The sequence below is a fragment of the Coptis chinensis genome, chromosome 1 (genome assembly GCF_015680905.1).
Source record: "Coptis chinensis isolate HL-2020 chromosome 1, ASM1568090v1, whole genome shotgun sequence".
NCBI classification, from domain to species: domain Eukaryota; kingdom Viridiplantae; phylum Streptophyta; class Magnoliopsida; order Ranunculales; family Ranunculaceae; genus Coptis; species Coptis chinensis.
This window is the reverse complement of record NC_141456.1, coordinates 46,050,512-46,111,459: the sequence shown is the minus strand read 5'-3', so window position 1 is coordinate 46,111,459 and position 60,948 is coordinate 46,050,512. Positions and strand designations below refer to the sequence as shown.

At 38.3% G+C, this 60,948-nt stretch overlaps 2 protein-coding genes and 3 long non-coding RNA genes across 5 annotated transcripts; 1 reads left to right on the top strand and 4 right to left on the bottom strand.

Moving 5' to 3' along the window:
- Window positions 1-9,554: 9,554 nt before the first annotated feature.
- LOC147524276 (uncharacterized) lies at window positions 9,555-10,015 on the bottom strand. The gene is made up of 3 exons (XR_015196922.1): window positions 9,961-10,015; window positions 9,768-9,888; window positions 9,555-9,686 (listed from the first exon to the last, which is right to left on the bottom strand). It is a non-coding gene; the product is annotated as an uncharacterized LOC147524276 (long non-coding RNA).
- A 54-nt stretch (window positions 10,016-10,069) lies between these two features.
- On the bottom strand, window positions 10,070-48,249 carry LOC147524272 (replication factor A protein 1-like). The gene is made up of 7 exons (XM_086574130.1): window positions 47,926-48,249; window positions 16,792-16,846; window positions 11,324-11,479; window positions 10,982-11,249; window positions 10,793-10,892; window positions 10,219-10,342; window positions 10,070-10,126 (listed from the first exon to the last, which is right to left on the bottom strand). The coding sequence occupies exons 3-7, from the start codon at window positions 11,468-11,470 to the stop codon at window positions 10,070-10,072; spliced, it is 696 nt and encodes a 231-aa protein (XP_086430256.1). The 5' UTR covers window positions 11,471-11,479; window positions 16,792-16,846; window positions 47,926-48,249.
- LOC147524275 (uncharacterized) lies at window positions 13,020-14,042 on the bottom strand. The gene has a single exon (XM_086574124.1). The coding sequence runs from the start codon at window positions 14,040-14,042 to the stop codon at window positions 13,020-13,022; it is 1,023 nt and encodes a 340-aa protein (XP_086430250.1).
- Window positions 37,507-38,990, bottom strand: LOC147524274 (uncharacterized). The gene is made up of 3 exons (XR_015219003.1): window positions 38,782-38,990; window positions 37,670-38,044; window positions 37,507-37,601 (listed from the first exon to the last, which is right to left on the bottom strand). It is a non-coding gene; the product is annotated as an uncharacterized LOC147524274 (long non-coding RNA).
- LOC147524273 (uncharacterized) lies at window positions 40,747-46,177 on the top strand. The gene is made up of 9 exons (XR_015196921.1): window positions 40,747-40,900; window positions 41,089-41,144; window positions 42,903-43,070; window positions 43,196-43,313; window positions 43,426-44,230; window positions 44,307-44,359; window positions 44,847-44,939; window positions 45,739-45,811; window positions 45,946-46,177. It is a non-coding gene; the product is annotated as an uncharacterized LOC147524273 (long non-coding RNA).
- Window positions 48,250-60,948: the final 12,699 nt, after the last annotated feature.

Sequence of the window (60,948 nt, the reverse complement as noted above, 5' to 3'; positions counted from 1 at the left end):
GCTCAGGACTTGTTAGATGCCATGAGTGGTGTTGTAGCAACTATATCATCTAACTTGTTAAATTCCTTGGCTTCGGTGGTGAATCTGTGGTTACAGGGACAATGTCCGCAGCCGTTAGCAGAATTCATAGCGAGTGCTCCACTCACTCCACTTCTTAAGCCAGATAATAGCATTCGTCCGATAGCTGTGGGTATGGTTTGGCGACGTCTTATTTCCAAAATTGCAATGAAAGGGGTTTCTAAAGAGGTGGTAGGGTACTTGCAGGATTTTCAGTATGGGGTCGGTGTCCCTGGTGGAGCAGAGGCAATTTTGCATGCTGTTAATCGCATGATATATGCTAACGGTGACAATACATCTCTTTCTATGTTGCTAGTAGATTTTCAGAATGCTTTTATTATGGTTGATCGGACTACTATGTTAAGAGAGGTTTGCATTCGCTGCCCCGCTATTTCCCCTTGGGTCGAGTATTTGTATTGTCAGTCTGCAAGATTATACTTGGGGGATGATTACATATGGTATGCTTCTGGGGTTCAGCAAGGTGATCCTTTGGGTACCCTTCTCTTTGCACTGGTGTTGCACCCTCTGATTCTACAGATCCAGTCAAGTTGTTAGTTATTGCTCCAGGCTTGGTACTTAGATGATGGGACTCTAGTTGGGGATACAAAACAAGTGGCGGCAGCTCTGCGTATCATTCAGGAAGAAGAGCCTTCTTATGGGTTGGTTCTTAATGTGGCCAAAACTGAGATATTTTGGCCATCACTGGATCTGCGTTGTTCCACTCCTGGTCTCTTTCCTTCAGATGTATCTTGTCCTCAGTAGGGGGTCAGGTTACTTGGAGAGGCAGTTAGCACTGATTCTTCTTTTGTCATGAGTCTTGCTCGTAAGTGTGTTGTAAAGGCTATGACTTAGATGGACCGTTCAGCTGCATTGGAAGTTAGCACTTTTATGAGCTTGTGCTGGGCTCTCCAAGTTGGTTTTTGCAGTTCGTACTTGTCCACCATTTTTTTTAGGGAGGCAGCTAAGACTTTTGATCAGCACATTCGCATGGTTCTGCAGGGCATTATAGTTTCTGATGGTCCTGGCTTCGGTGATTTGCAGTGGCGTTTAGCGACGCTTCCATTGCGCCTTGGTGGGTTAAGTATCTATTGTACCTCTAATGTCTCTGCTTTTGCTTTTGTGGCCTCCCGTTTTCAGACTTTAGAGCTTCATTCAGAACCACATTCTTAGGAGTTGTGGTCCAGTGTCTATGGGTGAGATCCTTGGTGATGCTACCAGTGCATTGCGTCTCTATCTTCTCGATTTTGACATTGATTCTCTGGTTGTGAATGCTACCGTCCCCTCAAAACCACAAAAAGTTTTGACAGAAACTTTCTACGGTAAGATTGTTGCTAGTCTTGAGAGGGAGTTTGAGTTATCTACTCGTCAGAAAGCAGTCATTGGATGTTTGCAGTCGGAACATGCAAAATATTTTCTACTTGCTATTCCGATGGAGGGACTTGGATAGTGTATGTCACAGGTTGAGTATCGTGTCATTCTCAGGTACCGTCTTATAATTTCTCTGTACTCTAATGAGGGTCTTTGCCCTGTATGCAAAAAAAGTAGATTAGCCTTTTAGGGACCATGCAGCACATTGTAGACATTTTCCTGGTTTTAAATACTGACATGATCATGTTATAGACATTTTGTGTGATGTATTTTGGAGGGCTGGGGTATAAGTGAAGAAAGAGGCTCCTGTTAACTTTCTTATTGATCCGAATGAGGGCAGATCGACACTTCGGCCTGCAGATGTCTTGATTTATAGTTGGTCCGAGGGAAAACATGCATGTGTTGATGTAACTGGAGTCTCTCCGTTGGTAGGGTTGGGGAATGGTGACTTTGAGGTGGGAGAAGCTGCTAAGAGGGCAGCAACAGGGAAGATGGAGAAGCATGGGGAAGCTTGTAGGGCTAACCAGCATTGTTTTATTCCATTTAGTTTTGACACTTTTGGGTTTTTAGAACAACAGTCTATTGAGCTACTTAAGAGACTTTAGAAAGTTATAGACAGTAATGTTATGACAGCTAACTCTAACGAGTTTATTTGTTTTTAGAATGATATGATTTGCTATTCAGAAAGGACTTGCGACACAGCTTGTTGCATGTTTGTTATAATTATTTGTAAAATTCGTTATCATTCATTATCAATAAAATTTCCACTAAAAAAACTTGGCTCATTAGTTCACAAGTTATTTTTAACATTTTGGATTATGGACTCTATAACGCAGGCCAAATCCATAATTTTAAGTTCTTGATTTCTCAATCACCTTCTCTATTATTTATACCTTTTCTAGAATTTTCAAACCATCTCGAATTCTCAATTCAATTTCTCGTGGGTATCATTTTGTCTTTAAAATCATATGTTTAGACTAAATCTTCTATTTTTAGTGTCCTCAATAAAGCAGCGAACGTATGAGCTAGTAAAGTGGACCAAACCACCATTTGGGTTCGTCAAAATTAATGTTAATGGATCGGTGACTGAAGACTGTGCTGGATATGGCGGTATATTGAGGAACCATGAGGACTCTCCTATACTCTTATACATGGCTAATGTTAACTTACGATCGGTGATTATCCAAGAGTTAAAAGGAATAGAGGCGGGTTTTCTGGCAGCTCTAAGTGTGAACTGTAATATGATTTTGGTTGAATCCGATTCTCTAAGAGTTGTCCAAGTGATAAACAGACATGAGGTAAGTCCTTGATACTGCCTCGATACAGTGGAAGCCATCTAGAGGCTCATGAACCAGTTTGGTTCGGCTAGTGTGTCCCACGTGTATAGGGAAAAAGAATAGAGCTGCATATTTGCTAGCTAAGTTTAGTACTACTCGGGATAGAATTATAAATCCAGGAGTTACTTTTGTTAGTGTGCCTCCACTTACGAATGAGCTTAATGTAATAATGGAGGAAGATGCTATTGGTAAGTTGTACCAAAGAGTTTGATCAATACAGGTTGGGTCTGCCTAATCCCTCATAAACGTTTTAAAAAAAAAAGATTTTCAGAATTATTCATTTTTTTTTTTTTTTACATGACACTAAAGAAATTTTCCGATTGTTGAATTTCTAACTTGAATACCCTCGATGAAAATAATGAGTACAAGGTTGTTTGGATAGACGGCTGAGTCGAGAAATGGAAATGAAGTATAACACCCCGTGTTTTATTTCGTTTATTTTTCTAATAATAATAATAATGGATAATAGAAAAAAAATAAAAATAGGATAAGTGTTAGTGGAAATAGGAGACGTGGGTTTATGGGATAAACCTTCTTCCCTATTTCGGGGGTTTTGTTTTTAACAGAAAGAGAACAGAATAGAGTTTTCTCACGAGAGTTTCTGGGGGGAAACACGGTGAGAGTTTTATCTGAAAAAGCGGGATCTTCTTTGAAGGAAGGAAAGAAAGGTTTTTCCTGGTAGCTGGTTGATAATCGGAGAGCGTTGTAGGTGAGTAGCTATTTTTGCTATTTCACGAATTTTTGTTTTCGGTAATACCGATTATCTTTGTTAAAAGTTTTTGCTCATATTTTCGTTTATTATTACATTATTAGCATTAGGTCCGGTCGTTGTTAAATTTGGTTAAAGCGTATTTTGGAAACTCTGTTGGGACTCGGAGATCGACATTGAACTATCGAAGCTTCGAGAAATAATAATGGCGTAAAACCCCGACAAGATGTCGGCTTGGGTTTTCGTTTAAACTCTGTTTGGTTGTGGTTTTGGAAACTCTGAACTTAAAATTTACATTCAAGCTCTGAAGGAGGCGTCAATGGCGTCGCCCGACCAAAGGAACGGAATCGTCTTGTTCATATTTGTTTACGCTATTTTTTTGTGATGTTAAAACTGTTGTATGTTGTTATGGGATTGATTGATGGAGGTTGGGATATCGATTTGGGCTTGTTGGTTTCTTGGGTACATTGAAGCTTGGCGTTCATCAATGGCGGCGACCAGAAATCGCCGATGGAATTATGTGAAACTTTGGTTAATTTGGTTTTATTGATGCTAGAATGATGATTGATGTTTGGGGAGTAAATGTTTGATGGTTGGGTCGATGTATATGGAGAAGGGACGATTGAAGCTTTTCTGACCATTAATGGCCGTAGATCGCGATTTTCGCGATAAGAGGAAATCGCGAAATTGTTGGTATTGGTGTTGAGGGTTTCCTCAAGGAACCCAACCATTTGGGCTCAAATTGGGTGGCGAAAGTGATGGCCGGTGGTGGGCGTGGTGGTGGAGGTGTTGTGAGGGAGGAAGGAGATGAAGCAGTCGTTTTGTTTGTAGTTGGGCTTGAAGAATTGGTTATGGGCTTTAGTTTAGATTTTCAAATTTGGTTTTTTTGTATTAGACTTTGGGCTTTAGGCTGTGGGCTTTTGGGGTTAGATAAGTTTGGACTGGTTGACTGCTGTTGACCCTTGGCAGGTCGACTTTGACTTTGACCAGAGTTGACTTTTGACTATAGTTGACTTTGACAAGTTAACTCAATTTTGACCTTTTAACTCGGATTATGATTTGGGTTATTGGGATAGGTGCTTGACTTTAGGTTAAGACCTGTATATATATACGTGTGTATGTGTATTAACTACTATGTGTTTTTGCAGTATTTTATGATATGCAACACTATGACACTTAGACATCAATCTAATTAATAACGCGTAAACCAAAAATACATTTATCAAGATACTCATTCGTTCTTTGAAATAATATAGGTTATAAGGTTCAATAAGGCGTAAACCAATTTACCACCTCTTTTAGAACTCTCATACAAGTTTTAGAATTGAGTTTTATGCGAACATTGATGTCATATATTAGGTGGGCATTTATTGAATGTGCCAGAAATGGCCGTTAAGCGTTTATATGTGCCATGGGTATTCATTGAATGTGTCATGAATGACCAGATTGTTTGGACTACCCTAGAGAGGAACTAAGGTATTCGCCTTGCGGGTTAGTTGTATTCCTTGAGTGTACGGGAATGTAGGGTTGGGTATTCCTTGAATGTGGCGGGAATGACCTAAGGTACATAGGTTGTGAAATATGTGTATAAGAAAAGTAATTGATTAATTAATAAGAGAAATTAAGTTGATTGTGTGAGTGTGTTGGGTTTACTTTTGAATGCCTAATATAATATCTACAAAGGTTATATAGAAGTTCTAACTTTCTTTTGCAGGAGGGTAGGACTTAATAACATTTTGTCTTGGGGGCCTTGATCCTACCCTTATCTGATGGTGGACATCGGTAAGTGCAATTCAATTATTTAGATATTAAAAGGAGTTATTAGAATGAGTTAATAAAATGGAAGTTAATAAAATGGAAGTTTTGCTTGGGAAGAAACTATGCGGTTGAGATAGCGGAACTACACGTCTTCCAATTTGAGAATGATTAGGTTATGATAGATTTAAAGTGTTAGTTGGATAAGTAAAGTTTGAAATGTTTATATGTATTTAGTCTACTCATACCAGCAAATTCAATTTTCTTGACCCATGTTTGCTTTGTTTTGTAGCGTGGGTGTGTTCTTAGGAACATAGGTGGAAGGCAAATGGAACAGGGCGTTTGATTTGGGATTCTTGCCTGGAGCAGTCCGTTAGTTTTCTTTTAGGTCTGATTCTTATTGGAATGATGTAATAACGTAGTTTACATTTTTAATATGACATGAGAATACGATGTTGAGGACCTGTTATTCTTAGAATGTTATATTGATGATTTTTGATGGAAGATAGACTTGTATAAAGTAATAAAGAGAATTTTGGAGATTGAATTTGTGGTTAAGATTGTTTATGATGTGGGTTTTAGGTTTTGACATGTGTTGTATCCACCCCGTCATAGCCTGGGTTTTTAGACAATTGAACCAAGTGATGTTTGAGATATTTATATTTCAAATATTCATTTTTTTAATTGTTTAGAAATTCGGGCTGTGACATGAAGTCAAGGTACATACTATGGGGTCCGATAGTTGGAGAAAGATGAGGACGAATCTTCCTCATGTGCTTCTACACAACTCTTTGCATTGGATTGCTTATCTTGAGTCTCCTCCTCATTCCAAAGCTACAGAGGAATTTAGTATAATGCAACTTCATGTGCATGTTAATAACGGGAAGATGTTTTATGGAACTAGGGATTTGATGATATTATGAGAATGTCTTTGCCTTATTGACTGTGATTATTCTATGGACAACAAGGTATGGGTAATGAAAGATTATCGGTTACAAGGGATCTTGGGTGAATGAATATGTTATAGAAAATAGAAATTATGATGGGATACGCGGTGGCCATGAGATTAAAAAGGGCAATGGTAAACATTTGTTGGCTAATGACAATGAAAAGTCTTGGGTATTATCGGCTCTCGTTGGTTCGAGCTATAGAACTTAGGAATGGTGAGATCTTGGTTGTTACTAAGGACAATGGAAATTTAGGTTATGATGAGCTCTTGTTGCTTATAAATGGGGAAATACTTTGGCAATATAAATCTAAGAGAATGTTTACGCCTATTGAGATTCAAGATCAATACCAAGACCCAGTTGTTATAGTTGAACTACCAATTTTTCTACGGGGAGCCTCTTTTCACCCAAGAATGTTGGCTATGACTAAACAGGTAACTTAGTCTAATTGTGGTTTTTGCTTCTGTTATGGACTCTGTAGTTAAGTTTTCAAAGTTCTGTTTGTTAGTGAATTTTATTTTGTTACTCATGTATACTAGTATGCGAACCGAGCTTCGCACCTGTTTTTCAAAAGTAGCCGGTGCACACGTGGTATTTTAAGAAAATTCTGCTTAAGGATCATTATATGAGCAATTATTATGTACACTACCCTGTCCCATGGTATATGTTTGGGCTGGAGGATTGAGATTTGATTCGGACTAAAGTTTCTTTTCCGTGACACAACAATCGATTTTATTGATAGATTTCTAAATGGATTCATAGATAATTATCTAAAATAACTTTGTTTTACAATTGTTTTTAGATAAGATATCGCTCTTTAATACCAAAAGGAATGATATATAATGTAGGAGGCCTCTTCTGAGGAAACTCAAGCTGGAGAATGATTTAGTCCTTGGAGGCAGGGAGGGAGCTAATGCAAAATTTAAGGAGCAAAGGAACTGGAATAATCTAGAAGCATAGTGGTTTTGGTAGTAGAATTTCTAGTTCGGATTTTGGAATTATTTGGGAACATAGTGATTTTGTTATTAAAATTTCTAGTTTATTTAAGCGACACTCTAAAACCTCGGTTTTAATATTTAGTATAATAAGTTTATAATAAATTACAAAAGAGGCCCGTAATATGCGACTATTAGCCCTTCTCCATCATGGCAAAAGTTGTAACCTCTCCATAATGGAAAAAGTTGTTATCAAAGAAAAAATGTGCTAAAATATGAAGGTTAGTTTCAAAATATTTCAGCATATCCTAGTACAAAACAGTAGAGCACTGAGCAAATGCAATTTTGTTGTAGGGAAAAGCAAAAGAAGTCACCCACTTCATTGATTAATATACTTACTTGGACTTTGATGGGCAAAAGTAAAGTAAAAGTTGTTTGAACTATCAAGTTGCATTCAAAGTGAGTAGTTAAGTAACAATACTAATATTTTTCTCTTCAAAAATTCAGAACCAAGTGTTGTAGCACCAACAACTGCAAAATTCACCCACGATACATTAACCCCACGATATTTTTCACGATTAGTCCGCTACTCTGAATTTGAAATTATTTGGTACATCGGATAGCGATACATTGCCAGCGATATATATAGCGATGTTACCTACATGGGTACCTACATAAGTACAAATAGCACACACACTTAACATACACAATACACTTAACACACTTACCATATATTCGAGAGAATTACTATAGGTAACATTCCCTTGCGATGAAAATTGAAAAATGGTAAACTTAAATAGATATGTCTTTGGCATCGTCATATAATTGGGTACTTTTGTGTGCCTGATTGGACTCCACATGGGCATGATACGTATTACTAAAAACTACGAGGAAAGTCGAGATACTACGTGGAATGTAGTAGAGTACTCATAAACAGTTGTATATCGGTTTCACCTTGTAAAAGCATCGGAGGATGTTGAAGGACATACATATTGATTTGCAGGGGTTTTCAGTCTAATGGTACCCTATTGAAAGTATACCTATTGCGGGATGTTTCAGAATCAGTATACCTATTGATTTGCGGGGAGGATGTAAAGTAGAGATACCTATTGAAGCATCAAAGAAAGCCGTTTCCATTCAGGTCTAATGGTCTATTGCCAAAGATTTCGTCGAGCAAAAAGAAAGCTAAAGTTTCTAAGAGCTGAATGCGGCTTTATACTCATAATGCTTGACATAAGGACCCCTCGACCTCATTTTTCTCACTCATAGGTGGCAATCTAGATATATAAGTCAACATAGGAAGTACAAAAGCAGTAGTTTTACGACCCGGTTTCCATAATCCCAATCACATCTCTCTGCTGCAACCCAAGTGGTATCGCCGCCATCTGAATAGGAGAAGGTGTCTTATACCCGGCTTTATGCACCGCTTTCAACACCCATATCATCCATTTCACTGCCCACCATCCCAACAACCATTCCAACAACCATCCCTTCACTTCCAACTCTGCCAACTACAATCCCCTCAATTCCATTAATCTCCCCTCCCCCTTCAACCACCAGCCCGTAATGTGGTTGAAAAAAAAATACCATTTCCAAACATGTAAAATTAGACATTGCATCACATTGTTAGAATTTATAAAGATCTATGACGGTCAGATTGTGTTTCTAAAACACCACGGGATATGCAACTGAAACATGCTCCTGCATAGATATTTCTAGTTCAGGTGGAATTCCATAGACTCGCCAAACATTAGTGAAATCTCCCTATCACAAAAGTACCATAGTACCTACTCCTGCGTCTTGACATGGATAAACTAAAGACTGTAAGCACACTATCCCCTTTAAACTAATCAAATAGATATTTCTAAGCGACATATAAATTTTTGAAAGATGTTTAAATAAGCAAAACCTGCAGACGATGCGACTATTAGATAGTAAAGAACTTTCAATTAAGTGGAAGACAATGAGCAAATAATGAGTTTAATGTATGTATAATATCCCTTTAAATAAGAAAAATATATAAATAAAGCAACTTCAACATATAACTTGAGTGTATTTTCGTATGTCGTCTTGCACTCCTTCGTTTACGTCATGATTCTATTGATGAGAAGCCTTATGAATTCAATCAATCCTGTAGTAAGAATAATTTTAAATCTTATAATTAGTTATTATTTCAATATTTTATTTCCAAGTATTAGGGAATGAGTATGTTACTAGAATTTCTACACATTGTTTTTTGGCATTTGGTTCTTCATCATCTTGTTTGATGATTTTGATGCCCTGTTTTTAAGATAGGTTAGTAGTAGAGCGAAACGTTAGCTATGACTATTACCGGGTATGAAAGGAAGCTAAAGTTCCACAACTTGCTTAGGCAATAAACTGCAACAGAAAAATTTTAACAATGCATATAACCAACAATAAAATTTGTACTTACCTTTTCAATTTTGTCTATTTTTGAGACGGTTAATGAGCTATCTTTTCTATTTTCATAGTTGTACTTTGTTATTCTGACTTCAAATTCATATTCCTTGCCAATTGGTTCTTCTAATATTTCAGAAACCAAGTCGAAGCCATTTTCCTGCATAGAATATTTTAATGTCATCGTGCATAGATTTTTTGTAAATAAATGTAATTTTAAAGAGTTAAAACTAATTAATACCTGTTTCTCAATTTTCAACAGTTCATCCAAAGGACGTTGCAACAAATATTCGGCCTCATCATCAAACGTTGTTATCAACTTTTTGCATGTTGAATCTTCTATTTCAAATTGGACTTTGTACCTGCATAGAATGTAATTACTTTAGTCTTTATGATAATATTTGTAATTTATTTAATAATATTTGTTTCAATACCTTTTTGTTGGTTCTTTCATTGAAATGGAACAATAGTCACACCACCATTACGGATATTTTAGTTCTACTTTTCTTTCAGACTTTGGTCGCTTTCACAACAATTGTAATGCTAGTTGTATTTGTTGTCAATATCTGATATTTTTGCTTTAAATTTGTACCTTTTCCCCTATACATTGATAATTTTAAATTTTGTTAAACAGTCAAACAATAATTGAAAAGAATAATTACACATGAACTTGGATAAAGGTAGGAAGTTACCACTGATGAAGTACTCAGTAGCAATGTGTCAATTTCTTCTAAAATTTTCACTTGAATTGCCTCTGTTGCATAGGTAGATGGCCTTTTTCTGGAAATTGGCAACTCTACCTGTGGATTGTTTGAACTGCATTTTATATGAGAGATATGTCATAAACTTTAAAGTATGTACATGATTTTTTCCTGTGAAATAAGTAATTGTTACCTATTTTTTAAAGTATGAGCATCATCTGTTTCCAGGTTTATATACACCTTTTTTGCCGGTGTTGCTTGGAGTGCATAATTACCTAAAGCCCAATAACTTTGTACATTAGCAGATATCACTCAAATTTATTGAATGTACATATTTAGATAGATGTACCTGAGAACAATCTGACTGTTGTTGAAGTCACAGTTATAATATCTCTTGGGCCATTTTTTGTTAGGACTTGTGGTATTTGTTTAATCCGATCTCTCCATTAAGTTATTTCCAAGCATTCCATTCTAACAACAAATAAGGAAATAGAGTTAAAAATATACCATTGGTGATTAGTTGGTTTATTAAATAGTAAAGTATCATTAATAAGAAAAAGCATACCTCTCATTATCAATGTAGATTGATTTTTTATCTGATTGTCCCATTCTTGTGTGAACATTTTTTTGCAATTCACCGATGTTGTTGTAGAAACCAATGACATCTGAATAAGATAAACTTTATTGGTAAGCCTATGAAAATTTTACCAATAAACAAACTAATGTACTTTGAAAAAAAAAATGTTAGAATTACCAGTAAGAAATTCGTCTTGCTTATCACGTGGGGCTAATTTCTTGAAATCGACAAAGCTGAATAGTTGTCGTGGAATTGATGTTTCATCTGAAATATTCCTCATGGTTGTATACTTCTCAAATGTTATCTTGTTTTTATTGTTCACGGGACAGTAAGACCTAACGTTTTTAACAGTGAATTTTTCCAAATGTACCACTGAACCATCTTGAACTTTTTCCTTAAACTGTGGATAGATCTCCATAGGTATAGACGCATTGATTTGGTCACCCTGTATGAATGAAAAAAATAATGGATATAAATCTTAAAGTGATAAAAGAGACATTGAATAAGTCTGGTACTTACTTTTTCGTCGATGAGGATCATATCCTTACTTAACAATGTCTCATTTCCAACCAGATAGTGGTCCCAGCTTCTATCAATTCTTACTATGAGCTTCAAATTCCTAATTGACTTGGTGACTTGCTTTATCAAATTGTAATGAGTTGTCATGTATAAATGCTGCAAGTAGATCGACTGAGAACAGATAAGTAGGAGATTATCTTTTCAAATTTAATATAATTAACTAAAAAATAAATATAAAATGAAAACAAAGGTATGTCCAATGATGTAGTAAACTTGTAAATTGTTGAATGCTTCTTTGTAGACAATGTTCTGAGTGTATCCTTCTGGTTCTTCACCATTTTTCTTGATTAGGAATTTCAGTCCTAATTGTGTAATTGTTCGTGATACTGCAACATATAGTTGTCCATGACTGAAAACTGGCTTAGGCAAGTATACCCCACATGCTTCAATGTTTGTCCTTGACTTTTATTTATTGTCATTGCAAAACAAATCTTTATTGGAAACTGTATTCTCTTCAAACTAAAAGGCCAGTTCGTGCACTTATAAGTTGTCTCTATCCTTGGTATATCAGTTTCCCCGCCAATGTTGCTCCCTGTTATAATTTTTGCTCTAATGACCTTTGGAGCTAGTTTGATAACAATAAGTCTCATTCCATTACAAAGACCAAGGCTCTGGTTTATGTTTCTAATGAGCATGATTGGCGTGCCAAGTTTCAACTCCAGCTTGTGGTTTGGAAGACCAGATCCTTTAATTGTTTTAAGAAATTCAACTGGGTATACTGCATACTGTTCTTCAATATTTTCAGATATGGAGCTTATTGAATCGGTATTTGAAGTACTCACGATTTGTCCTTCGAAGAAGGCGGGGATGTGGGAGTTGATATCATCTGAGACTTCGTTTGTAGGTGACGGAATGCATCTATCTCACGAAGTAGTTGTCATCCATGTATTTTGATGGTAAATCTTTGTAAATACTTGACACGATATCACTTATCTTTGTCATAGCCGGGGAATAAGAAGATCATTAGGAATTTGGATCCATTTTTTTTTCTTTACCTTCGAATATGGAAATGGCGGGTAAGTTTCCTTCTCCGAGGTCTAATACCCACTTGCTGAAATCGGCGCCAATGAAGAATCCACATTCTCTAAAGCATGTTTCTAGTTAGCTTGAAGACTTTGCAATGGTGCCAAATATGTGATACGTTTATCGATGAAGAAATTATTAATTCCCTTTGTACCTCTTGGAATGACAGGTAAAATCTGCCCGAAATCTCCCCTAGCGAGAATAATTTTACCTCCAAAGATCTTGTTTTCATTTTCTTTGCCCATTAGATCTTTTTAGCGTCGCTCTTTGCCTCAAAATCATGCTCGTGGGTCATAGGAGCTTAGTCCCATACTATAAGATCATTTCGTTGAATAAGTCCGCCAAAGATGGTGTTTTGACTTATATTGCAGGTTGAGTACTCATCAATTTCTATTGGGATTTTAAATCTTGAATGCGCTGTCTTTCCACCTGGAAAAAGTAGAGCTGCTATTCCTGAAGAAGCAACTGCAATGGCTATTTTCCCTTGTGACCGCAGTTGGGTCAGTATGGTATTGTAGAGGAATGTCTTGCCAGTTCCTCCTCCTCCATAGACAAAATAAACCCCACCTGAGTTTGTATTGACTGCATTTATAATTTCATCATATATAGTCCTCTAGTCATGATTCAGGCAGTTTTGCATTTCATGAAATTGTTGGTGCATTTCATTGTGACTATATTGTTGTTCTTCCGTGATGAGTATATATGGGTCTCTAGGTTCTGACCTCATATCTTTGAACGGTATCTTAAAATCCTTCAGTTGACAGTTTACTTGTTTAAGTAATCTGTCAATCTCAGTCAGCGCATGGTTTCTAAGCTTTTCAGGTGTTAAAATCAGATCACCGTCATTTGCTCGAGTTCTTTCTTTGTCCAGTATGTCGTCTGTAAACAACTCCCAATGTTTGTTCCATAGAACCAAAGGTTCACTCACCTCACAAAAAACTAATAGTGTTGTAAATAACTGCCTTAAGGAAGCACTACCAGCCCATTGACTTGCTTCAACGATTGCATCGTTCCATTCGTCGTCATTTTGCAACAGTCCAAGTGCAACACATGTTGATTTGAAATCCTCATACACTTTGCCGTTGACAGTTTTGAGATCTTTATATGAGGTTGCACCTTTTTGAACATTTAATACCATTCCCAAATAAAACCGTTCGCCTGACGTCGGATGTGCATAAAAGATCCTTCCGATTTTTACTCCTTTCTGTCTTAATTGCCAACATTTAAAAGAATCAACCCAAACAAATTTTAATGGGAAATCAACATACCTCAGGTGTCTACCATCTTCATGTAATTGGTTATAGTGCATCCACTCTGTAAATTTGGTTTTCTTTGCACTTTCACGGGTGATGACTTCATTTGTGTTGTCATTGTCATGATAGAACACCATATGTTCGCCTTCAAGATGGAATGGTAGTCTCTCAACAGGTGGGTATCGATATTGGATATCGTATCCAAATAATCTCCAGCAAGCTTCATGTGCAGATACATACCGACAGTCTAAGAATCTTTGAATTTCATCAACTTGTATTATTGTTTCTCCGGTTTCTGTGTTTTCGATAGTGGTATCAGTCTCAACAACAACAGTGGATATATCTTGACCTTTGCTCAAGTATTTGAAGAGATACTTAACCATTTGACTTCTATTGAGAACTCCCGCGTTGATGTGTGCTCCATATTTCTTTGAAAGATTTTGGATTATAAGGAACAACCCATCTGTTATCAACGGTGAAAGTCTTCTTCTTCCGTTTTTTTGTAGCTATTCTACCTGGTCTTCTCATGTACTTTGCAAATCCCTTGTCATCGAATGTAGTTTCTTCGCAGAATTCTTTTGGATAAAGTCTAGTACATTTTCGTTCGTTCATGCAAGGTGAATTCTTGTCTAGCTCTCCACATGGACCGTGAATCATGTTGTCTAAGACAATTTCATATAACAACGGGTCATCATTTTTGTCTGGAAGTTCAGCTGATATAATCTTATCAATGTCAGTTGGTGTAGAAGGTTTGTCATTAGGGTGCAACCAAAGTAGTATGTGAGCGTGTGGTAGACCTCGTTTTTGGAATTCAATAACATAGATTGCTGCAAAATTCAAATTTAAAAGTAAATAAATATGAATGCTTGATACCACTATATCACATGAAAATTTACAAATTTGTTTTTATAAAGCCACTACGTCTAAGAAAGGAGTATAATATATAAAGTTCTGCATAACCCTGAGCAACCATTGGCTTTGTTTGCCTTTTGTCCCTCAAGTCCTTTTTCAGTTGGAATATCATTCCTTTTTTGGCTTATTTATTAGTTATTACACTTGGCTTGAAGGTTCTAAGTGAGACATTAGACATTATATTGTAAACCGACTAATTCTTCCTATATAAAAGTAAAACCAGCAGAAAATAAAATAAAATAAAAATGAATAATTTACGGGGGAAAAAAAAAGGAATAAGATGTTTTCAAGCCAAGAGTCACATAGTTTAGGCATCACACAAATAAAATTAAGATGTAAAATATTTAAAATTACCTGCCATAACTTTGCCAAAGTGTTCTTCTTCTTTGAGGTCCTTCATAATATGATCCACTTTTATCTTAAACGCTCTAACAACAACTTCAAGACAATATTCGGATTTTAGACCTTCAACTCTTTTCATTGCAAGTTTAATTTCATTCCACTTTGGATTGCAAGTGAATGTGATGAATAGATCTGGAGGTCCCGCCCATCTGCATATAGCAATGACATCCTGATAATTTTGCACCATGTACCGTGGCCCACCAGTAAATGAAGAAGGCAAAACTAAACACTTTCCGACTAATCTTGCATCTGTGTCTCCAGCGTGCACTGAGTCAACTATATTCTTATATAGTTCTGCTCTAATTGTGCACTGGTTGTTTCGGAACCAATCAAGTCTTTCTTCTTCTACACATGTGTATATATCGACCAAAAATTGCAATTTTACTTTACCACCTCTGACTAAAGTCTGGCCCTCATTTTCTCTATGTTGAAGTCTGAAGGCATAATATTCTCGCATGCTAACTGTGTTGCGGTGATTTTCTGATATTTTTTCTTCTCCTCGATACAAAATATCGAATGTGTAGCCGTCCTCACCGTATGAAAATAAAAGAGGATATTGCATTGCCATAAAGCTAGGATAATGTTCAGTAATTCGTTTGAGGCCTTCTTCTTGGTGTTCAACAACATGATGAAATTCAACTCCATTTCCAAGCATCGGTCTTTTTACTAAGATTATATGTAGGCAGGTTTATCTTGTCTTGCATCTTTTGAGCGTGTGCCAATAAGTCTAATGCGTACAGGTATGTAGTCCTCTTCATTGAACCTATCTCGTGCCATTCGGAAGGCCTTTGCAATTTCATTTTCCGGATTCAGCATTGTTATCAATCCTTCAACTATACTACCATCCAATGCTTGTTCGAGTGCTTGATTGGGCAGAGCACTTAACCTATTGGACACCTCGTTCTCTGTGTCATATATATAAAGCTGCACAAACTTTGGTTTATCTCCTGTTGGAAGTAATGATCCGATTTTATGGTAATTTTGTCCATGAATTCTTAAGACATATGGACCACCACCATTGTTAATTGCATAGTCTATTTTTCCACCCATTGATGTGAAAGCAAAGATCGAATTATATGATCTTATGTTTTCAATAAAATGAGTGCTTCTTGGTCCCCTTAATTCAAGCAGATCCTTTAAGAATTGTGGAGGATTCTTCAATAGTGGAAGTTGTATCTTTCCCACTTGACAACAAATGGAGAATGTAGGAAGTTGTCTCTTTTGTTTCTTGTAGTTCCTTTCTTCATTCCCGAGTATAGCTCCACAGAAAGAACAAATTTTGTTGGGTTCACCAAAGTCCCATAGTTCTATATAAAAAAAAAAAAAAAAGATAAGAAAAAAGGATATAAGTTATTAATCGAAATATTCAGCGTGTTTAATTTAATACTTACCAATATCATGAAAGTACTTTTGCTGCGAAGTGGAATCTTTGTCAATGAAATCAAAATCGACAAATTAAAATTTGTTGAATTGTTGTTGATGTTCTGAAAATCAACATCCCGTAGTGATGCTTCTTTGCCTATTCACGGTTTCTTCTCGTGCATATGAATATTTGAACTTTTGAATATTTGAAATTCGGTAGCACGTGAATCATTTATAACCGAGTAGTTAGATTGAACACATACAAAAAGTACTTTTTTACTTTATTATAATTTAAGGATATATAGAGTAGTTAGATTGAACACAAAAAAAAAAAAAAATTAATCATGCACTCACAAAAAAATCTAATATAAAGAAAAGAAGTACTCAGATATATAATTACATGCACATACAAAAAAATTATGAATTAAATCATGTAATTTAAAATTTTAACATTACCTGTAAAGAAACGACGACAGAAGTGAATCCAGAAGGCAAACTCTAATATAAGGTTCTGTTAACAATAGCAAACAAAGTTTTGTTAGAAAATAAAGTTTTATTCAGAGTTTCGTATTTAAGTACATTGAACACAGAATATCTCCCTGGTCATGCAATTTAAAAGATTGATTCAGATAGCTTAGAAGCCAGAAGGTTAAAGTAAATTCAGGACCCAACTGCAAACTTTAGGAAAACCAAATCTACAAATTGACATTAAGACATTTGATACCTACTGTTAGGCCATGCATGGCAACTAACAGTCTCACTATCTTGTACTCTGACTTAGACACCAGTGCCTAAGACAATATACCTTCACGTATTAATTGATATATTATATTCAACTGTATGCGTTGAGGGTATCAGGAGATAGAGCAGCATATTACAGCTGCATGATCCTTTCCAATCAAGACACACTACTTGATGATGTAGGGAGGCATTACTACATATTTGGAGAGGCAGCATCCCTTTATGAAGTTAGTTTTCCATCTAGATTTTGGAAGCCTTCACCAACTCAATCTCTTGCAAAAGGACCAAGTGCTATTACAGCACAACGCAGGGTATCGGAAGCACAGGACACGGGCTTTACCTTTTTGGGTTGTAGGATCACTGGCGTCCTTTCCACGCTTATATTAGCTTATAACATTACATTCCATTACTACCAAGTGTTTTCACAGTATAGAAAGATGAGCACTTCTTCATTGACACCATCTTCCATCTACTCACCTTGTCGAGAAACATCATCAACACTCCAACAAACACTTCAATTTTGGCTTGGGGTGATGGCCATTTTTGTGGTACCAAAGATACTATCACTAAACAGCCCAACACTCAAGTGAACAACAATACATTTGGAGTTGGGCTGGAACAAAAGAAAGCACTCAAAGGACTAATAAGTGACTACTTATAGAGTTTAGCACATTTATATATGTCCGGGATGAGGTGTAGGCTAGCACATGTTCTTAAGGGGACTTTTAAGTTACCTAGAATAAAAAAGATGGAAAAAGATGTCTGCGATTGGGAAAAGCACATGAAGCGATTACCTTTGGTGAGTTCTATCGGTGATCTTGCATAAACTTAGTGCAGATATGGTACAATGATTAGTTGTGCAATGACATGAAATGCAACCCAAGGTGTAAGAAGGGATTTCAACAATTCTTAGAGAAATTTCGCATACTACATGATTTGAAAATATGTCCAAATACACATCCTAAGAAGTACACCAGCCCTTAAATCAATCCTATTCATAAGAGAAAATAGATATACATTTTCTACTATTAGTGTAGTTTAAAAAGTAGTTACATTCCATTTCGAGCAAGTTTTGGTTTGAGCTAAGGTATTTATCGAGGAAGACTTCTGAGAATGAAAAAATGAAGAGAATTTTGAAAACCAAACTCTGATCTTGCATTTTGTGAAGTGCAATCAGATTGTTGGCAAGTATTTTTTGAGTTCTAAGTCATTACTTTTAAAGAATATCTAATTTTAGGACAAAAAGAAAAAAACTATTTGGCTAGCACAAATGATTTGTTTCTTCACTTAGAAAGCAAAGTACCCTATTATATATAGAAGCGAAATGAGTTGATAAAGAGCGGAAAAAGTTAAGAATGTCCGTTAAAAGTTTGAATATTGTGGTCATGAAATGGAGATCCTGTGCTACACGAGGAGGCTGTAATCCAACCCCCTCGACTCTCTTTGGAGACCAATTGTGTCATTCTTTTGTTGGGTTCCCTCATCCACTAATCATGGTGACCGGTACTATGGTGGAAAGAAACCACATGGTGAAATAAGGGAAGAGGAATTGGTTCTAAACCAAGATCTTGGGACCTTCTTATAGATTGAATTATGGCCCGATAAGCAGGGGAATCTTGTTGCTTAGATCTTCTTCTATGTAGTCATACTCCATACTGTAAAGGAGCGTTTTGGTTTTCTCCTGATTATAGTAGAGAAGGACGAGATGGATTTGGACTTTGGATGGGACCGAGGTCGCTGTGAGCGAACTGCCTACGTATCTTCTCTCGTTTTTCCTTTTCTTGGGGAGAGAAGAATCAGGTCCGACGTAGTTCCAGTAGATGGTATTTATAGGATTCTGGGGGTGGAGATCCTTCAGACACGTGTACCCTTTGTGTACAAATGTAGGGTAGAGATCGTGAATGAGTGCTGGAGTGGTTTTGGTGTGAGTCATACTCTGATTGGGAGTTGGCGCGGTAGTCCCTATTTCCCGGTGGTGGGAAATGCAAATAAGATTTTGGCAATGATTACATCTGGTGGGGCGTCGCGTCGGCCAAGTGTTAGATCTTGAAGTATCTTCGTTCGTACCACCTACTTGTAAGGAGTCGCTCGAAGATCGGTCTTGGAGGTCGATGCGTTGAGGTCGCTTGTGCTTCGTCTGCAAAACACACCTACTTGTAAGGAGTTGCTCGCAGATCGGTCTTGGAGGTCGATGCGTTGAGGTCGCTTGTGCTTCGTCTGCAATGTTCCTTAGTGGGGATATTGCTCCCCTACACAGCCCCCTCTCAGTAGAATGGCTGGGTTCATGCAGGCGATCTGCTGAGAGAAGACGCAACACTTGGGTGAAGCATGAGCGAGCTATGGAGATCGTTCTGTTTGGGATGCCGCTGAGTTGGAAACTGGCGGGAAAGAAATTTTTGCGTGTTGCACGCGTGGCGGGAATCATAGCGATTTGAAAGGAATCGTGTCGCCCGGCGGTATTGAGGAAGTCAGGAAAAGACAATTCCTTGGACCGTGTGTGGGCTATATCATAGGCGTAATCATAACTTCTTGGGGGAACGAGCGGTTGTATTTGCTTATGCAAAGAAATGTCGGAAGGTGAAAGCGAAAGCGAAGAAAATATCTTGAAGCCTGTATTGCCTATGCGCCTCGGGCCGAAAAAGTATGACATTGGAGGAAAAGCGATTGCCGGGCGAGGAAGAAAAAACTGAGATCGCGTGTGGTCTTTGAGGTCATTTCGGCATCTTTGCTTCGACTAAGCGAGCCACGGAAGACAAGCATGTCATTACTGAGAATTGATAAGGTGATCGTCATCGACTCTGTCCATCGTAAGTTGTGAGTATAGTCTACATTCCTCTCTCTTATACGAGAGCAAACAATAGAGCTGTGTTTTCAGGCTTGCCTGAGCAGTTCGCCTTTTTGTTCGGAGGACTGGTTTCCGCGAAAGCGGCAGTTCTATATTTTGTTTATTTTGTATGAGACGCCGATCTGGATTTTCTGGGTAGTCCCAGCAGATCGGTGGGCATATCTATTGCAATGCTTGGTCGAATATTGTTATTGGTTGTATTTCGCATGCATGTTATGTGTTCTGTGTATGATGCATGTAGCTTGCGATAGCTGAGTATTTTTTCGTGGAGGCGTTTCGCTTTAGTCGATCCTAGAAATATAGGTCCTCGGCGTTACAAAATTGGAGAGGCTATGTAGCACTGTGAGCTCTGAGAGGAAACATGCGCTTGACGGAGAGGCGTTCGCTTTTAGTCGATCCTTGAAATATAGGTCCTCGGCGTTACAAGAATTGGAGGAGCTAGCTATGTAGCGTGAGCTTCGAGAGCTGCATGCGCTTTTTGGAGGCGTTTCGCTTTAGTCGATCCTAGAAATATAGGTCCCTCGGCGTTACAAGAATTGGAGGGGCTAAGTAGCTTGTGAGCTCACGAGAGCATGCGCTTTCGGAGAGGCGTTTCGCTTTAGTCGATCCTAGAAATATAGGTCCTCGGCGTTACAAGAATTGGAGGCTAAGTAGCTTGTGAGCTCCCGAGACATGCGCTTTCGGTGAGGCGTTCTCGCTTTAGTCGATCCTAGAAATATAGGTCCTCGGCGTTACAAGAATTGGAGAGGCTAAGTAGCTTGTGAGCTCCTCGAGGTACATCGCGCTTTTGAGGCGTTCTCGCTTTAGTCGATCCTAGAAATATAGGTCCCTCGGCGTTACAAGAATTGGAGAGGCTAAGTAGCACTGTGAGCTCGAGAGGTATGCGCTTTCCGAGAAAGCGTTCTCGCTTTAGTCGATCCTAGAAATATAGGTCCTCGGCGTTACAAGAATTGGAGAGGCTAAGCCCTTGTGAGCTCACGAGAGTACATGCGCTTTCGGTGAGGCGTTCTCCGCTTTAGTCGATCCTAGAAATATAGGTCCTCGGCGTTACAAGAATTGGAGAGGCTAAGTAGCTGTGAGCTCCGAGAGTATGCGCTTTCGGCCGAGGCGTTCTCGCTTTAGTCGATCCTAGAAATATAGGTCCTCGGCGTTACAAGAATTGGAGGCTAAGTAGCTTGTGAGCTCACGAGAGCATGCGCTTTCGGAGAGGCGTTCGCTTTAGTCGATCCTAGAAATATAGGTCCTCGACGTTACAAGAATTGGAGAGGCTAAGTAGCCCGTAAACGTACCAATACAACTAAATGGAGTAGATAGTATCAGTCAGCACAAAAACTTGTCTTACATGAATGAAAACAAAAGATTTACAACATGAATGGCGCTACTGATAAAAAATTTTCAGTAGATAAGTATTCCAAGGTCGAGGCAACATCTTCCCCTCTTGGGTTCTTATCCAGTATGCTCCATTGCCAACGACAGCGTTCCCGCGATGTAGGGGCCTTCCCATGTGGGGGCTAACTTGGAATCGTCCTGCGTCTTTTTGAGCACTAGGTCTCCAGGTTGAAAAAACCTAGGATGAACTCGCTTATTGTAGGAGTTCTTCAGAGTTTGCTGGTAAGATGCGACTCTGACGGCAGCTAAGTCTCGCTTTTCTTCCAACAGTCGGCGTCACCGGGATAACGAGTCGTTATACCCGACTCAACAAGTTCGATCGAGTTGTAGTGACGGTCATTTCGGTGGGAATTACGGCCGTGCCATAACATAAGGAGAATGGCGACTTCGCCCGTCTTGGAGCGTAGTGCGGTGAGCCCATAGAATGTTTTCCAACTGGTTTGGCCATTGGCTCTTATTCTTTTCAATCTTTTTCTTCAAATTTTCCAAGATTGCTTTGTTACTGGCTTCTGCTTGGCCGTTACTCTGAGCGTACTGCGGAGTAGAGAACGCATGAATGATCTTCCACTTGGCGAGGAACTCTTTAACTGTTCGGCCTTTGAATTGAGGCCCGTTGTCCATTACTAGTGTATGTGGTAAACCAAATCTGGTGATAATGTGAGTCCAGATGAAGTTTCGGACATGGGACTCTTTGACGTGGGCGAGAGGAATGGCCTCGACCCACTTGGTGAAGTAGTCGGTGGCAGCTAGGACAAAGCGGAAGCCAGTACTCTTCTGTGGAATGAATGGTCCCATGATGTCCATGCCCCACATGTGAAATGGCCACGGGCTCGCTATGCTGATCAGTTCGCGAGCAGGTTGGATGATATTGTGGCCGAACGTTTGGCATTTGAGACATTTGAGGACGTATGCTTTAGCATCGATCTGCATCCGGGGCCAGAAATATCCTTGAGAGATGGCCTTGTGGGCTAATGAGCGGCCGCCGGCGTGATTTCCACATTCGCCTTCGTGGATTTCGGCAAAAATCAATCGACCCGATGCGGGGTAATGCATCGTAAAGTGTGGGCCACCGGTGATTTTCTGAATAGCTTGTTTTGGACTAAACAATAACGCCGAGCTTGATAAGAGACACTTTGGCCTTGGTGCGCTCCTCGGGGGCGTGCGTCTTGAGATATAATCGATGATGGCTGCATCCATGTTTGGCTCAACCGACCGGGCGGAGAGGAAATAGGTCACTTATCATCAAGGTATGGTCGACTTGGTATGCGGGTCGGTCGGCGACTTCTATGAGAACTTGTCGGGGAGCGCTCGGGTGCGGGTAGCCAAATAAGCTAAAGCTGTCTGCGTGGCGGTTCTCCTCACGCAAAGAAATGATGTATGTGTACCGCTTAAAAAAAGGCAATAAGCGATGAAGCGACACGAAGATACTTGGAAAGGTTACCTTTGTGGGTAGTGTACTCTTTTGCAACTGGCGAGCGACCGATTCGCGAAGTCACTAAAGACTTGGAGCTCTTCGACCCGAGCTGCGGCCGCCATCCGTAGTCCCCAATTAATTAAACCGGTACTCGGCTTCATTGTTGGAAGTTGCAAAATCAATGCGGGGTGACTTTTCAATCATATTTCCGTCGTGGGAAACTAAGGCGACTCCGATGCCGCTTCCGCGAGATTACTCGAACCATCCACAAAAGAGAGACCAATGCGATTTGACTCCGTTTTATGTCACGGGAGCTCGGTTTCTTGTTCGGTTGGGGTCCTCGACCGAAATCTGCTAGGAAATCGGCGACGACGACCTTTCGAGAAGTCGCGGGGACGAACTCTATGTGGTGTTCTCCGAGTTCTTCGGCCCAAACTGCCATTCGAGTAGTCTTGTTTTCTTTGTGAAGGACTTTCTTCAATGGAAGGTCGGTAAGAACTTTAATTTGATGTGCTTGAAATGCGGCTGAACTTCGTCGCGAGGAATACAACAAAAGCAAGTGCCTTCGTTCAAGAAGGAATAATTCTTTTCGGCCGGCGTGAGTGTCTTACTCGTGAAGTAGATCGGCTTCTCTGAAGTGATGGCGAAGTCGGAAATGGCCAGATAAAGCCCCAGTGTCTCTCCATATACTGGTTTGGCTAAGACGGGAGGCGTGGTGAGATACTCTTTGAGAGTAGCGAATGCATGATGACATTGATCGCTCCATGAGAACGGCTCGCCTTTTTTGAGGAGCTGCAGGAGCGATCTACATTTATCGAGGGCCCTTGATATGAACGGTTGGCCGCGACCATTCCCGACAACTTCTGTATCTGTTTCTTTGTGCGTGGATCGGGCATATCTAGGAACGCTCGGATCTAGTCAGGATTTGCCTCGATCCCGCGCTGCGACACCTGATACCCTAAAAACTTGGGAGGGCCCCAAAGAGGCATTTTTAAGGTTCAACTTCATGCCCGATGCGGCGTAGTCACGGAACGCTTGTTCTAAGTGGGTGAGGTGATCATCAGCTTTTTTGCTTTTGACCACCATGTCGTCAATGTAGACCTTCATGGTGTCGCCTAACATGTCTTGGAACATATCCGTGACCAGGCGTTGGTATGTCGCTCCAGCGTTCTTTAGACCGAACGGGAGGACGTTGTAACAATAAATCCCTTGCTCCGTAATGAACGAAGTGTTTCGACCAAATATGATTAAAACACCAAGTGTTGATAAAAGACGAAGAACGTATAAAAGTAATTAGAAAAATGATGGTGATCGGGGGAATGATGAGACTGTACCTTGCGGTTGCCTACGTACCCAAATTATCAGTGGGATCAAGTCTCAAGAACGTAGTTCTGAATGAAAAATAGTTTGGTATTTATATAGGTAGAGTAGAGAGTCCTTGTAGCTCAAGTAGTCTTGTTGCTTGAGCTATTGTGATAGAATATACCTTGTAACCGATAATTATCTTTTTGATAAGAAATGAATCACGGACATAAATCAATGTATATTAGTGGCAAGCCATGTGGCTAAGGTTGACCTTAGACACATGAGTTAATGGGCACATACATTGATCCATGATAATGAATTGGGCTTTAAATTGGTTGATTAAATGAATAAAATAGAGACCCTACTAATGGGCGTTTGCCCGTAGGTGGGGGTGAAACACGCCCTCTTTGTCGGCGAACAAAGTTCACGAGGCAAAGAAGATAAGAAAATCACGGAAAGCGTGAATTAATAAAGAGCAAAGCGGAGTGTATAACAAAGTGTCGTGTGAGCGAAAGCGATAAGAAAAATGTACAATCGGAAAAATCGTGAATTAGTGGAAAGCGAAATAATGTCAAATAAATGTAGGCCGGAATAATGGCGTAGTTAAAGAAAAATCGGCCAAAAAAAATAATAGGCGGAATAAAAGATGCATATAAAGAAAATACGGTGAAAATATTAAAAAGAAATTGAGTGTCGAAAACTATACGAGCGTATTTACGTAACAAAGCGAGGGAGGAGGTCGATGGCGATACCACCGGAATAGCAATACGAGGATTAGGCCGTTGAAAACTGTGGAGATAAATCCAGCGAATTATCCGCCAGACGGACATAAATCGGCGAAATCGTGAGCGAAATAAATGGAATTCGATATATCTCGAAATAGCGAGAAGATGTCACGTGAAAATACTACAGAAACTAGGACTCCTAAATTAAATCCGGATTGGATAAGCGCTTATCATCAAGGCTTGTACATGAAGTCGGTTTGGTTTAGCTAATAGAATCACACATGGACTCAAATACGGGACCAGCTCAAAGAATATATAAACAGAGAATAGAGAAGCGTCCATGCTGAGGGCTCATACCGCAACACTAATATGATCGTCACCACTCAACTCAAACAGATACCTTTTTCAATGTTTGGAAAAAGGGCGGCATCGATCGAAATCTACCGAGATAAAGCGATTTAGAGGCAGCCAAGCGTCCCGTGTAAGTCGTTGAATTTCTTTCTTTGACGTCCGGAGAAGGCATTTCAAGGACTGACTCGAATGGATCCGGATTTGCTTCAATTCAGCGCCTAGTCATCATGTATCCTAAGAATTTACCAGATGATAAACCGAAAGAACACTTAGCCGGATTCAAACGCATGTTGACATTGGAGAGTCTGTCGAAAACAGCTTGCAAATCAGTAAGATGATCAGGTGCTTTTGTAGATTTGACAACCATGTCATCGATGTATGCTTCGACTGTCTTTCCAAGTAGGTCAGAAAAAATAGTGTTGACTAGCTTTTGATATGTGGCTCCAGCGTTTTTCAGACCGAAAGGCATTACCTGGTAACAGTAAATGCCTTGGTCTGTAATGAATGCAGTGAACTCTTGGTCCTCAATGAATAACGAATCTGATGATAACCAGAATAAGCATCCAAAAAAGACAAACGCTGAAAACCAGATGTTGCATCGACCATTTCAGATATAAGAGGCAATGGATATGGATGAACCGGACAAGCCTTATTGAGATTTGTGAAATCGATACAAACACGTAATTTGCCGTTCTTTTTGGCATCGCGACAACATTTGACATCCATGTTGGATAAGTCACGAGGCCTTATAAAGTTAATGGACAAGAGACGGTCGATTTAGCTCTTTCACTTTCATCTTTCTATCGGGGCCATCCTTCGGGCTTTTGTCGAACTGGTTTTGCATTAGGATCAATGTCGAAGTTTATGACAAGCCACCGAAGGATCTATACCAGGCATTTGCTCTATTTGCCAAGCAAACACATGATTATTCTTCCGCAATAACAAAATAAGCTCTTTGTCTCTCCTCTTCCGGAAGTTCGGGTGAAATAAAAGTAGTCTCTTCGTGGAGTTGGCCAATTTGAACTTCTAAAAGTGGATCGACCGTCGGGGGTCCTTCAACATTTCTATTGGCAGAGTAAACCGAAGGTCCCGATGTTTGAATTGCTATTTGACGGCGTTGGAACTCGAATAGTTAGATCCAACAACTTCGTGACTTCTTATAATCATCGAGAACATTGTCGCGGCAAATTAGAGATGCCGGTTGATCATTGCGACCTTACATACTTTTTTTATTGAATGGGAACTTGATGGCTTGATGATATGTTGAGACGACGGCTTCCATATAATGAATCCAATCTCTACCAAGGATGACATTGTAAAGGATTTACAATCCATCAATAAGAAATCAATATTGACTTCCTTCTCGCATAAGAGTGACCGGAGAGACACCTTTCCAACGAATGAGTAGCGGTACCATCAAAACCAACGATAGAGATTTTCAGGGGGTGACCAAGTTATCAATAAAAGGAATACCGCGATAACACCTTAAAACATGACACTAGCTGAACTACCGGTGTCGATCATTATATCGTTGTACACGATACAACCGATATAATGCAGCTTATCACGGCAAAGATCATAATGAGGAACATGCACGCCCATTAGATCTTGGTCAGTGAAACATAATGGTTCATCTTCAATAGTCTCCGTGCGAAAACCTTCCACGAAATTGATCCCGTTAACTTCGTACAAATTAGACAGATATTTGACTTTAGAACGGCGAAAGCGGTTTTCCACGAGTATTGGACAATGAATCAATAATGGCATGTCCAACCTTAATGACATTGTGATCGTTGATAGTTAAAGCTTGAGTTGTTACTTTCTTCTGCACATATTGATCAAGTTTTCCATTCTGCACAAGCTTTTCAATTCTTCCCCGCAAAGATCGACAATTCTCCGTCTCATGACCATAATCATTATGAAATTTGCACCATAACGATTTATCGCGAGTCGTTTTAGTGTCGCCGCCAGGGAAACGGGCGGAGTGAGCGGACTCTTATCCTTGATTTTGTCGAAAACTACCGCGATATTTGGTATTAAGCGGAGTTAATTCAAAATCAGTAAAAGGCTTTCCACCCGCCAGGAGTCTTCTTTCTTATACGGAGGCTTCGACCGGTTGTTTGTTGATCAAAAGTCGGATTCTTCGCTTATTTCACGATCATTGAAATCCTTTCCTTTATTATCTTTGTCACGAGAAGTTCGAGCGTACGTGTCGCCTTCAACATTGATAAATTGTTGAACTTCCTGTATAACGACGCGTCGAAGATGGAATATCCCGAACAAGAGAGTTATATAACCCATCTTTATCAAACAAGATAGCTTCTTTAAAAGCCGTAAACCACCATTAGATCGGATTGTTCGGAAATCTCACCGGCGCAGCGGCTTAAACGCTACGATAAAACTACTGAGAGTTTCCTCACGTTGTTGCTTGATGTTGAAAAGAACTCGGACTCCATTTGGACGTTTGAGATTATGATGAAAACGCCTTGAAAACTTTTCGGTTAAGTCCTTGAATCGACGAATGCTGGAGGTAATTCGCTAAACCATACCAACGCTTCCCCTTTAATGTAGAAGGGAAAAGTTTGCATTTTAAAGCATCATCACCTCCCGATAAAACCAGTTTGTTTGTGAAATTAATCACATGAAGCATAGGGCAACCCTCGACATCATCATATTGATCAAACTCGTTGTTTGAAGTTTTGTTATGAGTAGCCCTTTGACGGGCGAGAAAAAATTTGTCCAAAATACCATCTTCAACCGCCAGATTTTCTAGTGTCGATTCAAAAGGATCGCCGTCCCGTAAGAGCTTTTTAATCATTTCTCCGACACGTTGAGGAGTCATCGATCCAGATCTGTTTGATCGCGGATCATAGTCAATGATGACGCTATGGGGGCCGCGAAACGAGCGAGAAGAAAACGGCGAAGATTCATCGCTTCGTGTCGAGATGATTGTGGATGGTACGTTGGGCTTTCGATCTGATAATGTTCGAATGATAAGAACCGTTGCTGAAGTGTTTCACCATACCGATGGTTCCGATCATGAGTGCGATCATTATTCTGTTCACCACCAATTCCTGGGACTTGCCGATAATTTGTAGGACCGTAAGTGCGATCGGACGATTATTAGCAGTACCTTGCCTACCGGAACGTGACCAAGTGGGTGGAGATTTCTCGGGAGGTCGGGAATTAATTAAGCCCATTACTCTTAACTCGTTGATGGCTGTTGCGAATATCGCTGAATCTCATCCTCACCACTTAAACGATCCCACACACTATTATGTCGTTGGCGCGTGTGACGTTGTGGTGTGACAGATACAACATCATCTACGAAAGTGGAGTCGCGCCGTTAAGATGACGCTGTAGTAATTATTCTGGCTTATGGACGGTCCTTAACTTTTGAAGAAGTGCCTCTCGAGACATATGACTTACATTATCCGCGATCGATAATCGGAGAATCGTCGGAAAAGCAATAACCTCACGCGGAATAATTTGGCGCATTGGTGGAACGACGATTATTAGAAGGTATTATCTTTGTCGGCGCCAAGTTGTCCTTGACCATCATGTTCGTGATGATCGCCGGTAATCACATCGGGACCTTGAGCTCTTCGGTATCGTCATAACTTTATGAACGTGACCGAGGGTGTAGTATAAGAACCCAGAGACGGCAATTATGTTTCGACCAAATATGATTAAAACACCAAGTGTTGATAAAAGGCGAAGAACGATAAAAGTAATTAGAAAAATGATGGTGATCGGGGAATGATGAGATCAGACCTTGCGGTTGCCTACGCACCCAAATTATCGGGTGGGATCAAGTCTCAAGAACGTAGTTCTGAATGAAAAATAGTTTGGTATTTATATAGGTAGAGTAGAGAGTCCTTGTAGCTCAAGTAGTCTTGTTGCTTGAGCTATTGTGATAGAATATAACTGTCAACTGATAATTATCTTTTTGATAAGAAATGAATCTGGACATAAATCAATGTATATTAGTGGCAAGCCATGTGGCTAAGGTTCACCTTAGACACATGAGTTAATGGGCCCGTACATTGATCCATGATATTATTAATCGGGCTTTAGCCCCGCTGATTAAATGAATAAAATAGAGACCCTACTAATGGACGTTTGCCACGTAGGTGGGGGTCGAAACACGAAGTCTTCTCTTGATCTGCCTCGGCGAGTGGGATTTGGTTGTACCCACTGTACGCATCCATAAAGGAGAGGAGTTCATGACCACAGGTTTGGTCGACCAGTTGGTCAATGCGAGGCAAGGGAAAGCTATCTTTAGGCGTGGCCTGATTGACATTTGTGAAATCGACGATAAGCGAACTGTGCCATTCTTTTTGGGGACGGCAACAATATTGGCAATCCACTTCAGGTAGTCTACCTTTTCCGATGAAACCGACTTGCTTGAGTTTTTCGACCTCGCCATTGATGGCTTTTGAAAGCGCAGGATAGTCGACGAAGGTCGTTGTCGGACCCGGTCTAGCATTGGGGTTCACATTTAATTTGTGGCAAGCGAGGTTAGGATCGATTCCGGGCACATCGATATACGACCAAGCAAAAACATCTTTATTCATTGATAAGAAATTTACAAGTTGGGATCCGAGTGTGGGGTCGAGGTTAGCCCCTACATATACAAACTTCGGTCGCCTTCCGTGCCAAGATTCACTTTTTTTTTTTCTCACCGGGGTTTTACAACCCGGTGGCGAAGCACTACTTGGCGACTTCACTTCCGAGAAGGGTGGAACTAACCAGTGGGACGATCCGACCGTATCGGTGATGGTGGAGCGACTGTTTCGCTTAACGCCGCCGGGGTAGCCACTTAACCGGGAGTGGGACCCGGCCGCAAACACATTGATGGTGCGGCTGCTATTGGCACCTGTGGCGACGCGGCATGGGCTGAGACGATCTCTGAAACTTTAACTGACGAAGCCACTGTCGCTGGGTCAAAGCTAGAGGTCTTCGCCGGTGCATTGAGGACTCGGGGAAAAGTGCATCGGGCATTGAGAGAACTTCGCTTGAAGAGCCCCCCCGCTCGCTTGGCGGTTCGGTTGGACTTCTGCGACTAAGTCACGTGCCATTGTGTAGGCGGAGGGCTCCCCATGGTGGGGAAGCAATTCACGAAAGCGTCAGATTCCGCTGATTGGACCTGGTTACAATGGTACGCTTCAAGTTGATTGCTTCTAAGCTCCATCATGCCTCGAGGTCCGGGGAAACGGAGAACTTGATGTAAAGTGGACGGTACAGCCTGCATCTGATGAATCCAGCGTCGTCCGAGGATGGCATTGTATGGCGACTTGCTGTCGAGAACGCAGAACCGAGTATTGCAGGTAATCTTATCCTCTCGAGCCCACCGATCTTGGTAAGATAATGTCACCAATGGGGTCGGCTCGAGCCATTGAACCCGTAAAGGGGAGCGATTAGTCGACGAAACGGACTTGGGGAGGTTCATCTCTTGCATGGTGTGGTAAAATAAGATGTCACGAATTGCCGAGGTCGATCGGAGACGCTTTGATCGATCGGCCGATTTTGACATGAAATCGACCAATGCGTCATTATGAGGAAGGCGGACTTTGCTTAAGTCGGCCTCTGTGAAAAGTGATATCGCTGCTTACTGCGACTGAACCACGCCGCGGAGCTGCACTGTGAAGTAAAATGATAGACTTCTGAAGAGCGCGACGCCGTTTTTCTCGGAAGAGGTCACGGAATCGTCCGAAAGGTAATCACATGAATAGTCGCGAGCATTGTCACGATCGGACGAAGTGCTGCCTTCTCTCGTGGCGAACGATCACGAGGGCGCCTCTACCGCGAGGACGAGCCCATATCCCTTGGCAAGGACGGTGAGGTGGAGATCGACTACGCATACCACGACGAGCCGGCAACTTGTGACGCAGTCGCCATCGAATGCTAATGTAGTGTTTGATATAACCAGCTTCCACCAGGTCTTGGAGATAATGCTTGAGCCCCCAGCATGCATCAGTTTCATGGCACTTTGCTTTATGAAATGCACAAAAAGGCTTGCCAGGTCGATCTGCGGGCTGCCTGATGGTTGGCCGGAAAAATGAGGCGCGCTTAATCTTATCCAGTATGTGACTGGGGGAACGTGTCAAAACAGTGAATTCTCTGTTGTTATCTGATCGTGCACGAGCTGCTGGGGCATGCGACCTGGCGCGCTTCTTGCCCCGAGGGGAACGATCTGATACTTCGGCGACCTCGTGGCTCTCTGCTAAACCATGGAGTTTTAAAGTTTCTTGCAACTTGATGTACTTATCCACGCGAGCGTAGAGCTCGGACAGTGTCTCTGGGCGTTCCTTCATCAACGACCTAGCTAGGTCGCTATTTCGCACTCGGCAAGCATTGGAAAAGGCCAGTGTGGCGAAAGATTCTTTCAAGCCACTTTCCATGCACAGCAGTTCGGCCTTGAACCGTCCTAGGAATTCACGAATAGTTTCGCCCTCCTTGAATGATAATTGAAACAGAGAATCAAGATCTGCCTTCTTCCGCCTGTTGTGGACGCGATCGGGTCGGGCGAACAAATCGATGAAGCCGCTCGAAAGTGTTTATAGAATCGGACTCCGATGAAAAGAACCAATCTAGAGCCCATCCTTGAGGCCGGCCGGAAATAATCTGCAGCGGGAGATAATCGAACTTCGGGTGAGCCGTAGAGTGCCAAACTCGATATAGCGAGCCACATGTCTTCCGACCGGGGCATGTGCTGCCGCCGCATACATGGGAAAGCGTGGGTGGATAAAGTCGCAGGAGAGGATTTATCGGAGGACCTCTCATGGTGAACGGAGATGCGCCGATACGCCTTAAGCATCTTGTGTGCACAACTGTCGAGTCCTTCTTCGCAGAGGTCCGCCAATCCTTTGGGATAACTTCGTTAAAATCAGCCGATTAACGCCATTGATCTTGTGTTCGGCCCGCTTTCCGACTTGTTGTTGCCGATAACTATCCACCGAGCACGTAAAGTAGCATTTTCCTCCCCGAAAGCAAGGAAATGCTCTCATTCGCTATTCCTAACCGGTGGGCTGGTTTCTCAACTTGATCTTCTATGCTAACCATGCTTCGTAATCGGAGAGTTAGAGATGGATGAACCGATCTAAAGTGGCTCTCCAAGAATCGAAACCACGACGGCGCCAATGTAAAGGAGCCGTTTTGGTTTTCTCCTCGATTATAGTAGAAGAGAAGCGAGATGGATTTGGACTTTGATGGGACCGAGGTCGCCGTGAAGCTTAACCGCCACGATATCTTCTCTCGTTTTTCCTTTTCTTGGGGAGAGAAGAATCAGTCCGACGAGTTCCATAGATGGTATTTATAGGATTCTGGGGGTGGAGATCCTTCAGACACGTGTACCCTTTGTGTACAAATGTAGGGTAGAGATCGTGAATGAGTGCTGGAGTGGTTTTGGTGTGAGTCATACTCTGATTGGGAGTTGGCGCGGTAGTCCCTATTTCCGGTGGTGGAAATGCAAATAAGATTTTGGCAATGATTACATCCGGGGGGGCGCGTTACCTCTCGGCCAAGTGTTAAAAGATTGAAGTATCTTCGTTCGTACCACCTACTTGTAAGGAGTCGCTCGAAGATCGGTCTTGGAGGTCGATGCGTTGAGGTCGCTTGTGCTTCGTCTGCAAAACACACCTACTTGTAAGGAGTTGCTCGCAGATCGGTCTTGGAGGTCGATGCGTTGAGGTCGCTTGTGCTTCGTCTGCAATGTTCCTTAGTGGGGATATTGCTCCCCTACACATACCATTAAGCTTTAGAGTCCATTCAACTCTGTAACAGAACAGGCTAAGAGAAACTCCAACCAATTTTACGTCCCTCACTCCCTCATGCTTATAATTTTGAGCTCACTTAAACAGTTTAATCTTCTGAATGGAGACCGGTTTGAGAAACTTAAGAGTCTCTTTAGAATTTATAGAGATAAATGCATGCAAAGAAGTATGGCCGTAGTGTGCTTCTATGAGGTTTCATCAGTTTTTTTTTGCAAGTCTTTTGAGCAATATACCTCTGTCAAATCAGATTGAAAAATATTGAAAGCAAAAGGAAAAGACAATGAAACTCATAACATTTAGTATTTATTTAGTCTGTTTGACGCAGGAAGTAGCGCAATTAAAACTTAAAATTGACTCCATAGGTAAGAATAAATTAACTGAAATAACTTAAGAATATCCTTAAGAATAAATTAACTTAAGAATTAGCAAACCAGTGGTCTAAGCTCAAATCCAACTCACGAAAAAATGAAGGCAGTGTAGTGACATGAAGAAGGAAATTAGACAAACTACACTGCTAAATGATTGGAGAGGAAGGAGGTGGAAACTGACACAGGTTAGAAGGCCATTTGGGCTGCAGTAAAAGATTTTACTTTTGGCGGCCTGCCGTGGCAAGGAATATGAGGTGGAAACACCGAATAGTTTTGCCATCACATATACGAAAAGCAAACTTTGCAGTTGAATTATGGTCAAGTATGGAGCCAATTTTCCTCATAATGTGATTGAAGTGTATAAAGGGGCCACCCATGGCTGTATAAATAGAACCTTGTGACCACCTACGTTAGACTTTGAGAGTATCTGAACTCTAAATCTCTGACATCCAATTTACTGGTGCAGAGACACCTGATAATACGGTCATAGGGATAACAAAATCTTGAAATTTGTTTTTCCATTTTTTTCATCATTACCACATTCATTATTTGCCTAGAAATAAAGAGATTATAAGGAAAAACACATCACACTTTGAGCTATGCCGAGTGTAGCTGTGCTGGAGTATCAAAATAGTTGTGGGTGTATGAAGGCAAAGGCTATTGTATGCTGAAAACTGGTTCCTTAAAACAGCAAACACAGAATGGTATTACCCTCAAATTTGATACAACATGACCTATCGGAAGGTTACTAATTATACAGTGAGGTGGTGTCCGTCAGCTGAGTACGTGCCATGAGTGTCAAAGGGTTTAGGTGTGACAGGACAATTCACGAAATGATGACTACGCTTACTCGATATTTTACGGACCAAACACTTGTGCTGTTATTGTTGTCTTAGTGGGATAGTGAGAACTTTGACCTGCTCACAGATCATATTCTCATTAAGTTTCTCCCATTCCTACTCCCTTGTACTGGAGCTATTAGCACCACAGCTAGCTATTTAAGCATGAGTCGGTGGTTCTCCACTTCTCGCACCACAGCTAGCTGTTTAAGCATGAGTCGGTGGTTCTCCACTTCTCGCACCACAGCTAGCTGTTTAAGCATGAGTCGGTGGTTCTCCACTTCTCGCACAAAATTAGTTAGAACTGCATGTGGGGGTTCCATGGTGAACAACGACCCTTACTTTATGCCCTCCCTCCTGTACATGGTTATGCTGCCAAATGTGTCCTAAGAAGTATCTTATTTGGAATATTTCTGTTAGTGAGTAGTTCTGAATCAGATTATCCTCTTTTATGGTTGAACTGAGGTGAACATTGTGTATATTTCTGTGAAGGAAAATGTCTGTAGAAGAGAAAAGAAAGCTTGGTATAGGCCTCAGCAGATTGTCTCCCGATGATCTAACCAAGGCACTGGAAATTATAGCCCATAAGAATCCAAGCTTCCAAGCCACCGCCGAAGAGGTGGATATCGACATGGATGCTCAGGTAATCATAAGTGTCGTCTAGCTTGCTTTAGGTCTTAGTATTTCCATTTATTATGTTTCTTTTGTTTCTAATTTTGTATAATCCTTCTGCAGTGTGAGGCTAGATTGTGGAGGTTTTGTGAACGAAGCATTGGAGGCTAAGGCTAAGGATTCTTCAAACAAAGTTGGCAATGACACTTCAAAGCGGAAAAGGGAAATATGTGATGCCCTTGCCAAAACTGCAAAGAACACTACACCATTTGGGTGAACTAGCCATTTGGCCCGGCCTATGGCCGGACTTGCTACATAGATAGATAGCTAATGACTCAAAAGCTTAAAGTCCACTTGAATAAATAATATATGTATATTGATAACTAATAATTCACTACATACTTTGTTTGAAGGGTCTATATTTTTCTATTTTTTTTTAAGAGATTGCAATCAAAATACTATACACACACAATACTTGTATAGATGAAAAAATTCCAATTAAAGAATAAAATATCTCATCCTCACTTGGCATGCAAAGAAACACTAACAAAGAGAATAATAGATTACATGCATGAGTAAATAAACCTATATTAATGGTACGTCGTTGGCATATCCCAAACATATATATCCCAACACTTCATTAATCCACACCTCCTACAATATCCCAACAACTCAAAATCAAAGTGGAATTAAATTACAATCAAGGCAGAACACTAAATTAGTAGGTTTTGATCAGAAGACTTATTAATTCAAATAAATAAAGCAATACTTGTTGACAATTGATGACATACACAAACACTGAAGAAAAAAAAAACAGCTCAAAGTATAATAATTCTATTTGACTGGGTTCCACGTTTAAGTTGCCAATTCCTCCCACCACATCCTTCTACTGACCAATAAAAGATACCATCACCTTCATCCATTTCAACTATACAACGGGAAAAATGAGCAAGAGAGACAGATCAAGAAGAAAAGGAAAAAGACATCATGTGTTTCAAAATATAAAGTTATGACTTGCATCCCACAAGAGGATTTTTGCGACTGCACATGCGTGACCAATATTTCTTCGATAGTTTTTCCGATTCTTGTACTTATAACGCTAATCCCTTTAGGGTCCAGTCCCTGCATCCCACAAGAGGGTTTGAGGATGTCGATAGTAAACACAAAGAATTTGACAAATATTCATGTGTCTAAGGCATACCGATCTTCAACAACTGTAGTGCACAAAGCCGGCGTTTGTAACAACCGGTTGCCCAATGTAGGTAGTCGTTTTGGTCCCTACCAGTAAGACCTTGTTCAGTATGATCTGCATTAGGAAAATACAAAATATTCATAACCAAATAAACCAGGACAACCCCAAGTGTTTGTTATTTTTTACATTGAGAATCAAAATACACCAATGTGTGTGCTCTTTTTTATCACTCACCTAATCAAAAATACCAATGGCTCTAAAATACAACTGAATGATAATAAAACAAACAAACAAAACAAACAAATCATAAAAGAACCAAAACACAAACGCACCAAAGAACAAAAACACAATTGGAGAGAAACCCAGTGATACTTAATATAGAATCGATCATTTGGCCAGAACCTTACCTCGACAGTCGACACGCAGCCAAATACTATACATTCCATGCAAGGACATTTGTTGGATTTCATCTCATTTTCTGCAAAAGAGGAAGACACGCATATCATTAGGGAGCATAGAAAAAGTAAGGCACATTTAAGTGCTTTCATAAAAGAACAATAAAAAAATACAGATGCAAAAATGTTGAATATTCACATCGTCGCGTCGTAAGGAGGAAAGTTTAGGAAATTATTGTTTACCCTCCTCTTATATGCAAATATTATGCATATATGCTGGAATTCGTCAAAACATTAGCCGTAATGCCCCTATTTCTTTAATCATCAATACACTAATTCTCAATGAACACGCAATCCAAAATGCTTAAATGACAAATACACCCAGATTTTGTGGGACCAAAGAGTGCAGAACTAACTTTTAATATAAACATACGATTTTCACTATCTTTGTCGATGGATCTAAAGTCAATATTCATTAGACGTTTGGACCCTTTTTCTTATTAGTATAACTACAACCTAGAACATCAACCGCAACTTAATATAAGTATGTATTAGAAACGAAATAAAGGCATACCAGAAAACTAAATAAATAAATGGAAGACAAAATACCCACAACACAAAGATGTGCACACTTACTTTTCTGTAAAGTGGGCGTGTTTTTGCCTCTGTCAAAGAAGAAATATCACCCTAATCACATGAGTCCACCTCCCCTGGTTCACCTAATGACATTAGTCCAATCTAACACCAAATCTCCGAAGTTTGTTTGTTTGTTTGTTTGTTTGTTTGTTTTTTTTTTTTTTTTTTTTTTTTTTGAGAATTCTCGACATCAAATCTCTACGAAGTGCAAGTTTCTCCTATCCTCCTCAATTGGACAGCCAATACCATAATAAGCCCTTAACTTTCAACACAGTGTTTCGAACTAAGCCACGCCCCGTGTTTCTGAAAACACTGTGGTTCTTAGTATTCCATACTACCCATATTGCCGCATATTGTAAAAGACTTGATAGCATTGAACCAAATGTCTTCCCTCTCCCACTTGGCCTATACCCATCATCCTTTGATCATTAGGCTAGTAGTATACTCTTAGGATAGACTACTACTAACAATTGAATTGTGTCTGATACAATACAAACTTGTAAATTCATATGAAGCACAAACCAATCATTTAAATTCTACTATAGATTAAAATTTTACCTTGAGAAAGTTAACTCCAAAGAAATTGGAATCAAGAAGAATGCTAGATTTCAGCCTAGCAGAAGCAATAGCACTGTGCAGTGGCATCAAAGACTCCACACATCCCAACGCCATGGAAATCCTAAAAAAAGACAAAAAATAATAATTGAATTACAGAAATGATTTTAAAGGGGTTTAGGGTAATTTTACCTGGAAGTGCAAAAAGGATTGGATCGTTTAGATCCTTAATCTCTTCCTCTAGAGCCCTACCCTTCCTTCCAAACGTGTGATCCAGTAGAGCCAGCTTATCTTCAAGGTTCTTATCAATGGCACTAAGCTTCTCAAGCAGCTCCACATCCTTATCATCTTCAAAGTCACCCTCATCGTCGTCGTCATCAACTCCTCGCATACATTAGCAGGTTGAAGTAGAAATTGTTGATAGAACTGGAACCTACTTGGGATCCATGTGGGATCCAAAGACTAACGTGGCTGTAACTCTTCTTGAAGCTGGATTAGCAAAGCTTCAAACCGCCTTTGGTGCCGACAGAATAGCTGATGCTCACCTTCTTGCTCAAGCAGAGCAATCTGCAAAACGAAAAAAAAATTAAAGGTACTTAAACTGTTTACATTAGAATCTGGCCTTGAATCCTCCTTGCAGTAGTATGCTCTATCCATCGACTTTGTGAACCGAATCTTTGAGGGAATCCTCCTTGTTCCATTGATCTAACTCTAACAAATAATGTGGTCGAATAAAGAGTAATTGGTTAGATAAAATCAGTTGACTCATTGACCTCATCAAAATGACATTTTAATACTTGATTTCATATTTGCCTCGAATCAGGCAATTTAATTGTCATGAAGAACTTGATGTCCCGAAAGATTGTCAACATTACATCTTTTAATAATTCCATGAACATGTTGAGTTCCAACTTCAGCTCCAAACAGAGAATAAAGTGAACCTAAAGTTTCTTTCAATAACGATGAATCAACTGCGCGGGAATAAATTATTCAAACACCTCCGAAGAAGACTCTGCAGAGTCGCAGACTCATCTCTGCCCAAGTTTCAATTGATTTACAAATGTTCCCGGAAGGTGAAACTTAGTACATTGCACTTTATTTTTTTTTACCTTAAGAGACCATAGAAATATTCACATTTTCTACAAAACCAAGGTCGTCCAGGGAAAGACGTTGGTTCCTTACGCATAGATCATGAGTGGGATGAAGTTGGGAACACTGACTGGCAGATAAATAAGGCACGTACCAAACACTTGGAACACACAAACATAAGAAAAAAATGGTTCTATGAGTTATTTAAGAGATACCTCTACAACTTTCATCTTGGGAAGCTGAAGTAGTTTTTGAGACACGGTGGATGAAACTACTGTCTTGCTCTCAATTTTCGACAATTGAGGAATGATTGTCACGGGAGATGGAGCAACACCCCTATACATTCCCCCGACTCTCCAATACCTAGAACCAAATGTGTTTTCCCACTGCATAGTAGTTCCGAAAAATCCAAGATCCAAATTTTGCCCTTTTTGTTCTCATTTAACCATTGTCATCATGCTCCAATATCTCTCCCAAGACCTCAACCAGGTCCTTGCAGTAAGAAACAGGGTGAAGCTGGTGAGAGTGCCAGATAACATCGATATCGTAAGTCGGAACACAAAAGCGTTTAATGGACCTTTCCTTATTTATTTCTTCATATGATCCTTTGTATCTGGCCACAGCCTCTTCAAGAAATACATCCTCGTTCATGATGGGTTTGGACACCTGCAAATAAATAATAATAGCTGATGTTGTTGAGGGTTAAATTGATCAAATATGAGACCAACAACTAAATTTTCAATTTCAAGACAGTAGATGAATAGTAAATGGTCTCCTTGCCTGGTAAAAGAAAAGGCTCTGACTCTTAACAGCCAAAAGAAAATCATAACTGGTACATTCCGAAAGATTTTCCAAGATAATGTCCGACAAATGGCTGCTCAAGTCAAGCTCATATGGTTCTGCGGGGTATAGCCTTGTTCCAAATTTCTTCATCTCCTTCTTAGAACCCCCCTTGAACAGATGGATACAACATGCTTGTTGTCAAGAATCTTTCCATAAAATTCCTCATAATCGGCCTTGTACCGTAACTACATAAAAAAAAAATCCAATCAACATTAAAGTTTAGTGACAACCTTGAAACAAAATGACAAAAAAAAAAAAACGGGTTGAGCACTCGTGGCGATGCCAAATCCATTCACAATCAAGTGGAACAACCAGTAGTCAGGATCATACTTTTCCTTCCACTGCACTACTTTCAAGGCTCTATGTAACTTCTGTTGAAGCATAAACTTTTCCTTCAAACCATGATTTAAATTGGTCATTTGCTTCTCTGGAGGGAAATCCAAACCTAACAGATTGCTCTCTTCTTGAACATTAGCTGTGTCTATAAAAAAAATGACATTCCCAATTGACAAACATGAAAGAATCAATCAAATAAGAATAAATAATTAAAGAAGCAGTCTTCTTACCTCTTATTAATTGCTTTCTTCTTCTTCTTAGTGATTCAAAAAGGAGAAATTGGTAGGATGAAAAAAAGACGGTAAGTAATTGATTGGGGGGTTTATTTTTTTCTGTTGAGAAGACAAAAACTACTGATTTAATTGATTTGATTTGATAAGAACAAATTTGTTTGAGAGAGAGAACGTGGGTAACGAAGATCTTCTCTCTGACTCTTGTTTTGATTGGGAAAAGAGAGTATGAAAAGAGGTTTTTATCTATTTTGAGTTAGGAACAACTGAGTTCGGCAAAAAAGGGCGTAGAATTCCTTTTTTCTGCCGAATTATCGCATAAAATCGATGTGTGGAGTCCGAGAGAAAAAAAAAGGTGGCGACGGGTGCCTGGGAGCATTCTCAACTACTCAGTATTAATGGTCTTTGATTGGCCACAATTAGGATTTATCATTAGTAACACTTCTTCATCCGTTAGAAAGTTAATCACATCTATTATCCGTTAGGCATACTATTAACCGTTGCTTAAATAGTTGAATTATTCAGTAACATTTCTATAGATATTTAGTGACGGTTAGTAATATGTTAGAAACTAAAAAAAATCATAAAAATAATAAAATCACATGGGAGAAAAAGAAAGATAAACTCAAGCGGGAGTTTTTCACTTCTCGCCGCTCATCTAAAAAAGAGAAAACGAAGGAAAAAGCCTGAAAGGGTAAAACGAGAAAACTGTGAGCTTGGACGAGTAGTAGTCTTTGCTTCCGCCGTGCTTCAGAGTTCGTCCTCTCCATTTCTTCTTTCTTGTTCTTCATCTCATCTTCCTCTTTCTACAAATAATTATTTAGGGTTTTGATTCTAATTTTGGTTTTGTATAGTTAGGGTTTCGAGATTTCATTTTTAGGCGAAATTGCTCGATCTACTGAATAGAGGATTCTCTTTAACAGAGGTAAGTAATTGTCGGTCATGGTCTGGGTTTTCCTTTTCTGCTGAACATGTTTAAGTTTTGTTGATTGTTGTTTATTATGTTGATTTTATAGAATCCAGTACAAGATTGTTTTTAAAATGAGAAAAAAAATGACATTTTTATGAAATTTCGTTAAAGATTGATTTTTTTTTTTATCTCTGTTTGTCAAGGTTCCAATTCAGATATCACACAAACTTGAGAAATTTTCCAGTTCTCTGTTCAGAAGGTACCAATTTCTCTTATTGGTTGTTACTAATGCTTTGGTTTTGAACCAAATTGCTTACTTTTAATCATTATCTATCAAATTCATGATTTGGGGTTCAATATTTTAAGTTTTTGAAGGTGCTTGATGTCGTAGTCATTGTCGCTTCTTCGAAAGTGTTCGATCCGCTCAAGGTAACAACTAATTAATGTAGTGTTTTTAGTGTAACAAGTTTGTGACATTAAGGTTTTAGCTTATGGTGGTTAGACTTTGGATTATTATGTAAAAGATTGTATGTTTATAGCTTCATATATGGTGTTCTCAAGTTCAGTTTCTTGTCAGGTTTTATAGTCAACGAGGTTTTTCTTTTTACTTCTTTTAAATAGTATTGGAATAGATAATAGAAGTGAAAAAAATATTCTTGTAGTTTAATGTAATGCAATGTCTTGGACTAGAGCATTGGTTTCACATTAAAAAATCAAATCCTTGTTACCAACTAGTAATTGCTTGTGCCTTAACCATAACTTCAAGCTTCAGTTAGTGTTAACGGCTTACTTGCATCCAGATTTGTGAGTGTTGTCTGATTTTGACACCCATAAACTTACTAGGTATCTCTTATTGTTGTTTCATTTTTTTCTTTTCTTTCCTGTTTGTGATAGAACAATATTGTGGAATTTGTAGCATACTATAATGATATCACAATCATCCTAAACAAATGTTATAATCTAGAATTCACTTAAAGGTGTTTTGGGAAAACTAAGTTTAGTAGTGTTTCAGTTATTCAATTGTACACGTTGCATACACGAGTAGAGTTTTTGGTTAATTTATTTATGTCAAAGCTAAAAAGGTTAAGCTTTATGCGAGTAAATATATATATACTGAAGATTTAAAAAAGTGTCGATTTTATTGACAATAAGTATGCAACTAGTTGTATATACATTAGTATAATTGGGTTTTATTATATGGATTAGTTATGGTTCACTAGAATCATTATATATATATAGGCAACATGAATTGGGTAGCCACCAGAGAACATGTGCATGGACCATGGGCAAAATTAATAAGTTTGGAATATCTTACACCTCATGCTTGTAGTTGGAATTAGGTGTTGGACTTAAAAGAGTAACCCATTGGTTACATACTTACCTAAGAGGGTATCTCTCTTTATTGAACCTCAAGCTGGTGGAAGTAGATGATGGGTTGCCACTCTTATTGAAGGGGGAGAAGGAGGCTTGAAAAAAGGGGGGGACAGGCAGCAAGAAAGAAGGGGAGAGGAAAGCTGAATGAACCACATATCCAAATGGGAGCTTCTAATTCTCCGTATTCTAATTTTAATTGGTTTTGTTTGCTACTGCGGTCAGTTGAATTTCAATTTTATTTGCATATGAATATTGGATTCTAGCTCTTTAATTGCTTATTCTTTGTGAGATTGATTTCTAGTTCGTGGTAAACACCTCTTACGTATAAGAATTGAAATCTATGGCTATGGAATTGCTATAATTTCTTGTATTGCTAATCCTTAGGATAAAATTGGGTATTTCTTTATGTTTTTGGTTTGTGGGTTGCTTGATGTGATGGGGTGATGTTGGGCTTACTTAATTTGTTGGCGAAGTTGAAGGTGTTTTGGTGCTTTGTGTTGCATCCCTTTATGGTTTGATAAGATTCTGATTAATGGTAGTACTCACTTAGTTCAATTGAATAAATTAGGGACTGAATTATGTATAATTGGATCCAATTGTTGTTGGTGATCTATGCTTATGACATTGCTCTTGAATATAACAGTGAATATTATCAATGAACCCACTACTCTTATTCTCTCCTAGCCTCGGAAAAAAGGGGATAAGACATTTTGGATTTTGCTAACCTCAGTATCTCTTGGGACTATGATTCTATATTACGAGTTGTGTCTCCTGGTAGTTCTTTGCTATTCTAAGTATTTTATTCCTAAAGGTAATTTTTAAAGTAAATCCTAGTTTCTTTTTTGGTTTCTGTATGTCATTCTGCTACAAGGAAGTACAGTCATGCTAGAAAAGTAGTTGAGATCATGTCTTGTATGCTGAACAATAATTTTATAGGTATCTAATTCCAACTGACTAGACAGTGGGTCAATTTGTCTTTGTCATCCACAAAAGAATCAAGCCGAAAATGAAAAGGCAATCTTCATATTTGTAGACAATGTCTTCCCTACTGCAGGTAGTTTTCTTCTGAAGTTTTTTTAGATTCAATAATTGGTAGGCTTGTTTCTATTCTTTTAGAATATAAAGTTCTTTTAAATGATAGAGGTGTCTGTATGTGTTTGTTTCAGGAGCTTTAATGTCTGCAATATATGACGAGAAAAATGGTTAAGATGGAGTCTCCCAAGATTTGCCTGACAAGTGTCCGGCCTCTTCACATCTGCGAAGGCGGTGGCATTGCTACATCTTTTTCTTCAACAAAATGTAAGACCTATGCTATTAAATCAGCTCGTGGCCTTGAGGTTGAGAAGGAAAGGACCCTCAAAGGAGTTGGTAAAAGGTTTTCAAAAGCTTGTGTTTTGCTGGTTTCTAAAGTTTGAAGGCAAGGATATCTATTTAGTTTTACTGCTCATATATGATTCACTTGGTTCTTATAATCATTGCCTATTGAGACCATAGGTTTAAGTGGCTAGAAAAAAAGTTGACTCTTCGGTATTCGTCAATCTATAATATTTGGGCTCAAGTTAATCATAGTTAGAGTCAGAATCCGGTCGGGATGGCTTGCACAAAAAAGTTGGTTTTTCCAATCTATTTTCAAATATACCAGTTTCATTGCATTTGAACATCTGTAGGAGTTCTGATTCCTAGACGACGGGCTATTTACACTGAATTTTTCTGCTCATTTTCCTTTCATTTCTTGTGAATTATGTTATATATTTAGACTATGTTAATTACTAGTTTTCCTTATGTTCTTCTCTTAACTTATCAACAATAGGAGCATAAAAAGCTAATATCTAAAAAGTAAGCTTGAGATAAACTGTTCAGGGTATAACATACAATTGGTGAGTGTATTTTGAGTGTACAATGGTTAAACTTCTGAATGTGACTCAAGAAGTTGTTAAAGCAGAGCTACATGCAATAAAGCCTGCATTACAGGTCAGTCATTGCTGTAATGTAATGATTCCACTTCATTGTCAAGTGTAGACATCACTAAAGAATCATTGAATTGCAGGACGATGAAGGTTTGATCCAGAAAAAAGCATAACTCTTTCGTACATCCTCAAGGTAGTAATATTTCTCTTTTCATCTCTCAATCCCCTCACACACACACACATTTAGAGAAGAGACACGCACCTACCCAAACAATAGCATCAACTGTAAGTAGAGGGAGTTTGTCCCTTTAATAGAGCTTATAGTTAAACTTGATTCTATCCATCCATCCATCCATCCGTTTTGAGTCTGGTTTATGAGCCCCTCATATAAAGTGTTACTTCATTTAGGTATAAACAGAGGTTTCCTCTTAATAGAGTAACATCAGCATCAATTAGAGATGTTACAGACATACACACTATCACTCAGATGTTAAATAGTATATCCAAATTAAGTACAAGCAATGGTTGCTACCAAGGCTTACAGATTATGTAAAGCTTGTAGAGTTAATGCACAAATTAACACCTAATTCTTTTGTAACCTTATGCACAAATATATATTAGGTTCCCTAGCTACTTTTCTTACACTAATGACTATACTAACTTGCTTTTTCTCGAAACAGATTGTGGAGTTGGCCAACATATATCACCAAAGAAACAGATGACATTCGAATTGAGTTTATCGACTTCATCCAAGGATTTTTCCCTTTATAAAGGTATTTCTGGGACATCAATTTGTATAGTTTTATATTTCAATTTTAGCCTTAGTGACGATACACTTGATTTAATGTGCGTTTCAATTTTTAGACTTAGTGACTATATTTTTTTCTTCGTCAAAGTATCATCAATATGAAGTGATTCATGACACTCTCTCCAACATATATGCATGTAACCTTTGGCTACACTAGCATGCCATAGTAATTATGCCTAGTGTGATGACTGACCCTTATTTAAGAAATGGCTCTTATACACCTCATAGGTTGTGTTAGTAGTACATATACTCCCTTGTTTTATTTTAATTTTGGGGGACCTTATAAGTTGTCTCTTATTATCTTTGTCTCACCTGTGCATATATTGAATTTTTCTCTAAGAGTACCTCGTCAGTTTTCTGTCATAGGTGTTGGGCATGGTTTGAATGACAAGCTTCTATTTCACTCGTCTTTTTTTCTGTTTGCTTTAAGATTATTCACAAGTATTTTGACAACTAGTGCCAAGCAATGCAACTTACTTTATACCTTCTTAACTTCAGTGTCTTTTGCATTCTATATCTTAATATTTTGTTATTGTGCTCTAAACTCACATAATTCTAAATGCATGCAAAAATTATTTGTCAAATACTCAAATGCACTTGATTATATACTAGATATAGTTGATAGACCGAATTTAGTAGTACCATTGGATACATGATTTTTTTGCAATAAATACATTAACTTAATTGTTTTTATAAACTTTATTAGATGTCGGCAGGTTTAGAACGGTCTTTAATATGGGTTTTTGTTGTCATTGATTTGACAGGGGTAGCATTTGCAGTTCCATCTTCATCTCTGCTGAAAATAGTATCTATGTTGATCGAATTAGGCAATATAAGGTGTTCTAACTAGTTCTTTAACTTTTTCTTTGCAAGGTGCATGCAGTTCTTGTTTTTATGAATCTAACGTGGACAAATTCTACTCATTATTATGTATTGATCATTTCTATTTGGTGTCATTGGACTGGTTGCAGGTGTCAATGACTTTCACAATTTCTAGAGAAACGCCGATATGATATCGGAGGTCAAATGTTTTGTTTGCGTGCTACTAGGACTTATTCTATCCATATGTTTTGTTTACAAACTTATTTTACAAGTTGTTATTATATTCTTGGTTGTTTTCTCATTGTTGAATAAAATGTAATTAAGAGTTAAGACTTGTGACTTATGATTTTATGAATGAATTATGGAATACGTTTGGTTTAATTGCTATTCTTTGTTGCTATTTTTGTTATTGTGTACCCAAGTGTGTTCTTAGGCCTTTAATGGGATGGACAGGAGGTTGTGTAATATATGTGGGATGTATGCTAGAAGCAGAGGTAACCAAACAACAATTGGAACCTAAATATATTTTTTTTCAGATGCTTCTAGATTTAGTAACGGATGCATATCCGTTACAAATGGATAATTGCCAACAATTAATTAGTTGCAAACGAAATCAGCATGCGTTACTAATATATTGTAACGGATACATATCTGTTACTGATATTAATTTTAGTAACACTTGAAAACCGTGACTAAATTATGTAACGGATATTAAGCGTTACTGATTTCCGTTACTAATATTTGTCACGCATTTGTGTCAACACAAAATAACCGTTACTAATATTTTTTGTAACGGATGCATATCCGTTATAAATCAACATTTATGGTGTAGTGGAAACCACAGTAAAAAGCTTGTGTCTTAATGCTTAGTCGTAGAATGTTGAATTCGGTGCTAGAAACATCTTACTTAATTATGATGGTTCTGTAAATATATCTTTCGCCAATGGCCCCTATGGAGGTGTCTCCTTAAGTTAACTACTCACCAATCTGCAGAACTATATAAAGACCACCTTCCATTGGAATTTCAAGTTTCAGTTTATTTTAAAAAACTCTAATCCAAAGCAAATTCTAGGAGTGGCATCTCTTATCCATATATTTTTGACACAAAATATAAACCCTCCTCTTTTGACGAAACTGCCAAGCTAATATGGATGACCAGAAAAATCTACAAAGAAGACAAAGTCTTCAAATCAATACTACTACGAACGTATCCGATGGTGCAAAAGAGCAATCATGCAACACATACTAATTATTAGCTAGTAATGCCCAACACTACCTTCCATCGCTAGATTAATTACATAGATAAGAGACCACGACTCTCACGTCAATAATGATAAGAGACCATGACTGAGATGACTCTCAAGTCAATACTATGACCGTATCCAATGGTGCAAAAGAGCAATCATGCAACACATACTAATTAGTAGCTAGTAATGCCCAACACTACCTTGTCTAATTATTAGCTAGTAATGCCCAACACTACCTTGTCTAGCCCTAGCTACCAAACATCATGGCTTCACTTTCCCTCTCCATACTGGTAACTTGCGAAGCTCGTGAGAGGGCGTATATTGAGGCTCGTGAAAGGGCAGAAAGGGCTGCTATGGAGAGAGCTACTGCTAAAGCTCGTCAAAGAGCAATGGCAAAGGCTCGTGAAAGACTAGAGAAAGCATGAGTTGAATTGGAATTTCTTTTGACCTAGCTACTAAAACGCTAAAGAAGTCTTTGTTAGTACAAACCGTATATAGATTCTCTAGCTAGCTTGGGCTAACAGTAGTGTCATCTTCCGTTACTACTTGATACCAAAGTTTTGGGAATATGCTGAAGCACTTTCAAGTCGTCTCTCCGACTCCTTAACTTGGGGTCTCTTAACATTTTAGCAAAAGTTCCTAACACACTCTAAGTTAACGTTGTCTTTGTCTCTATGATAAGTTCAACATCTAAACCCAGACCACCTATTGTTCTTCCTCACATCTAATTGCTTCCCAAGAGAAGGTCAAAAAAAAAAGTCAAGATCAAAGAGAAAGTTGAAAGCAAAACATGACACAATCATAGTTTCACATGATTTCACATATCCATCAAACTTTTATAATAATAATTAAAAAAAAAAACAGAAAAGGCAAAATTCTAACCTTATACCTCTTCCACAGCAACCCACACTTGATAATGCTTAAAAAAAACCTTATACCTCTCAACAAACTCTCAAGAAAGCCCTTCATATATAGAGAGAGAAATTGGTGTGTGGAGTTGGTGTGTATGTGTAATACAGTGAACTTGGTGTTTAATTTCGATTGCAAGAGAAATTATTGTTTGATTTCGATTGGAATTGGTAATTAGTGTTTGATTTCGATTGAAATTGGTGGGTGTTTGATTTAGGGGTATTTAATAAATATTTCGAACTCAAAGGAGGAATGGCTAAATAATAATAAAAGAGAGATTTAAATTGGCTTACTCAAGAGTTGAGGAGGCTTCCCGATATACCCAGCTATCATATAGTGTAGAGATGCCTTGGATAGTGCTTGTTTTCTAATTATATATTTATGTTGATTATGTACGAACAAAGATTAATAAGGTCCAGTACAGATTTTCCTAAACCCAACTTGCTCCTACCAACGTAGGTTTGACCTAGTTATCAAAATGTAATCAAATGTGATGATGTCTAGAAAGAAGTGGACTTGATTTTTTGTGGGAGTGAAGCTCTAATAATAAAAGTGGCAATATAATTAGGGTTAACCCCCTCCCCCTAGATGGGAAAATAGGGTCTTGATAAGCACCAAAAACTATAATATTAAATCTTGTAAAGACATATCAATTTGGTTAATTATGTGTTTAATAATCATAAAATAATTATATTTTCATACTTTTGCAGGTTTGTACAATCAACGTAAATATGAGGATAAACCCAATATTTAAGTACAGAATAGTGTGTATACGTGAAGTCTTCCTACTCAGCCCATGTGAAGCTCGAAAAAATCCTGACTAAAACCCGAAGACTCAAACAGGACGGAATCAGGTCGGAACGGGATTACATACAAAGAAGCAGCAAACTTTCGAAACCTATATCTTTTAAACCGGCCTGAGTTCCAATTTTAGCGAGTGAGCTGCCAAAACGGTCAATGCGACGAGCTCTACGCAAAGATAGAAAGTTGTAAAAATGGCAATATCATAACCCGCCACTGGACACAATACATAAACCCACTCTGCAGGCCCACAAAAAGGGATTAGTCATCAATCATAGAGCAAGTCAAGACAAAAGTGCCAAATTATTGGCACAAATCGACACTTTGCATGTGATTAAATACATTATTTTGACTTTTGGTGTTAAATAATGTTTAATTTTGGCATGATTTGAATTGGAGATAAGATGGTAATAAATGTGAGTAAATGGTGAGAGATGATTTCACGTGGGAAAGGAGAGCTAGAATGCTCTCATATGTATTGATTTTGGAATTGGGAGGATACATTCCATTCATGCATATTTCATTTTTAGAAAAGCTTTAAGTTTCTTGTAATAGTGTTAATGGAGTAACTTTTGTTCTCCTCTAAATAAAATATGTTTTCTTCAAGATAAAATTTAGTTCTTTTCATTCTTCTTCTTTTTTCATTCTTAGCTTAGTATAGCACCATTTGCATATCATTTCAATCCCATGAACATGAGCTAAAACCTTTCCAAGGAGAGGGTTAATGATACTCATGTGAGGATCATGCTACGTTTTTTTGGAGTCCAAAATCATTACTTAGGAACTTAGGAATCATTTGACATCCTACCCCCAAATGGTAGTGTCCGACCAAGTTTAGAGCCTGGAGCTCGAGATGAGCTCGCGTGTGCGACCCAGGTGACACTAGGACTAATCGCGTGCGCGAGTCTATGGTGATACAGACCCTTAGATTTGACCGGCTGATGTGGAATGAAACCAGGAGTTGAAGGGATATTTCAGAGATGAAATATCAATTCATTTCCTTATGCTAGTAAGATAGTCCATCTTGCTAGGGATCGATACTCAAGTCCGTTGTCGGGTTTGTCTATGAACCCAAAATGGATTAAAGATGGTAGTGATCATGTTTTCTAAAACTTATGTAGCTAGACCTTGCATGAGTATGATTAATCCTCTACCTATCTTTCTTTCTCTTTCTCATTCAAAAATCAAAACTTGTAATTTTTCGATAACTTGCGTAGTAAGTCATCTTTAGGAAATAAAAAGGTTAAAAATCCTTCTCACATAGTTCTCTAAAGAGTCAATTTTCAGTTGTGACATCGGCCTAGTCCTAAGGTTTGGAACGAACACCCTTACTCTAAACATACGCACAAGACACGTGAGTAAGGAATAGATTGACAATTGGTACTTTTAAGGATTTGATATCAAAACTTTTAACTAGCAAAAGTACTAACATGATCAAGTCTCCTCTCCAAAAAAAAATTACACGGTCAACCTAATTTGACTTTTGTTTTGTGTATTTTTCAAAATACACAAAAAAAAAATACACAGTCAACCAATTTGACTTTTTGTTTTGTTTGTATTTGGGGGGACCTTAATTTCCCATTAAGAGAAGAGGGGATGACCTTGATCGGTTTGCTATGATTGCTGGTTCTAGTAATAATACATGTGCATATATATATAGGTGAGTAAGACATTATATTTAAGAAACCTGAATATTGAAACACAAAGGTCCTTTGATCTATTTGTTCATGAGATATGCTAAGTAGAGATGATTTGACTTCTAGTGATCATGAATCTTTTGATACTCCTGTGTACATTCCTTTTATTAGTAGTCTAATAAATATCAAAATCTTCATCATATGGATATGGATAGGAGCGACAAATGATCACCCTCACCAAGATTTTGATGGAGACAAGAGAAGAAGTGGTGTGTTGCGGATGCATCAGCAACATTAAATGTATGATTTTGAGAATTTGTGCCTAGTGCAATAGGCTATATTATAAAATGGCTAAATCTATGGTGCGCGAGATGTATGGTGCGCCATTACATCTCGGCCACTCATATCAAGGGTGCGTATGTATTTAATGGCAAAAGTACTGATCCAAAGGCCCATAATTACCTGCACCATATACGACCTGCGCACTGAAGGCATGCTCTTATAAAATAACTAATTCATGTATTTAATTTTGTTAACTTATTGCTTGTAAGCCAGGGAACGGACATCCTCACAATTACACGGTGATTCTTCTCGGGGATTTTACTCGTTTTCTTTATGTATGATATTCTATTTGTTTTCTTTTCTCCTATATAATTGAGAAATCAACTGAATAAGTCTTCACATGCATTTTTGAATGCTTTGTAAGGAATAAGTAGTGAAGTTCAGAGATTGAACATGACACATTGGAAAGTGGATACGCTTCTTCATATATCCCTATTTGTCCTTAAGGCCTAGCCTTTGCCTCAGCTAACAAATCTTGACCAACCTTATAATTGTGTTTTGACTGGAAAAACATATGTAGATCTCAGGAAATGAATTCTTTGGAACCAAAACTTAGTACTTTGAAACCAAAACTTTGTGTTGGAAATGTGAATGAATTTGTGTCCTCATGGGTTTGAACCCATGACCTTTTGTATCTACTACACTCTAATATGGGGGGCTTTAGTCCCACATTGGTTACTAAACTTAAGACTCTTAAGTTTATATTGGTTGTGTCCTTATGGAGGGATAGTGTAGAGAGATATAAGGAGGTGCTCGCTGGCAAGACACAAGGCCTCCTTGGTTTGGGGGCTCTCGGAGGTGGGAGCTCGTGGAAAACCTTAGTGCTGCGTGTGCCACACACGCCGCTACCGGGGGGGTGCAAATCCACAATTGGGCTTCGCGGAGTACTAGGCTTGTTTTGCGTTTTTGGTCTTCTTTCCAAAACTGTAAATAGCTTACAAAATCTTTCCTTGATTCGAAATCAAACCATAAAGGCAATGAGGAGTCGTGGACTCTAGTAGCCTTGAGTTTCGTTTTTCAGATCTATAAAACTAAGGTCTCTCCCTGCTTTTAAAAAAATACTAAAAACACAACATTATTTTCCTCCTCGATTAAAAACTTGTCCGAGTATGCCGAGAGTTCCCGCAGAGTGGTCATTGGGTGACACGCACGCATCCACCGTTGTATCCCGGGAGACGACGCTTGAGGTCGGCAAAGAACCATACCGGGCGGCGTTGCCTTAAGGAAATTGTGCCGAAACAATCCTCGGTGATAAGTCTTTATCTGCATTCTTATTACTGTTTTCATTACTAGATATTACAATCTTAAGACGAAAACCGATCCGTTATTATCTAGTATTGTGCTCTCATCGTTCTTAATACCGCTAGATGGAGAAACCTAGTGGTAAGTCCGTCAAACCTGAAAATTTTTGATGGCAGAAATTTTAAAAGCCGGCAGATGAAAATGAGATTTTATCCGACTACTCGAACCGGGTTGAATGGATTTCGATTGAGAAACCCATTTACAATGAAAATGAAGATGAACCCGGTCGCTCGGGTGGTGTGGAGAGATGGGAAAAGAAAGATTATTTATGTAGAAATTATATACTTGATCGCCTTTCCCTTGATTTGTATGATGTATATGCCGGTGTAATGCATCGCTACGAATTGTGGAGTTTACTTGATAAGAAGTATGCTAACAAGATGCAGGTTCTAAGAAGTTTCTTGTAGGAAAGTTTCGAATTCAAGATGGAAGATGAGAAATCTTTGTTTCTCAAGTGGAGGAGCTGCAAATAATTATTCATGAGATTTTGCAGAAGGTTATAAAATCTGCAAAGGCTTCCGTGTTGCTTCCATCATTGAGAAACTCCCTTCCTCGTGGAAGGAGTACAAAAATAGTCTCAAACATAAGAAGAAAGAGATGACACTAGAAGATCCGATCGCCAACCTTCGGATCGAGGAGGATAACAGAAGGCTGAAATCAATGTGGAGACTTCGTAAATGAAGGCTAAGGCTAACTGGTTGAAGGTAACGCCGCTAGTTCCTCTAAGTCTAAATCAACTAAATTCCCGTCAAAAAGAAACCATATGCGAACAAGAATAAACAAATTCAACCTCACTTTAAAAAGAAACCTTACAATCCTCAAATTCATTGCTATGTGTGCGATCTCGAGGTCATATAGCCCCGACAGTAAATTCAAAAAAGGTCCGAATGATGGGAAGAAAGACAAGGCACAAGCAAATGTAGTTCAGGATGGTAACTTTTCTGCTGTGGTTACTGAGGTTAACTTGGTGAGTAACATGACTGACTGGTGGGTAGACACTGGGGCAACCAAACACATCCGTGGCACTAAAAGTGCATTTATGTCCTTCACTCCTCCTGGGAGAAGGAGAAAGTCCGTTCATGGGTAACTCATCTGCTTCTAGAGTTGAAGGAAAAGGGACTGTTAATTTGAAGTTCACTTCTGGAAATGTTCTTAATTTGAATGATGTTCTTTATGTTCCTGATATTAGGAAAAATCTGGTTTCTGGTTCCCTTTTAAGTAAGAAGGGGTTCAAACTTGTCTTTGAGTCGATAAATTTGTTCGACTAAGGGGGAACCTTTGTGGGTAAAGGTTATTTAGATGAAGGCTTGTTTAAGCTCAATGTAACTGATTTTGAATTTAATAAAGCATCTACTTCTTCTTATATGGTTAAGTCATTTGATCGTGGCATAGTAGACTTGGACACGCTAATAATGTTTCAATTAAAAACCGATGCATCTAGGTAACATATCCAAGAATACTATTTCTGAAAATAAGAGATGTGAAGTATGTGTAGAATCTAAATATGCTAGGAAACCTTTCAAAAGGTAGAAAGAAACACCGAGTTGTTGGCATTGATTCACACCGACTTATGTGATCTTAAAGGTTACATGACTAGAGGAGGTAATAAATATTTTGTTACATTCATTGATGATGCTTCACGCTTTACATCATGTTTATCTTCTTAAGAGTAAGGATGATAGCTTAGCTAAATTTATTTCCTTTAAAACCGGGTTGAGAACCGCTTAGACAAGAAAAATAAAAATAGTTAGGTCCGATAGAGGAGGTGAATATTCTGGTCCTTTCAATAAATTTTGTGAAAATAATGGTATTGTACATGAGACCACTGCCCTTTATGCTCCCTAATCCAATGGGATAGCAGAGAGAAAAAATAGGACACTCAAAGATATGATCAATTCAATGATCAATAGCTCGGGGCTTCTATGAACCTATGGGGGAGGCTTTGCTAACGGCCCTGTTATATTCTGAATAAGATACCTTTTAAAGACACGATAAAACTCCATATGAGATGTGGAAAAATAGGACACCGACTTATAGATTCTTTAAAGTGTGGGGGTGTTTGGCTAAGGTATCTATACCAACACCCAAGAGGACTAAACTTGGCCTTAAAACTGTAGATTGTGTCTTTTATTGGGTATGCACGTATAATAGCAAATGCCTACAGGTTTTTAGTTTTTAAATCTAAAAATAAATTTGTTGATGATAATACCATTATTGAGTCAAGGGATGCTGTCTTTTGAGGATAAATTCCCATTTATTGAGAGATCGGGAGGGGACTCCGAAGTTCTTCTACACTTGCTCCTAGAGTTCGAGAAGATTCTTCAACAAGATGAAATTGAACTCGGGAGGAGCAAAGACCTAGGACTAACACCTCTTTTGGACCTGATTTCCTTTACTTTCTTAGTAGAGGAGGATCCTCGACCCTATTCAGAGGCCATGTCATCTTCTGATGCGATTTTTTGGAGAGAGGCCATTCTAAGTGAATATGAGTCCATTATAACCAATAACACTTGGGAGCTGGTTGAGTTGCCCCCTGGTAGTAAAACTATTGGAAATAAATGGTTATTTAGAAAGAAACTTAAAGGCAGATGGATCCATTGATAAATATAAAGCGAGATTAGTAGCAAAAGGCTATAAACGAGAAGGGTTTGATTTCTTTGATACCTACTCTCGTGGCGGGGATTACATCTATCGAATGTTAATAGCCTTTGCTTCTATTCTGTAATCTCGTAATTCACCAAATGGACGTTAAAAACGGCATTTCTAAATGGGGAATTACAAGAGGAGATATATATGGATCAGCCGTAAGGGTTTGTTTTAGAAGGCCTTGAGAGAAAAGTTTGTAGGCTAAAGAAATCTCTTTACTGGGTCTCAAACAAGCTCCTAAACAAAGGGCATGAGAAATTTGATAGTGTGCTAATCTCTAATGGTTTTAATATTAATGAGGCGATAAATGCATTTATTGTAAATTTGAGAAACAATCTGGGTGTAATTATCTGTTTATATGTGGATGACATGTTGATCATTGGAACCAGTTTAGAGACCGTCAATAAGACTAAATCTTTTTGAGTAAGCATTTTGACATGAAAGATTTGGGTATTGTTGATGTCATTCTTGGCATTAAGATTGTGTATAATTCGATGGAATTACTTTGTCTCAATCTCATTATGTAGAAAAATGCTTAAAAGATTTAATCAATTTGATCGTGTACCGCCGAGAACACCATATGATCCTAGTATACATTTGACAAAAATAATTTGGATTAGGTGTATCTCCTTTAGAGTTTTCTAGGGTTATAGGCAGTCTCATGTATCTTATGAACCGCACTAGACCTCGACATAGCTTACCCGTAAGCAAACTTAGTAGATACACCATAAATCCCAAAGAATGGGCATTGGGATGCTCTTATCGAGTATTGAGATATTTGAAATATACTTCAAATTATGGTGTTCATTATGGCGTATATCCACCGTCTTTGGAGGGTACATGATGCCAATTGGATTGCTTGATTCTCGTGAATCTAAATCCACTAGTGGCTATGTGTTCACTATGGCGGGGTGCGCGGTCTTGGAAATCATCTAAGCAAACTTGCATTGCTTCGATCCACTATGGAATCTGAAGTTTATAGCTTTAGACAAAGCTAGTGAGGAAGCAGAGTGGATCGAGAATTTTTGATGGATATCCCGCTTTGGCCTAAAACCTGCTCCACCCGCTCTATTCACCGCGATAGCCAAGCCGCTATCTTGAGGGCCAAAAATACTTCCTATAATGGGAAATCTCGACATATTCGCCGAAGACATAACACCGTCGACGGCCAGCTTGTTAGAGATGGGATCATAGCTATTGACTTTGTGAGGTCAAAAGAAAATTTAGGCCGATCCTTTAACTAAAGGCCCCGCTAGAGAGCTGGTTTTTTTAGTACATCGAGGGGATGGGGCTAAAGTCTATTAAAGACTAATTGCCTATTTAATTAAATCACCGATAACCCACACCCAACCTTGGTGAATGGAGATCCCGTGATCAAGGTTCAATGGGAAACAAGTTATCTGCGTGATTTGTGGGGGTACTACACCTAGAGTGAAAACTCTGTACCCATCCCTATGATGTAGTAGTACCTTCAGATCTTTTAAAGGATGAGTGAATACTCTTAATGCTTTCTATAGCTGGTTTTTTCCAAATGTGTAATGATACAAGACACTCCCTGATAGAGGCACCTATATGAGCGAGGAAGTAGAAGCCGCTTCCTATGAGAACTTATAGGCTTGTTCTCTAGAGCACTCATGAAACCTCGGGAAGCTCATGGCTATAATGAGCACAACCGAGGGAACTCTATGATGATTTTTTAAGTTATGTGTGTTACCTTGCCGACTGGCTTACATATAGGTTGAACAGTTCAAGACTAAGGTCACCGGGTCAACTAGTAATCCCGACAGACAAACACCAAGCCGAAGGTTCAAGTCGTTATGACACCTTCAGACCCATTCATAACTTCTTCATACTCCGCACATTCTTGTTTTGTTTTTCTTTTCTTACGTTTCTTAATAATTCTATTCATGTGGGGATTGTTGAAATGTGAATGAATTTGTGTCCTCATGGGTTTGAACCCATGACCTTTTTGTATCTACTACACTCTAATGTGGGGGCTTTAGTCCCATTATTGGTTACTAAACTTAAGACTCTTAAGTTTATATTGGTTGTGTCCTTATGGAGGGATAGTGTAGAGATATAAGGAGGTGCTCGCAAGGCAAGGCCTCCTTGGTTTGGGGGGCTCTCGAGGTGGGAGCTCCAAAAACCTTAGTGCTTGGCGGTGCCCACACACGCCGCTAGGTGCAAATCCCCCAATTGGGCTTCGCGTAAAGGCAATAAGGTCTCTCGACGTACGCTTGAGGCTGGCAGCAACCATACCGGCGGCGTTTTTCGTCTTAAGGAATAAGTCTTTACTGCATTCTTATTACTAGATATATTACACTTTGTACTGAAGAATGTGGTTGCACAGGTCTGGAACCAAAACTTTGAAATGAATGAGACCATTTTGATACATTGCTCTGGAACGAAAGTGTTATTAGCATTTCGTTCTATTGCACTATACTATGGTCATCTTCCTGGAATTGTGACATTCTTATACTTTTTGGGCCTGACAAGCCCCAGGAGGCAATCTTAGTACTTTTTTTCCTTCTACACATTCTAGGTATAACATAGTTTGTAGGCGAGCAATTATCGGTGCAGCCTTTGGAGGGAATTCGGCCTAGTATCAAAAACACTCTCCTGACATATATCATGTAAAAGATCCCTGAAATAATTGTCTACTTTCATCACTTTTTACTAGCTTTCGAACCCGTCTTACGAACGGGTGTCGTTATATTAAATTATTGTAAAAAATATTAGCAACTATGCATAGCTATGAGATATGAAAATTATATTAACCAATCATTCAAATTTCTTGCACCACTCTCTACAAAAATGAAGCATCAAACCTTGATAAAACTCATCGACTTCTTTTTGTTGTTAGGTTTAATAATAAAAGTTTGATTGAAATTTTGTGAGAATGTCTAATGTGACGAAGACAATATTGAAGCTACTTGAATAGCATGACATTCTTAATCATAATAAAAAAATTATGATAAACACTACTTAAAATGAAAAACTATATTTGTCGAGACATTTATTCTCTATACTTATAATACAAACATGTTTTAGGGTTATTAGTTCAATGCATTTGCATTAAGTTTATGATTTTCCATTAATTATTCTTTGAAGTTAGTTCAATGTAGTATATTGCATTCAGTTTCCAATTTCTCATTAATTATTCTTTGAGGTTAGTTCAATGCAGTTGCATCAAGTTTTCGATTTCCCGTTAATTATTATTTGAGGTTAGTTCAGTGCAATTGCATCCACTTTATAATTTCCCGTTAGTTATTTATTAAGGTTAATTTAGTACAGTTGCATCCAATTTTTTATGTTTAATTAATTAGTCTTTGAGATTAGTTCAATGCATTTGCATCAAGGTTCCAATCTCCCGTTAATTACTCTTTGAGATTAGTTCAATACATCTGTATCCAGTTTCTGATTTTCCATTATTTATATTTTGAGGTTAGTTGAATGCAGCTTGCATCCAATTTTCGATTCCCCAAGTATTTATTTTTGAGGTTAGTTCAATGCAAATGCATCCATTTCGATTTCTCATTAATTATTATTTGTGGTTAGTTCAATACATCTGCATCCAATTTTCAATTTCATGTTAATTGTTTTTGAGGTCACCAATGCATTTGCATCAAGTTTCGATTTCCGGTTAATTATTCTGCGAGATTAGTTCAATGTATTTGCATCCAGTTTTCGATTTCTCGTTTATTATTTGATAAGATTGCATTTGCATCTAGTTCTCGATTTTCAGTTAATTATTGTTTGAGGTTAGTTCAATGAATTTGCATCTAATTTCTGATTTTCCGTTAATTATTTATTAAGGTTAGTTTAATGCATTTGCATCCAATTTATTATTTATGCTTTAAGATTAGTTCGATGCAATTACATCCGGTTTCTGATTTCTCGTTAACTATTCTTTGAGGTTATTTCAGTGCATATTTGCATTTAGTTTCTGATTTCCCACCAATTATTCTATGAGGTTAGTTCAATGCAGTTACATTTGGTTTTTGATTTTATGTTAATTATATTTTGAGTTTAGTTCAATGCATTTGCATCCAGTTTCTGGTTTCCTATTAATTATTATTTGAGGTTTGTTTAATGTTTAATGCATACCGCTTAACGATTTCCCATTAAATATTTTTCAAGAATTTTCATCTATTTTCTAATTTTCCATTAGTTGTTCTCTCATGTTAGTTTAATGCAATTGCATCCAGTTTTCGATTTCTAGTTAATTACTTTTTGAGTTTAGTTTATTGTATTTACATAAAGTTTTCGATTTCCGTTAATTACTCTTTGAGCTTAGTTATGTATTTGAATCCAGTTTTGATTTTTCTTTTAATTATCCAATGTAGTGTGTAATATCAACTTCTACCATCTATCTATAGTGTCCTTCCAAACATGACATAAAAAATAAATTATATTTGATTTATTATGTTGGATCATCAAAGATTATCTAGTTCCCAATTTCCCGTTAATTATTCTTTAAATTATGCATGACTCACTATGTCGAATCTACAAAGATTATCTACGAATGGGTGTTGTTATATTAATTATTCTAAAAAATATTTGCAAATATGCAGAACTATTATATATTAATATTATATTTGTCACTCATCGAAATTTCTTATAACGTGAAAACCTCACCCTCCATTAAAAAAAAACTCACATTTGATAAAACCCTTAAATTTCATTTTGTTGTTTAATAATTGAAGTTTAATTGAAGTTTTGTGAGATTGCCTAATAAGGTGAAGTTCATATATATTGAAGCTACTTGAATAGCAAGAAGTTACCAATCATACGGAAAGAGATAAGATAAACACAATTTTAAATGCAAAACTATACTTATCGAGACATTCTCACAACATATAATCAAACTATGTTTTGAGGTTAGTTCAATGCATTTGCATCCAGTTTCTGATTTTCCGTTATTTATATTTTGAGGTTAGTTAAATGCAGTTGAATATAATTTCTGATTCCCGTTATTTTTTTTTTAGGTTAGTTCAATGCGGTTGCATCTAGTTTCCGATTTCTCGTTAATTATTCTTTACAGTTAGTTCAATACATTTGCATCCAATTTTTAATTCCTTGTTAATTGTTCTTTGAGGTCAGCTCAATGCATTTGCATCCAGTTTCTGATTTCCAGTTAATTATTCTGTGAGATTAGTTTAATGCATTTGCATACAGTTTTTGATTTCTCGTTTATTATTTGATAAGGTTGCATTTGCATCTAGTTTCTGATTTTCCGTTAATTATTGTTTGATATTAATTTAATGAATTTGCATCAAGTTTCCAATTTCTTGTTAATTATTTATTGAGGTTAGTTCAATGCATTTGTATCTAGTTTATTTTTTAAGATTAGTTCAAATCGCGATTCAAAACCGGTTTTCGATTTTCCGTTAATTATTCTTTAAGATTAATTCCACACATTTGCATCATGTTTCCAATTTATAATTAATTTTTCTTTGAGGTTAGTTCAATGCAGTTGCATTCAGTTTTTGATTTTCCATTAATTTAATCTTTGAGGGTTAGTTCAATGCATTTGCATCCAGATCCGATTTCCCGACAATTATTTTTTTATATTAGTTTGATGTATTTGCATCCAAGTTTTGATTTCTCGTTAATTATTATTTGAGGTTAGTTTAATGCAGTTGTATCCATATTCCGATTTTCTATTAATTATTTTTTAAGATTAGTTTAATACTTGCATTTGCATCCAGTTTCCGATTTCCTCTTAATTATTTTTTGAGGTTAGTTCAATGCAGTTATATCAAATTTATATATATATATATAGTGTTGAAAATTTATAAATTTATAAATTTAATTGGAATATGTCGTAATTATTGTGGCTAGAATTGTGGTTTTTGGAATCCTTAACTATGAATAAATATTTAAATCCCATTGTGATGGCGCATCAAATCGAAAGGGTTTTAAGAAAATCATTTTCAGTGGAAACTATTGTTTTTAGCAATTTAGTTTTTTGTCTCATATTTTTTTTTTCGTAATTAGTTATATTGTTTAGAAAAAGTTGGAGACTGTGTGACACTCTAGATGGGATTATTTTTTCATAATTAGTTATAGTATTTAAGAAAAGTTAGAGACTCTCTAAAACTTTATATGAGATTGTTTTCTTATTTATATCATATTTTTTTTATAAATAGTAATAGAGTTTAGAAAAAAAACGGAGTTCCCGCAAGTGTTTCAAAAAAAAATAGATTGCGAGGGTATAACTATAATATATATATCTAAAGAATTGGAATATGTCATAATTATTGTG

Excerpts from the sequence above, each read along its gene's own strand:
- LOC147524275 (XM_086574124.1), bottom strand. The coding sequence starts at position 14,042 with ATGGTTAAGTATCTCTTCAAATACTTGAGCAAAGGTCAAGATATATCC.
- LOC147524272 (XM_086574130.1), bottom strand. The coding sequence starts at position 11,470 with ATGACAACTCATTACAATTTGATAAAGCAAGTCACCAAGTCAATTAGG. Across the intron at positions 11,250-11,323 it reads TGATCCTCATCGACGAAAAA|GGTGACCAAATCAATGCGTC; the intron begins GTAAGTACCAGA and ends TCATTCATACAG. Across the intron at positions 10,893-10,981 it reads GCAAGACGAATTTCTTACTG|ATGTCATTGGTTTCTACAAC; the intron begins GTAATTCTAACA and ends TATCTTATTCAG.